The sequence below is a fragment of the Cherax quadricarinatus genome, chromosome 22 (assembly GCF_038502225.1).
Source record: "Cherax quadricarinatus isolate ZL_2023a chromosome 22, ASM3850222v1, whole genome shotgun sequence".
Classification (NCBI taxonomy): domain Eukaryota; kingdom Metazoa; phylum Arthropoda; class Malacostraca; order Decapoda; family Parastacidae; genus Cherax; species Cherax quadricarinatus.
The window spans coordinates 26751874-26823962 of record NC_091313.1 but is presented as its reverse complement, the minus strand read 5'-3'; the positions used below and the strand labels follow the sequence as shown (position 1 = coordinate 26823962).

The 72089-nt window shown below is 38.7% G+C and overlaps 2 protein-coding genes and 1 non-coding gene across 9 annotated transcripts in view; 1 reads left to right on the top strand and 2 right to left on the bottom strand.

Annotated features, from left to right (window-relative positions):
- Usp14 (ubiquitin specific protease 14) overlaps positions 1–2755 on the bottom strand; it is a 39642-nt gene extending 36887 nt beyond the window's left edge. The window contains exons 1-2 of the mRNA XM_053778043.2: positions 2611–2755; positions 768–946 (exon numbers count right to left, since the gene is read on the bottom strand). Coding sequence (XP_053634018.1) covers positions 768–946; positions 2611–2626 — 195 coding nt within the window. The 5' untranslated portion in view covers positions 2627–2755. The remainder of the gene's footprint in view (positions 1–767; positions 947–2610) is intronic.
- A 6139-nt stretch (positions 2756–8894) lies between these two features.
- LOC128689871 (5S ribosomal RNA) lies at positions 8895–9013 on the bottom strand. The gene has a single exon (XR_008407229.1). It is a non-coding gene; the product is annotated as a 5S ribosomal RNA (ribosomal RNA).
- Positions 9014–12778: 3765 nt separating this feature from the next.
- Positions 12779–68145, top strand: LOC128689683 (cytochrome b-245 chaperone 1). Of its 7 annotated transcripts, none has more exons than XM_053778051.2 (8): positions 12781–12900; positions 13227–13432; positions 19912–19953; positions 34378–34454; positions 35115–35263; positions 48688–48771; positions 51430–51565; positions 61517–68145. In XM_053778051.2, the coding sequence occupies exons 2-8, from the start codon at positions 13354–13356 to the stop codon at positions 61643–61645; spliced, it is 696 nt and encodes a 231-aa protein (XP_053634026.1). In that variant the 5' UTR covers positions 12781–12900; positions 13227–13353; the 3' UTR covers positions 61646–68145. The 7 variants fall into 7 exon arrangements, with proteins under 7 accessions (XP_053634027.1, XP_053634026.1, XP_053634025.1 ...); XM_053778050.2 differs by having other exon boundaries at positions 48685–48771; XM_053778055.2 differs by lacking the exon at positions 12781–12900 and adding an exon at positions 19450–19486 and having other exon boundaries at positions 13023–13432; positions 48685–48771.
- Positions 68146–72089: the final 3944 nt, after the last annotated feature.

Sequence of the window (72089 nt, the reverse complement as noted above, 5' to 3'; positions counted from 1 at the left end):
GATAATGAGAACCTTCAAAACTAGGGATGCCAAGCCCATGATGACACTTCAGATTGCTTGTTCTATCTAGGCTGGAATATTGCTGCACACTAACAGCACCTTTCAAGGCAGGTGAAATTGCTGACCTAGAAGATGTACAGAGAACCTTCATGGCGCGCATAACGGAGATAAAACACCTCAATTATTGGGAGACCTTGAAGTTCCTCAACCTGTACTCCCTGGAACGCAGGCAGGAGAGATACATGATTATATACACCTGGAAAATCACTCGCAACGAAAGCAAAAGACTCAGCAGACAATGCAACATCCCCCCAATGAAAAGCAGGGGTGTCACTAGCACGTTAAGAGACAATACAATAAGTATCAGGGGCCCCGAGACTGTTCAACTGCCTCCCAGCATACATAAGGGGGATTACCAATAGACCCCTGGCTGTCTTCAAGCAGGCACTGGACAAGCACCTAAAGTCGGTACCTGACCAGCCAGGCTGTGGCTCGTATGTTGGATTGTGTGCAGCCAGCAGTAACAGCCTGGTTGATCAGGCTCTGATCCACCATGAGGCCTGGTCACAGACCGGGCCGCAGGGGTGTTGACCCCCGGAACTCTCTCCAGACAAACTCCAGGTAAACATTACATACAGAGACTTAGCCATCTCTGAATGCCTCCTTAACACTTATGTAACCTTAGAAGTGCATTATTGTATGGAAGTCTACAATTTATCAACAGACAGAATTCAACTACAGTATTTTAAATACTGTGCACTACTTACATTCTTAATCTTGAGTCCATCCCAAGAGTCTTCCCTGATCGTAGCACCCTTGAGCATAATCTTTTGGCGCTGTGGCTGAACCCCTGTCAAGGCAAACAACTGAGCCCTGAACACCATAGGAGGTTCACCAGTATCCAGTTCAATATCGGGATACAATTCCTTCCCCCATTTTACTTTCACTGTAAGGAAACAGAATAAGGATGTTCAAATTACACAGATTTTACAGGTATAAAGCATACATTTGAGTCCTACAAAGACACATTAAAAATACATCTTTCCTTTCACAAAAGGCATAGTAATTTATATATTCACAATACTAAAACCTTTCTTGCTGTGAAGTTTGCCACCACCTATCTATTATTTGTAAGTTTTCAACATGCATACAGGTAATCAGAGTAAGTATCTTCACACTGCCAGAGTTTCATCACTTCCTAAATATGTCTTATCAAGATTTATGGCTAATTAGGTCTTTCCAGAATAAATGGACCAAATGACTAACACCTACATCTCTTTGATTGTATTAACAATTAATAAATGGATTTCTTTTTCAGAAACAAGGCCCCCTCAAACATTGGCTTCATCCACCCCCACATGTCTGTGTTCACACTTACACTCACTCACTCACCCACCCATTTGACTATAAGCACAGAAATACGTATCCTAATCTTAAAATAATGATTCCTAACTAGTCATAAGTTTGCCTGTGATACTCCAATACAGAAACTATGTATTGTGCCAAAACAAAAGCATTCACATTGCTAAACTCACAAACTAGTATTTGTCACTTAGTATTTAGTCACTTATTATTTAGTCAACTTACTCCACAATTTGTTATAATTTAGGGTTAAGAATTAATCTAAGTTTGCCCGAAGTGCCTAGCCGTGCCTGGCCCCATCTGTAATTAGTACTTTACTACATGTAAACCACACAATAACCAAAATCTGTAAACCCCGCATTGTAATCCTTATAGAGAATAAACTTTGAATTGAATTGAATTGAATTGAATTGAATTCAGGTGTGTTCAGGACAATAGTTTCCAGTCATGGGTCTTATGTTACATGACCCGCCACCGGAGCTTTTCATCATCTGACCGAGGCCTTGCCCTGGCTTACCCCTCCACCCCTTTAAAAATTAAGGTTATTGATATTCTGGGTTCAGTTGAAAGAAATGCTTCACCTTATCATTTTTGATGGGTCATACCTCGGCTACCAAGATGAATGGATAAAAGCATCAAAAACAATACTTTTAGTAAACCATGGGTTGTTTCGTCTTTTCTGCTAACATTTTAACAGAAAACAGTGCGAGGATAATGATGAGTTAAGGGACTCCATCAAATTAATCCTTTATTTTCATTACAATGACACAAGTTCAGCAAATGGGCAGGCGAGTCTAAGACATTTTAATATAATCGTTTCGGTCCTGGGACCTTGATCACTGCTGATCATTAGTGATCAAGGTCCCAAGTCAGAGAAAATCCATTAAAATGTTTGATGTGCTTGCTCACGTGTCCTTTTCCTGAACTTAGTGAATTAGTTTGACAGTCTGATTAGAAAAGAACCAGACAGACATGTTCAAATGACGTTACGCTCAGTCCTTCATAATTTACTCGGCTTTCTTAAATTTTAACAAGTGTGAAGCGTGCATCCCCACTTAGCCATCATGTTTATTATTAATATAATAACTGGGAAGCACTAAACCTGTAGAGGTCAAACAGCGCCTGGTGAATGAGCAATCAGATCCAATCCAAGGAACGGGAGGACAGGACCAATTTCTCAGATCAAGAGCCCCCTCGCCGGCATCAAGGTACCTGCCCTGAAGGGGTCACTATCAAGAGGCGGCTCACCTTGATATGCTGGCATGACGGTAGTGGGAGAATTGTTAGAGATGAGAGAGATAAGAGCAACGTGCACACACTCCCAGCTCGGCCACAACACTGCCTGAACCTCGACTTCGTTCCTTCCTCTACACAATACTACTATTCACCCAGGTTGTTTTTGTCCATTTTTTTTTTTTGGTCACATCATGGGCTTCAGAGTCAATATACAAAGGTGATTCAAGTATTTAAGAAATGTTATTAAGTAAAGAATGTACCTCAGTAAAGTATTTGTTACACTGACATCACTGCCTTATCCTAAGTAAATTTAGAAGTCAATTTGTCTGATTGTTTGGGGTTATCCTAGGTAATTTACACTATGTATAATAACTGTACTCATGTGTACTTGTGCCTAAATAAACTTACTAGTTATATTTTTAGACAATTCTAAAACTCAGAACTTGCGTACTGAACCTGAATAAAAACCTTCTAGTTACCTAAGTAAATTACATAGAGTAAGTTACTAAGTAGCTTAGCAAAGCACATGTTAAAATTCATTGCGCTTTTAAGTTATTCTCCTAAAAAAATACTAATTGGTTATAAATGACCATTATTATTATAGGGGTGGACCGGTAAGCCAGAGGAAGGCTTCGGTCAGATGACCAAAGCTCCAAAGGCGGGTCATCTGACTAAGACCCGCGTCAGGAAACACTTGTCCTGTTTCCTGACAAACATTACCTAACCTAACCTAAGTTATTCTCCTAGAATATGGATTCGTCTTCCCAAAGCAGGACTTCAATATTTGTAGCTAGTTTTGATCCTATAGTAGAGAAGAAATTATTTAGCATGGCTGCTTTTTCAGGCTGGATGTGATTTTCATCTGGTTTACTAAAGTTTATATCTCTGGTCCTGGGTTTGGAATACCTTGTGGAAATTACAGTGGAAAGAGAAGCAGCACAGGAGGAATGTTAGAAGCCAAACTTCAAAAGAGGGACTACACAGACATGAAGTTGCTGTGTAAGTTACAGTGAGACAGAGAACTAGATGGAAAGACAGTGAATGAGATGATGGAATATGTGGCTGGGAAGTGCAGGAAGGCAGAGGAAAAATTAGTAAACAGGAACAAGAAAAACAATGAGAACAGAGTGAGCCCATGGTTACCCAGAGGTGTAAAGAGGCTAAAGCTAAATGTTCTAGAGCACTGAGAAAAATATGGAAAGCAAAGTACTCAGGAAAACAAAAAGCTGGGCTGAAAAGTCAGAAAAGGCAAGAAGAGAGGCTCAACGGCGATTTGAGAATGTTATAGCACCGAAAGCCAAATCTGACCCAAAGTTGTTATATAGCCACATCAGGAGGAAGACAGCAGTAAAAGACCAGGTAATCAGGCTCAAGAAGGAAAGAGGTTAGCTTACAAGGAATGACCAGGAAGTCTGTGAGGAACTCAGCAAGAGATTTAGGGAGGTCCCTGGACCAATTATGTACCTCTGTAATTTTTTGACTACCGCCCACAGGATGGGTATGGGGTGCATAATAAACATATAATTCTGACTCAGAGGAGACTTGAAGGCTACCAGCAAAGCTAAGTGGTAAGATAAGATAAGATTTCGTTCGGATTTTTAACCCCGGAGGATTAGCCACCCAGGATAACCCAAGAAAGTCAGTGCGTCATCGAGGACTGTCTAACTTATTTCCATTGGGGTCCTTAATCTTGTCCCCCAGGATGCGACCCACACCAGTCGACTAACATCCAGGTACCTATTTGCTGCTAGGTGAACAGGACAACAGGTGTAAGGAAACGTGTCGAAATGTTTCCACCCGCCGGGAATCGAACCCGGGCCCTCCGTATGTGAAGCAGGAGCTTTAGCCACCAGGCCACCGGGCCACCAGCGCATCAGCGCATCAGCGAGCGTTGGACACAGTACATACAACTGGGGAGTAGGTGAAGAAGCTACTATGTGAGCTAGATACCTCGAAGGCAGTGAGACCAGACAATATCTCTCTGTGGGTCCTAAGAGAGGGAACAGGGGTATTTTGTGTGCCTCTAGCAAAACTCTTCAACAAGTCTAACGAAACAGAGCAATTGCCGGTGTGGAAGACAGCAAATGTAGTCCCAATTTTTAAGAAAGGAGACAGACAGACAGTGTTAAACTACAGTGTCACTGACATGATGTAAAGTTATGGAGAAGATTATCAGAAGAATGGCGGAACACCTAGACAGAAGTGGGTTCATGGACGACAACCAGCACAGCTTTAGAGAGGGTAAATTCTGTGTCGTAAACCAACAGGAGTTCTACGATAAGGTAAAAAAAAAAAATGTAAGACAGGAGAGGATTGAGTAGATTCACATTTTTTGAACTGTACCTGGAGTTTACCTGGAGAGAGTTCCGGGGGTCAACGCCCCCGCGGCCCGGTCTGTGACCAGGCCTCCTGGTGGATCAGAGCCTGATCAACCAGGCTGTTGCTGCTGGCTGCAGGCAAACCAACATACGAGCCACAGCCCGGCTGATCAGGAACTGACTTTAGGTGCTTGTCCAGTGTCAGCTTGAAGACTGCCAGTTGGTAATCCCCCTTATGTATGCTGGGAGGCAGTTGAACAGTCTCGGGCTCCTGACACTTATTGTATGGTCTCTTAACGTGCTAGTGACACCCCTGCTTTTCATTGGGGGGATGTTGCATCGTCTGCCAAGTCTTTTGCTTTCGTAGTGAGTGATTTTCGTGTGCAAGTTCGGTACTAGTCCCTCTAGGATTTTCCAGGTGTATATAATCATGTATCTCTCCCGCCTGCGTTCCAGGGAATACAGTTTTAGGAACCTCAAGCACTCCCAGTAATTGAGGTGTTTTATCTCCGTTATGCGCGCGTGAAGGTTCTCTGTACATTTTCTAGGTCAGCAATTTCACCTGCCTTGAAAGGTGCTGTTAGTGTGCAGCAATATTCCAGCCTAGATAGAACAAGTGACCTGAAGAGTGTCATTACCTGGAGTTTACCTGGAGAGAGTTCCGGGGGTCAACGCCCCCGCGGCCCGGTCTGTGACCAGGCCTCCTGGTGGATCAGAGCCTGATCAACCAGGCTGTTGCTGCTGGCTGCACGCAAACCAACGTACGAGCCACAGCCCGGCTGATCAGGAACTGACTTCAGGTGTTTGTCCAGTGCCAGTCCATGGGCTTGGCCTCCCTAGTTTTAAGTAAGTAAGTAAGTAAGTAAGTTTATTCAGGTATACACAAATACAGTTACATAGAATTATCATACATAGCAGCATATGTGTAGAGAACCTAGGATAACCCAAAAAAGTCAGACAGAGTGACTTATTTCCATTGGGGTCCTTTTACCTTATTATTATAGTATAAAGGTTATAATATTTTCTTATTATTCTACAATGAAGATAACATCTTATTATCATACTAAAAAGACTATCTGCTACACCAAGGTCATTAAGACTATCTACAATACGAGGGTCATTACAAGGAATAAGGTAAAATTTACACGTATGTTAGCTAAAAAATAGAAAATCATTCCCCTCCCTTTCTGTAGCTACATTCATCAGACACCTTTTGGCACTCTTCTTGAACTGGTTCACGCTATGACTGGCTTTGACATGTGCGGGTAGTCTGTTCCATTCCTTTATTGCTGTACAATAAAAGGTGTTTGAAGCCTGGCCACTGACTGTGGGTACTACAAAGTTGTGCTCTCTCCTCCTAGTACTATGATTGCTTTGGTTCCCAACCTTGACAAAATTGACAGCAAGATATTCTGGACATTGTTTGTGAGCAATTTTATAAACATGATTTAGCTTCAGTTGTTTTACTCTGTCTTCAACATTCAGCATATCCAACTGCTGTAATTCATCCTGGCCTACATGTTCTCTTGGTCCCAGCCCCAGGATGAATCTTACGATTTTGTTCTGGGTGATTTGCAGTCTATCTTTCAGTTTTTTTGTCAAGGCAGAGTACCAAGAAGAGCAAGCGTAATCCATATGGCATTGTATAAGGGCTAGACATAGGGTCCTGCGAGCCTCAGTAGGTAGACACTGTGCTTGTCTATACAGGAACTTCAGTTTGGCATTCGCTTTCTTTACTACACTGTTCCCTATCAATTCTCCTGACATGCATGGGTCAAAGGGGATTCCCAAATATTTTACTGATGAAACCAAAGGTTTCATTATCCATCCTGTCATTTTTCTAGCAGATGCGATTGATACAATGTTATGGTCCTTGAAGGTGAGATCCTCCGACATGATCACTCCCAGGTCTTTGACGTTGGTGTTTCGCTCTATTTTGTGGCCTGAATTTGTTTTGTACTCTGATGAAGATTTAATTTCCTCGTGTTTACCATATCTGAGTAATTGAAATTTCTCATCGTTGAACTTCATATTGTTTTCTGCAGCCCACTGTATGAAGGCTTCTGACACAATGCCTCATAAGAGACTGGTACAAAACCTAGAGTTTTAGTTTAATATGTTTATTATGTACCCCACACCCATCCTGTGGGCGGTAGTCAAAGGATTACAGAGGTACATAATGGGTCCAGGGACTGGGCCCCAAAGTTTTGATAGATGAACAAGTTACAAATGTAATGAAATCCAGGTAGATCTGGTCACAATCATGACCATGTTACAAATGTAATGAACTCCAGGTAGATCTGGTCACAATCATGACCAAGTTACAAATGTAATGAACTCCAGGTAGATCTGGTCACAATTATAACCAAGTTACAAAGGCAATGAATCATCCACACGGAACCCCCGGAACTCACTCTCTCCAGACACGTCATACATGGTTACAGTCATGAACAAATTACAAAGTAAGGAGCGATTCACACGTCCACACCCGGTCACAACTGTAATGAGTTATTAATTGGGGGTCACACACACACGTGCAACTACTATTAGGTGAGTAGACACACACACACACACACACACACACACACACACACACACACACACACACACACACACACACACACACACACACACACACACACACACACATACACACACACACACACACACACACAAACAAACCTCTGCCAAATGCAAAGTCATGAAGATTGGGGAAGGGCAAAGAAGACCTCAGACAGAGTATAGGCTAGGTGGACAAAGACTGCAGCATATGGGCGCCTGGCAAACCTGAAAACAGCATTCCGACACCTTAGTAAGGAATCATTCAAGACACTGTACACCGTGTATGTCAGGCCCATACTGGAGTATGCAGCACCTGTTTGGAACCCGCACTTGATAAAGCACGTCAAGAAACTAGAGAAAGTACAAAGGTTTGCAACAAGGTTAGTTCCAGAGCTAAGGGGAATGTCCTATGAAGAAAGATTAAGGGAAATCGGCCTGACGACACTGGAGGACAGGAGGGTCAGGGGAGACATGATAACGACATATAAAATACTGCGTGGAATAGACAAGGTGGACAAGGACAGGATGTTCCAGGGAGGGGACACAGAAACAAGAGGCCACAATTGGAAGTTGAAGACACAAATGAGTCAGAGAGATAGTAGGAAGTATTTCTTCAGTCATAGAGTTGTAAGGCAGTGGAATAGCCTAGAAAATGACGTAGTGGAGGCAGGAACCATACACAGTTTTAAGACGAGGTTTGATAAAGCTCATGGAGCGGGGAGAGAGAGGGTCTAGTAGCAACCGGTGAAGAGGCGGGGCCAGGAGCTAGGACTCGACCCCTGCAATCACAAATAGGTGAGTACAAATAGGTGAGTACACACACACACACACACACACACACACACACATACACGAGCACACTCACACACAAGACTGGACACGTGGTCCAGCAACTGGCTTCTCGAATTCACCTCTGCCAAATGCAAAGTCATGAAGATTGGGGAAGGGCAAAGAAGACCTCAGACAGAGTATAGGCTAGGTGGACAAAGACTGCAAACCTCGCTCAAGGAGAAAGATCTTGGGGTGACCATAACCAGATAGCTGCTGCAGCATATGGGCGCCTGGCAAACCTGAGAATAGCGTTCCGATACCTTAGTAAGGATAAGATAAGAGATTAAGATAAGATTTCGTTCGGATTTTTAACCCCGGAGGGTTAGCCACCCAGGATAACCCAAGAAAGTCAGTGCGTCATCGAGGACTGTCTAACTTATTTCCATTGGGGTCCTTAATCTTGTCCCCCAGGATGCGACCCACACCAGTCGACTAACACCCAGGTACCTATTTGCTGCTAGGTGAACAGGACAACAGGTGTAAGGAAACGTGTCGGAATGTTTCCACCCGCCGGGAATCGAACCCGGGCCCTCCGTGTGTGAAGCGGGAGCTTTAGCCACCAGGCCACCGGGCCACAAGGTTTAATGCCAACAGCATTTGGTGTTCCCAGGCGGTCACCCATCCAAGTACTAACCAAACCCAACGTTGCTTAACTTCGCTGATCGGACGAGAAGCGGTGTGTTCAACGTGGTATGGCCGTTCAAGACACTGTACACTGTGTACGTCAGGCCCATACTGGAATATGCAGCACCAATTTGGGACCCACACCTGGTCAACCGTGTCAAGAAACTGGAGAAAGTGAAGAGGTTTGCAACGAGACTGTTTCCGGACCTAAGGGGTATATCTTACGAGATGGGTTAAAGGGAACTCAGTCTAGAGGACAGAAGGACTAAGGGTGATATGATGACAGCATACAAAATACTGAGAGGAACTGACAATGGGAATAGGAACAGATTGTTGAAGAGATGGAAAACAGGGGCATGAGGGCACAGTTGGAAGTTAAGAACTCAGATGAGTCATGAGGACGTTAGGAAGAATTTCTTCAGCTGAGAGTAGGAAGTAGAACGACCTGGAGAGTGAAATGGTTGGGACAGGATCCATACTCTGAGGTTGAAGAATCTTCCTGGTGAAGTCGAACTTCCGGTTCAGCGCTGATTTTTAATAATTATCTCGACCGGAGACTTCCGATATGTCTGGCATGTACGACAAGGGCGACATGAAGGGCGGCATGATGGATGACGGTGCACCCATCCACCGCATCCGCATCACACTTACCTCCAGTAATGTCAAGTCACTAGAGAAAGCACGTTAAGAGACCATACAATAAGTGTCAGGGGCCCGAGACTGTTCAACTGCCTCCCAGCACACATAAGGGGGATTACCAACAGACCCCTGGCAGTCTTCAAGCTGACACTGGACAAGCACCTAAAGTCAGTTCCTGATCAGCCGGGCTGTGGCTCGTACGTTGGTTTGCGTGCAGCCAGCAGCAACAGCCTGGTTGATCAGGCTCTGATCCACCAGGAGGCCTGGTCACAGACCGGGCCGCGGGGGCGTTGACCCCCGGAACTCTCTCCAGGTAAACTCCAGGTAATACATAGCTTTGAAAAATAGGAGCAATAAGGCTCTCCAAAACAGGAGAGTGAACCTAGTAGCAACCAGCGAAGGGGCGGGGCCAGCAGCTGAGACTCGACTCCTGCAACCACATATAGATAAATACACATACACACACACAGGAGTGCCGCAAGAATCGGTACTTGGGGCAGTACTGTTTCCGTTGTTTTGTAGGTAATGTTCCAGATGAGACTGAATCGGATGTATCCCCTTACTAGCTGATGATGTAAAGTTAATGAGGGGAATAAAAACAAATGAAGAAAGGGAAAGGCTCCGAATGGATCTGGAGAGACTGCAAGATTTCAGATAAGTGGTTGCTTGAATTCAACACCAGAAAATGTAAGATTTATTATAATGATTGAGAAAAGGCAAGAAGACCGGACATGGAGTATAGATTTGGGGGACTTCAGTGAGTTTGGCTATAAATGTCCAATATTAGGCTACATTTGTCAAGGACATAGTTTTAAAGGATCTGCCTAGTACTGGGAAGTATATGCCAAGTTTGGAGAAGGACCTGCCAACTCTTGGAAGAACCTGCCAAGTCTTGGAAGGACCAGCCAATCTTGGAAAGACCTGCCAAGTCTTGGGAGGACCTGCCAATAAGAAACCTAACCTAACCTAACGAAACCCAACCTAAAATAACTCGGCTTCACCTTATTCCGCAAGCGGTAGATACGGGATTGGCATATGTTTACATTCGATTTATCTTTGCCTATATTCATTGTGATTGGTCGTAAGTGTCAATACTAACCATTGATTGGCATTGACGTGCTGCACTTCTCAAAAGTAAATGTTCTATTTTTTGCTAATATCCCTCAAAATAACAAGTGTCCATAATAGAGGCTCTCTGCATTGCAACCCACTATTGTTTACCTGGAGTTTACCTGGAGAGAGTTTCGGGGGTCAACGCCCCCGCGGCCCGGTCTGTGACCAGGCCTCCTGGTGGATCAGCGCCTGATCAACCAGGCTGTTGCTGCTGGCTGCACGCAAACCAACGTACGAGCCACAGCCCGGCTGATCAGGAACTGACTTTAGATGCTTGTCCAGTGCCAGCTTGAAGACTGCCAGGGGTCTGTTGGTAATCCCCCTTATGTGTGCTGGGAGGCAGTTGAACAGTCTCGGGCCCCTGACACTTATTGTATGGTCTCTTAACGTGCTAGTGACACCCCTGCTTTTCATTGGGGGGATGGTGCATCGTCTGCCAAGTCTTTTGCTTTCGTAGTGAGTGATTTTCGTGTGCAAGTTCGGTACTAGTCCCTCTAGGATTTTCCACGTGTATATAATCATGTATCTCTCCCTCCTGCGTTCCAGGGAATACAGGTTTAGAAACCTCAAGCGCTCCCAGTAATTGAGGTGTTTTATCTCCGTTATGCGCGCCGTGAAAGTTCTCTGTACATTTTCTAGGTCGGCAATTTCACCTGCCTTGAAAGGTGCTGTTAGAGTGCAGCAATATTCCAGCCTAGATAGAACAAGTGACCTGAAGAGTGTCATCATGGGCTTGGCCTCCCTAGTTTTGAAGGTTCTCATTATCCATCCTGTCATTTTTCTAGCAGATGCGATTGATACAATGTTATGGTCCTTGAAGTTGAGATCCTCCGACATAATCACTCCCAGGTCTTTGACGTTGGTGTTTCGCTCTATTTTGTGGCCAGAATTTGTTTTGTACTCTGATGAAGATTTAATTTCCTCATGTTTACCATATCTGAGTAATTGAAATTTCTCATCGTTGAACTTCATATTGTTTTCTGCAGCCCACTGAAAGATTTGGTTGATGTCCGCCTGGAGCCTTGCAGTGTCTGCAATGGAAGACACTGTCATGCAGATTCGGGTGTCATCTGCAAAGGAAGACACGGTGCTGTGGCTGACATCCTTGTCTATGTCGGATATGAGGATGAGGAACAAGATGGGAGCTAGTACTGTGCCTTGTGGAACAGAGCTTTTCACCGTAGCTGCCTCGGACTTTACTCTGTTGACGACTACTCTCTGTGTTCTGTTAGTGAGGAAATTATAGATCCATCGACCGACTTTTCCTGTTATTCCTTTAGCGCGCATTTTGTGCGCTATTACGCCATGGTCACACTTGTCGAAGGCTTTTGCAAAGTCTGTATATATTACATCTGCATTCTTTTTGTCTTCTAGTGCATTTAGGACCTTGTCGTAATGATCCAGTAGTTGAGACAGACAGGAGCGACCTGTTCTAAACCCATGTTGCCCTGGGTTGTGTAACTGATGGGTTTCTAGATGGGTGGTGATCTTGCTTCTTAGGACCCTTTCAAAGATTTTTATGATATGGGATGTTAGTGCTATTGGTCTGTAGTTCTTTGCTGTTGCTTTACTGCCGGGTTATATATATCATACTTGTATTGTGAAACGAAAAATAAAGCGTGATTTCTCAAAACCACTGGATCTCAATATTCAATTCAATTCAATTCAAATTTATTCTCTATAAGGGTTACAATATGGGGTTTACAGGTTTTGGGTATTGTGTGGTTTACATGTTATGAAATACTGGTAAGTGCTCCTAATTGTGGTTGCAGGGGTCGATTATTATTACAATCACGACTAAGCGCTAAACCCACAAGTAGATGCAGGGGTCAAGTCTCGGCTTCTGGCCCCGGCTCTCCGTTGGCCGCTATATTTTATATGTATGCCCTCAAGGACATAACAATTTTGCTTTTCTATGTATGCAAAGCCTAAGTAAAAAGTAACTTGTCATCGAGGCAGCAAGCAGAAACAGTAGACGTAAAGATTATTAATTTTATTCCTGGAGAAGCGCTGAGTCCGTATGGGTTATACAGAGCCTGGAAAATGACAGGTAATCAGGTTCGATACGAAAAATTCCTAAAATCAAGACGCTATCTTATCTTTTCTCAGGACCAAGGGACCCCGACCCCTTCTGACGGGCAGAAGTTGACTGCTGTGTCACGTCACACAGGAAATAATCGTGTTTTGTTGAGCTGTTGTTCATAGTTTATCCCCAGTGAGTCTATAATAATTACATGCTTAATGTAGATGCTGTAGTATCTTAAAATTGCGTCTAAAAGGTTAAATATAATGAAGTAGAGTTTTGCTTTATTTAGAAGTAACTCACTTTGACTTTTCGGGTTAACCAAGATAATTTACACATGTCATTATGTAAGACACTTGTAATCATGTAGGTTGTGTAAAATTGTACCTATATAACTTAAATCACCCTTCAAAGTGGATTGTCTTGACGCAGATGAAGGGCTCGCAATCCAAGGAACTGGAGCTACCGTTCTTTTTTCATTTGATAAAATTCGATTATCTCCCATTCCCTTGCCACAGTACGTGTACGGTCCCTAGGGGTTTAGTGCTCCCCTCTATGGCCATAAGAACACCATGAAAGGAGAGGTGCAGTGAGAGTGTCAACAGAGGTGCGGCCCCACAGGAAGCAACATCATGTAGGAAGAAGATGAATGTGTCCAGCAGTAACCGAGAAGTTCTTCACCTCTCTGTGGCTCCTGGAGTTAAGTCATGGAGCATCTTCGTGGGTAAGTAATTACATCTCAAGACGTACACCAGGTTTTCTTGTAGTGGAGAGGTGAGAACTGGAGTTAAGTCGGTTGGAAGAGTGCAGCTTCACTGCCTCCGATACCTGGCTTCACCTGACTAATTTATTTAAATAAGGTATACAGTGTACAGAGGCAATTAAAATTATCTCCCATCTGTGATCTGTTATTGATTCTGGGGATTATCTTATCCATGGAGGATAAAGTAAAGGTATATTTATATTGAATGTCTGAAGAAATAAAATTTACTTATTTATTTATTTATTTGAACATGATACATGGAAGTACAAAGGAATACAGTTATTAAAGTGCAACATGCCAAAGCCCCTTGTATGCAGATCATTATGGGCAGGCTTAAAATTAACTTAAGATTAACTAAGCAGTGATATATTCAGTGGTAAAAACATTGTAAACAGATAACAATTTAGCACAAATGAGTATTACAAAGACAGGTCATATGGTCATTTACTTTGTAAATGACCATATGAATGGAGTATTCTGTTAGGTAATGTAATTAAAAAAAAAACAAAGTTTGATTGGGTCACAGGTTAGACATTTATGAGATACAATAATGAGAAACATTTATGAGATACAATTTATGTGATACAATTATTCAGTATTTATTTAGTTGTGGGTGAGTAAGTGATTTTTAAGAGACTTGAATTTATAAACAGACAGTGTTTCTTTTATATTCACAGGTAGTGAATTCCAGATTTTAGGGCCTTTTATGTGTATTGAGTTTTTGCATAGTGTGAGATGGACTCGAGGAACATCAAAGAGTGATCTGTGCCTTGTGTCATGGTCATGTGTTCTGTTGAGGTTAGTAAGGAGACGTTTGAGGAGAGGGTTTATATCAGAGCTAAGTGTTCTATGTATGTAGTAGGTGCAGTAATAAGTATGGATGTTTTGTATTGTGAGTAGGTTTAGAGTTTTGAATATTGGTGATGTGTGCTGTCTGTAGTGGGAATTTGTTATTCTGACTGCAGCCTTTTGTTGGGTAATTAATGGTCTGAGATGGTTTATTGTTGTTGAGCCCCATGCACAAATTCCATAGGTGAGATAGGGGTAAATAAGTGAGTGATATAGGGCCAGGAGGGCTGACTGTGGAACATAGTACCGTATCTTCGATAGTATGCCTACGGTCTTGGAAATTTTTTTGGAAATTTGTTGTATGTGTTTGAAATTTGAGCCTAGTTGATCAGGCCCTGATCCATCGGGAGGCCTGGTCATGGACCGGGCCGCGGGGGCGTTGATCCCCGGAATAACCTCCAGGTAACCTCCAGGTAAGGTGGATTCCCAAGAATTTTCCCTCTGTGAGTTTTGTGATATGTACATAAGAAGCTTATTTCAGTGTTAATAGCTAAAAGTTTTAATAGTCAAGGATAATATAAAACCCATACTTTATAATGATTTATTCAAAGGTATCCCAAAATGTTTCTCTAAGGGATTTAAATCCATTAGGGTCCTCACCCTTCAAGGGGAAGATATACCTTGATGCTAGTACAGGAAGGGATTTTGGTTCAAGAAAATGAAGCTATCCTTTGTTTTCTTAGATCAAATCTAATTACACCATTTCCCAGGAAATGCCAGTGATCTTACTAATGCTATCAAGTCACCAGTCAGTAAGTTTATTAAGGTACAGGTTCACATAAATACAGTTACATAAATTATCATATAAGGAAAAGTTTCCAATATTTTCTTGTTAGCTACGTATAAATTTACTGAAACTATTGGCAAGTATAACTCAAACAACCCAACCAAACCTAAAATAAATCTAACAAGTTACCGAACCTTCTGGTTGGATTGTAATGCAACCCAACTTGATGTCAATAATTTGAAAACTATGATTGTTAGTTACCTCCCCTGGCACTGTATGATCCCCAACAGGTTCAACACCTCCCTATAAATATAATAAATGTGGTCCTGATGTTTTTTGTTTCATCTAGAAATAAATGTACATTTATCACATCATATAGCATATATACATATTTATCTTCATTCTTGTATTTTAGAATTAAATTGAGACACAATAAATATATATGGCAAGTTATGATGACCTAACCAAAAAAAGCTAAATGTAATATGATGACTTAACCTAAACCTAAAAAATATCTGCATTTACAGTATAAAAATACAGTAGCTAATGTATCCTGTGGCTCAGTTGGCAACACACTCACCTCATAATGAGTGTCCATGGTTCAATTCCCAGCATGAGTGGAAACGTTGGGCATGTTTCCTTACACCTGCTGTACCTTTGCACCTATCAATAAGTAGGTACCTGGGTTTTAGTCATCTCTTGTGGCATCCTAGGGACAAGATTAATAGACCCCAGCAGAAATAACATAGTCCCCACTGACTTTATTAAGTTATCCTGGGTGGATAACCCTCTTGGTTAAAAATCCAAACAAATTTTATCTGCATATACAAACATACATTATCAGGTTTACAGTCTGCTAATAGTGTAATGATACACTAACCCTTGTGCAAATCCCAAGAAAAGTTAGTAGAAAAGATGTGGAGCAGCTACTGTGATGTATTTCATATTTATTTATTTATTTATTTATTTATTTATTTATTTATTTAGTAATTTGAGCATACATACAAAGGTACAAAAAAATACATGCCAAAGCCACTTGTATGCATAGCATTACAGGCTGGCTTAAAATTAACTTACGATTAACTAAGCAATGATGTAATCAGTGATAAAACATTATTGTAAACAGATAACAATAAAGCACAAATGAGTATTACAAAGACAGGTCATATGGTTGCATGCATTGCTGTACATTCAGTCGAATGGAGTATTCTGTTAGGTAGTGTATTTAAAAAATAACAAAGTTAGATTGGGTCTTAGGTTTAACATTTATGTGATATAATTGTGGGAAACATTTAAGATATACAATTTATAAGGATAAGATAAGATAAGATTTCGTTCGGATTTTTAACCCCGGAGGGTTAGCCACCCAGGATAACCCAAGAAAGTCAGTGCGTCATCGAGGACTGTCTAACTTATTTCCATTGGGGTCCTTAATCTTGTCCCCCAGGATGCGACCCACACCAGTCGACTAACACCCAGGTACCTATTTGTTGCTAGGTGAACAGGACAACAGGTGTAAGGAAACGTGTCAAAATGTTTCCACCCGCCGGGAATCGAACCCGGGCCCTCCGTGTGTGAAGCGGGAGCTATAGCCACTGGGCCAGTATTTATTTGGTTTTGGGTGAGTAAGTGATCTTCAAATTCAAATTCAAATTCAAATTCAAAGTTTATTCTCTATAAAGATTACAATGTTGAATTTACAGAATTTGGTTGTTGTGTGGTTTACATGTAGTTAAATAATGATTACAGAGTGTACCACTAGAACACCTAGCATGGCTAGGCATTTCGGGCAGACTTAGTTTAATTCTTTATTTTAAAATATTACAGATTATGAGGTAAGTTGGTATTATGGCTAAGTGACTAAATACTAGTTTGTGAGTTTAGCAATGTGAATGCTTTTGTTTTGGCACAGTACATAGTTTCAGTATTGGAGTATCATAGGATTCATTATTTTAAGATTGAGATTAATATTTCTGTTTATGGTCATATGGGTGAGTGAGTGTAAGTGTGAACCACCAGGTGGTATTCGTGTAGTTAGTTGATGGGGTTTATCAGGGAGATAAGATGTTTTCTAATGGTAGTTTTGAAGGTGATGAATGTGTCTGCAGTTCTAGAGTTCTCAGGTAGGGTGTTCCAGATTTTAGGGCCTTTGACATACATTGAATTTTTGTAAAGGTTTAGTCGGACATGGGGAATGTCGTAGAGATGTTTGTGTCTGGTGTTATGCCTGTGGGTTCTGTCACAACTATCAAGAAAGCATTTTAGGTCAAGGTTGATATTGGAGTTTAAGGTCCTGTAGATGTAGATTGCACAGTAGTAAGTGTGGATGTACTGAACAGGGAGTAAGTTTAGATCTATGAAGAGTGGGGGGGTGTGTTGCCAGGGATGGGATTTAGTGATTATTCTTACTGCAGCTTTTTGTTGGGTTAATATTGGCTTTAGGTGTATTGCTGCAGTTGATCCCCAAGCACAAATAGCATAGGTGAGGTATGGATAAATAAGTGAGTGGGATAGTGTGAGAAGGGCATTTTGCGGCACGTAGTATCGTATCTTGGAGAGGATCCCAACTGTTTTGGATACTTTTTTGGTTGTGTGTTGGATATGGATGCTGAAATTCAGGTTGTTGTCAAGGTATAGGCCTAGGAATTTGCCCTCATTATGTCTGGTAATTAGAGAAGAGACTTGAATTTATAAACAGGTAGTGTTTTTTTTATATTTACAGGTAATGAATTCCAGATTTTAGGGCTTTTTATGTGCATTGAGTTTTTGCATAGCGTGAGATGGACACGAGGAACATCAAAGAGTGATCTGTGCCTTGTGTTATGGTCATGTGTTCTGTTGAGGTTGGCAATGAGATGTTTGAGGGGAGGGTTAACATCAGAGTTAAGTGTTCTATGTATGTAATAGGTGCAGTAATAAGTATGGATGTTTTGTATGGTGAGTAGGTTTAGTGTTTTGAATATTGGTGGAGTGTGCTGCCTGTAGTGGGAATTTGTTATTATTCTGACTGCAGCCTTTTGTTGGGTAATTAGTGGTCTGAGATGGTTAATTGTTGTTGAGCCCCATGCACAAATTCCATAAGTGAGATAGGGGTAAATAAGAGAGTGATATAGGGCCAGGAGGGCTGACTGTGGAACATAGTACCGTATCTTCGATAGTATGCCTACAGTCTTGGAAATTTTCTTAGAAATTTGTTGTATATGTGTATGAAATTTGAGTCTATTATCAAGGTGGATTCCTAAGAATTTTCCCTCTGTTAGCTTTGTGATAGGTGATCCGTTTATCATTATGTTAAGAGGGACATCTGTAGCTCTGTTACCAAACTGAATGAAGTAGGTTTTGTCAATGTTTAGTGTAAGTTTGTTAGTCCTCATCCAGGTAGATATTTTCTGTAATTCGTTATTTACAGTATTGGCTAGCGTGACTGAGCTCGGGTGAGAGAAGACGTATATAGTGTCATCTGCAAATAGTGTGGGTTTGAGTAATTGCGAAGCATTTGGTAGGTCATTTATGTATAGAAGAAAGAGAAGAGGGCCAAGGACACTTCCCTGTGGGACACCAACTGTAATTGGTTGTGCGGAAGAGTTTGCCCCATTTGCGTACACATATTGGCTTCTGTTGCTGAGGTATGACTTGAGGTAGTTGAGGGAGTGCCCTCTTATACCATAGTGTGACAATTTTATGTGGAGCAAGTCATGGTCAACTGTATCAAAAGCTTTACGTAAGTCAATGAAGATCCCCAGTGGGACTTCTTTTTTCTCTATTGCAGTGTATATATGTTCTAGCATGTGTATAATAGCATCATTAGTATTTTTATTAGGCCTGAATCCAAATTGGCAGGGGTTGAGTATGTTTTGGGAGATGAGGTAGAAGTAGATTCGTTTATGAATTAATTTTTCGAAGATTTTTGAGAGAGGGTGTAAGTTGGATATTGGCCTATAGTTATTCAACTCTGTTTGGTCTCCTCCTTTATGGATCAAGGTGACACTTGCTATTTTGAGAACTGTAGGGAAGGTGGAGGATTCAATGGATTTGTTAAAGAGTGTTGCAATGATTGGTGATAGCACTTATGACACTTTTTTTGTATATAAAGGGTGGTAAGGTATTTAAATCTCTATAATATGAATTAATTTTTTTGTGAAAATGTGGAACAAACTTTTGTGTGTAACAAAAGTGACACAGTTGTATATGGTGCCCTCAGACAGTACAGCAACATGTGTGGTGCTCCTGGACAGAAAGATAAGATAAACTTTTTTCAAAAAATCCAGAAATGATTTTACAGAAAGTATAATAATAATAATAATAATAATAATAATAATAATAATAATAATAATAATAACAACCTTATTCCTATTGATCATACTTAGAAGTTAAGGTCCAGTAATTAGATTTGCATTTTCAGGTGATTAGCTGTTGATCCCCAACAACAAACACCATAGGTGAGGTAAGGATAGATTAGAGAGTAGTACAGAGTGAGTAGGGATGTTTGGGGTACATAATAGCATATTTTTGAGAGAACACCCACTTTCTTGGAATATTTTTAGAAATATTCTGGATGGGTAAATATAATCTCAATGTACAGCATATAAAAGGCCCCAAAATTGAGAACTCTAACTGAAGATTCCAGAGCCTCTGTCTCTGCCAGTAGCTTTAAAGCTACTGTTTAAAAGCACCTCTTTACCGTAATGTGATTCATGACAGCAAAATACTAGAGATGTAGAGCTGGGCAAAAAGCACTTTACTGGCTAATATAAAAATTCTACAGTATACTGTATGAAATATACAACACAGCATCAATAAATAATAATTATGTGTTGATACAGAGGAAATATGCACTAAATACTGTATGTAAATTTATTCACAGGTGTCATATCTATCGGTGTGGGAGCATCTTTTTACAGCCCAGGTAAGAATGTTATTCAAAACTTGGTTATTAATTGATACCCTGGCATTAAATTTAATAAACAGGTTTTAAATTTAATAACCGGGTATTAATTGATATCCAAGTATTAAATTTAATACCTGGGTATTAAGCAGATACCCAGGTACATATTAAATTGATACCTGGATACTAAATTTACCTTCCCCAGATATTGAGCTAAATTCAAATTCAAATTAAAAGTTTATTCTCTATAAAGATTACAATGTTGAATTTACAGAATTTGGTTGTTGTGTGGTTTACATGTAGTTAAATAATGATTACAGAGTGCACCACTAGAACGCCTAGCATGGCTAGGCATTTCGGGCAGACTTAGTTTAATTGTTTATTTTAAAATATTACAAATTATGAGGTAAGTTGGTATTATGGCTAAGTGACTAAATACTAGTTTATGAGTTTAGCAATGTGAATGCTTTTGTTTTGGCACAGTACATAGCTTCAGTATTGGAGTATCATAGGATTCATTATTTTAAGATTGAGATTAATATTTCTGTTTATGGTCAAATGGGTGAGTGAGTGTAAGTGTGAACCACCAGGTGGTATTCGTGTAGTTAGTTGATGGGGTTTATCAGGGAGATAAGATGTTTTCTAATCGTAGTTTTGAAGGTGATGAATGTGTCTGCAGTTCTAGAGTTCTCAGGTAGGATGTTCCAGATTTTAGGGCCTTTGACATACATTGAATTTTTGTAAAGGTTTAGTCGGACATGGGGAATGTCGTAGAGATGTTTGTGTCTGGTGTTATGCCTGTGGGTTCTGTCACAACTATCAAGAAAGCATTTTAGGTCAAGGTTGATATTGGAGTTTAAGGTCCTGTAGATGTAGATTGCACAGTAGTAAGTGTGGATGTACTGAACAGGGAGTAAGTTTAGATCTATGAAGAGGGGGGGGGGGGGTGTTGCCAGGGATGGGATTTAGTGATTATTCTTACTGCAGCTTTTTGTTGGGTTATTATTGGCTTTAGGTGTGTTGCTGCAGTTGATCCCCAAGCACAAATAGCATAGGTGAGGTATGGATAAATAAGTGAGTGGTATAGTGTGAGAAGGGCATTTTGCGGCACGTAGTATCATATCTTGGAGAGGATCCCAACTGTTTTGGATACTTTTTTGGTTATGTGTTGGATATGGGTGCTGAAATTCAGGTTGTTGTCAAGGTATAGGCCTAGGAATTTGCCCTCATTATGTCTGGTAATTAGAGTGTTGTCGATCTTAATGTTAATTTGTGCTCTGCTACCAAACATAATATATAGTAGGTTTTGTCAGTGTTAAGCGTAAGTTTATTGGCTGTCATCCAAGTCGATATTTTGATCAGCTCCTCGTTAACAATGGTGTTGAGGGTGGCAAGATTAGGGTGAGAGATGACATAAGTCGTGTCGTCAGCAAAGAGAATGGGTTTCAGGTGTTGGGATACGTTTGGAAGATCATTGATGTATATGAGGAAGAGCAGGGGACCAAGGACACTTCCCTGCGGAACTCCAGTATCAAGTGGCCGTGTTGTTGATGCTGTGTCTTTAATGGTAACATACTGATACCTATTAGTAAGGTAAGATTTGAAATAAGCAAGCGCATGGCCTCTTATACCATAATGGTCAAGTTTGTGGAGTAGGATGTCGTGGTCTACTGTGTCAAAAGCTTTTCTTAGGTCAATAAAAATTCCTAGTGGATATTCCTTATTTTCCAATGCTGTGTAAAGCAGATCTAGCATTTTTATGATTGCATAATTAGTGCTTTTATTTTTCCTAAATCCAAATTGGCAGGGGTTGAGTATGTTTTGTGCTGTTATAAATGAATATAGTCTCCTGTACACGAGTTTCTCAAAGATTTTGGATAGCAATGGTAAGTTTGATATTGGTCTATAGTTGTTTAAGTCTGTAGGGTCACCACCTTTATGTATTGGTGTAACCCTTGCCATCTTGAGTAGTTTCGGGAAGGTGCTAGTTTCTAGTGACTTGTTAAAAAGTAATGAAATAGCATGCGAAAGGATATGGGCCGCTCGCTTGTACAGTAATGGTAGGACATTAGACAGATTCCCTGAGTTGTTTTTAAGTGACTTTATAATCTCGGTGACTTCCGAGGGCTCAGTTGGTGCAAGATAGAAGGAATTTGGGAAATTCCCATCTAGGTAGTCCCCGGCATGGGCATTAGTATGTGGGATTTTATTGGCGAGATTAGATCCTATGGTTGAGAAGAAGTCGTTTATCTTGTTAGCTGTGTCAGTGGGATGTAGTGGTGTTTCATTAGGTTTAGTTAGGACAATATTCTTGTTTTTTTTCAGTTTGTGGGTCCCTAGAATCTGAGAGAGTGTTTTCCAGGTCTCTTTTATATCTCCTCTAGTGTCTGTGAATCTACTGGAGTAGTATAGTTGTTTGGCTTTCTTTATTACTTTGGTGAGAACTGATGAATAGTGTTTAAGAATATCTTTGTGTATTAAGCCCTGTCTATATTGCTTTTCATATTGGTGTTTCTTGTCAATGGATTTCAGAATGGTGCTGGTTAGCCATGGGCAACCAAGCCGTTTGTTTGTGATCTGTTTCGTTTTTATAGGACAATGTTTGTTGTATAGTCTAAGTAATTTGTTAAGAAAAATGTCTGTCCAGTCATCAATACCATTGGCCTTGGAGAATTCTGTAGGCCAGTCAACAATCTCTAGGTCAGTTGTGAACTTCCTTATTGAGGCCTCGTCATGGAGTCTAAATGAGACTTTGTTGTATTCAAGTGGTGGTTTATTAATGTTTGTCAGGAAGAAGGTAGGGTAGTGGTCTGTAGTGCTATCTGTGATTATCCCTGATTTAAGGGGGGCTAGTATATTGGTCCATATGTGGTCTATTATGGTTGCACTTGTCTCAGTGAGCCTGGTTGGTTTAGTTATTGTTGGTATGAGAAGTGTGTTGTTCATATTGTTGATGAAATCAGTTACAGGCTGATCATCTAGTAAGCCAAGGTTGATGTTGAAGTCTCCAGCTAAGAGAAGGTGGTGCTTATTCATTTGTCTGTTTGTTATTAGTGACTTTAATTTCTCACTGAAATTTGGGATGTTTGTGTGAGGTATCCGGTAAATGGCACCGATTGTTATAGGTGTCTTAAGGTTTTTTACAGTAAAATTAGCAAAAATGTATTCCCCATATTCATCACTAAAGCAAGTGGTGCTAATACAAGATAACTGGTTAGAGTAATAGATTGAAATACCACCCCCAACTTGGTTTGGTCTGCAGTTGTGAATTGCTGTGTATCCTGGTAGAGGGTAGATATCTATTGTGTCCTGCTTAAGCCAGGTCTCAGTAAGAATAATGCAGGAGAAGGGTGTCTTTAGTGATTCAAGGAGTGCCAGGAGGTCATCATAGTGTTTGCTTAAGGACCTGATGTTGTAGTTAAGTACTGATAGGCTTTTAGCATTGTTTAGGATAGTGCTGGCTTGTGATGCTGTGTAATAAAGGCAGTTACTTTCCAATAGGTTTTGATTGGGTGTCAGATTATGGAGGTTTAGATCAGGGTCAACGTGATCAATCATCTTCTAGGTTTAAATTATGGTTATTTATATCCTGAGTTATGTGTTGAGTTCTAGTACTGATATCTGTAGTGGTGGGAAGCTTGGATAAGTATATAGCTAGAGTATTTTGGTCATATAGAGTATAGTCACTACTACACATAATGAAGTTGATGTTGTCTATGTGTTGTGCTGGAATGAACTAAAGTACAACTAGGTATAAACTAGTAATATAAAAATACAAATTTAAAATAGAATAAGACTCTCACTTGTAATTGCACTAAGGTCTAATATAATGGCTTTTGTGGAGTCTATGTTTTGAGCTAGAATGAGCTATAGTACAACTAGATTTAATCTAATAATATAAAAATACAAATTAAAAATAGCACCAGTCTCTCACTAGTAATTGCAATATGGTCTAATATAATGAATTTGGTATTGACTATAATACAACTGAGTTTAATCTAATAATATAAAAAAGGCACAAGACTCTCAATTGTAATTGCACTAAGGTGTTATATAAGTTGTTTACAAGAATTAGAGTATAACTAGATTTAAATTGACAAGATAAAATATATAAGTTAAGGTAGCAAAAGAATAAAAAAAGTAGAAAAAAAAAAAAAAGATATATGAGGTAGTTGGTACTAGTTAGCAAAAGATAGTTAAGGGCCTTGAACAATAATATAATTGAAATATACACTAATTGCACACACAATATAGTCACTAAGATTTGAAAACAATCTTAGAGTAGGAATTATAATATAAACTTATAATATAAAAATACAAATTGAAATGGTACTTGCAATTGCACTAGGTGGCCTGGTGGTTAACGCTCTCGCTTCACACGGTGAGGGCCTGGGTTCGATTCCCAGGCAGAGTAGAAACATTGGACGTGTTTCTTTCCACCTGTTGTCTATGTTCCCCATCAGTAAAATGGGTACCTGTGTGTTAGTCGACTGGTGTGTGGTCACATCCTGGGACTCTGACCTAAGGAGGCCTGGTCACAGACCGGGCCGCGGGGGCGTTGACCCCCGGAACTCTCTCCAGATAAACTCCAGATAAACTCCAGAGTCTGGTATAGGTTGTTGACAAGATCAAGAGTATAACTAGATTTAAATTGACAAAATAAAATTCACAATTAAAGTACCAAAAGAATAATAGTAAAAAATAACAATGGTAATGTCTTGGTTATAATATGATAGTAAGATGGTAGACAGGTACACAGGTACAAAGGATAATATAAAGGTTGGAATTGAATATACAAACTTGAAAATTTGGCAACAAAATGTTACGGGAAGTATAAAATAATGTTTAATGTACAAAAGTAAAATTGACTGGTAGTAAATATGGTGTTTAATAAAATTTTAGTAAGTAATAATAATGATTACAAAAAAAGTGAAAAAGTAATGTTTATTTCATTCAATATTGCACTGGTAGTTATACTAGACTAGAGGTTATATGGCAGTACAAGGTAATTAAGAGTACTCTAAGATAGTAAATGTGGTATTAAAACAGGTAAAGGTAATTAGACAAGTAATGGTTATTAAATGTCAAAAATGTTAAGAGTAAATTGAAATTATAGTAAAAATGATAATTATTAATTTTAGTAAGTAATATCAATTGATAGTATTTAAAAAAATATGAGGTAGTAATATGGACAGAGAAAGTATCAATTCAGCTAATGTTTAAGCAAACAATAGTAAATAAGAAAATTACATAAGGTGACTTATGCTTACTAGTAAAATCACAAAATGAGGTAGTTGATTATTTAATTACTAAGAGATTGTACAATGAAATTTGAACAATAATGGAGCAAAACATACACTACACTACGTAGGCTTTTAGGTTGGACATTGTTTAGTTATTCTCTGTAAGATTAGTATCCCTGAGAAATCGTGATAGATCATTCTCGTTCATGATTGTGTACAGTTGACCTACATTTGTTTTCCTAACTAGAATTTTCCCATCCCGTGTGAAGCATTGGTGTATTGTGTCATTATTCTCCCGCTTAAGTTTTCTGACTCTATACAGGAGGTTCTGACGTTTTTTGGTAAGACACTCGTTAATGTATACCTCTTTCTTTACTTTAATAGATGCAATAATTAAGTCTTTTTTCCTGTCATGTGAGTGGAATCTAAGCATAACACTTTTTCTACCATGGGATCCTAGTAACCTGGCTTCTTTTATTTCTGACTCTGGTACAATAACACTTGTTTGGTCCTTTATGATCTGCAGATCATACTGTTTGTTTGGTTCATATCACTGGGAAAAAGGGGGCTGGGCTTGTGATATACTGGGTCACCTTTCTCAAATCATTGTGGTAGTGGGGCCGAGATGAGTTGCAGGGATGCCTTTATCAGATCATTGAAGTAGAGGGGACTGAGCTCATGATGCTGGGATAATATTCTTAGATCATTGGGGTAGAAGGGGCAGACCTCATGAGATGCTGGGATATCTTTCTCAGGTCAGGCAGCTACCCCAAGGGGGATCTTTAGGTAGTTGCCTTAGGTTTTTCTTTCAACTTTTATGATTTTCTTTTGCTCATAACTCAAGATGCCTCATTTAATCAACTTCAGATTTTCATTGCATGTGTGTGGTAATGAGGGCCAGATTCTTGAAATATTTGGCATGTCCAGGTGTACTTTGGCCAAAGTTGTTGAACCCATTCCCAGCAGCCTGGAATGGCTCCAGTAACTAACTGCCTAAACTTTTAGTGGCATAGCTTCAAGCATTCAAAAAAGGTGCCTCATAATTCAGCGATAGTGGAAACTGAAATTAGAGTGTGTAGATGCAGATTTTCCCATTTTATTTGTAAAATAATGTGAATTTTTCATTCTCATTAAATCTCGACTAATAAATTTCAATTTACCTCTTCTAAACGGCTTCAGTATTTAATGGCTGATGCATTTTACTACCAGGATAATACCTATTAGGCTTTGTGTTCAGGCAAATTTGTCAGTAGTATACCAGGTAGTAAACTAGCTTAAAAACTTTAAATCATTGGAATCCATGCCATAACTGGAGAATGACTCGTCTGAATGGCTTCAAATTTTCACCACTGGTGTGGTTTTCTCATGCTGCTACTGGGTGGCATAAGTCCAATTTTCTAGTAAATAACAAAAAAGGCACAATACCGTGACTGGAACGATACACAAATAACCCGCACATAAAAGAGAGAAGCTTACGACGACGTTTCGGTCCGACTTGGACCATTGACAAAGTCACACTAACCAGAGGTGGAGCAGGACGGCTATATATAGGCAGGAAGAGGTGGTGGTGGTAGTAGTAGTAGTAGTACAAGAGTTGTATATAATACCGACAAGATGAAATTAAGACACATGCACAACACCCGGGCATCCCCATCATAGACGTTTCGCCATCCAGCCAGCCACTGGATGGCGAAACGTCCACAACAAAGACAACCAGACGCCGCACATGTGTCTTAATTTCATCAGTAGTTGTAGTAGTAGTGGGCATCTAGTTCTCTTGCAGTGCTCCCCTTCCTTTGTATTTGACTGGCTCATCCTTTTTATTTCCCACTTCTACCACTACAACTACTACTACCTCTTCTTCTTCTACTACTACTACAACTACTGATGAAATTAAGACACATGTGCGGCGTCTGATTGTCTTTGTTGTGGACGTTTCGCCATCCAGTGGCTGGCTGGATGGCGAAACGTCTATGATGGGGATGCCCGGGTGTTGTGCATGTGTCTTAATTTCATCTTGTCGGTATTATATACAACTCTTGTACTACTACTACTACTACCACCACCACCTCTTCCTGCCTATATATAGCCGTCCTGCTCCACCTCTGGTTAGTGTGACTTTGTCAATGGTCCAAGTCGGACTGAAACGTCGTCGTAAGCTTCTCTTTTATGTGCGGGTTATTTGTGTATTGTGTACAATTTTCCAGTTTTATTGAATAAGTAGTGATATTCATTTTTATTCAATAACTAAAGAATCCTTTTCTAATATTCATTTTTATTCAATAACTAAAGAATCCTTTTCTAATTGGCTTCAAAATGTTATTTATAGATCATTCTGTAAGAATAAAGTTTATTCTGAGTCAATGCAAATTTGAAATTCTACCGAATAATTTTTTTTTTTTAATTTGGAATTGATGGATTCAGATCAGTTAGGGGAGATTGCCTTTTCTGATCAGCTTTATACTATTATCATGATATATACGGGAAAAAAACCTCAAGTGATACAAATGGGAGAAATAATTTTTTATTTTACCCACTCTAAACACTGACATTTAGGTTCAGTATGTATGTGTGAATGCACTGTATTAACAATACAAACACTCGACAGTGCTGTTGGATGATTCCCTTACAGTTAACCTAAATGTCAGTACAGTCTCTCCTCACTTAACGACGGAGTTCCGTTCCTAAGACCACGTCAGTTAACAATCATTGCTAAGTGAGGAGCATGCTATAATGGTAGTGGGTTTGTGTCAGTCATCTTGGATATTGTTTTAATGTCACCTTTGCACCATTTATAACATTTCTGGTGTATTTTTAAATGTTTATACAGTATTATTATTATTATTATTATCACACTGGCCGATTCCCACCAAGGCAGGGTGGCCCGAAAAAGAAAAACTTTCACCATCATTCACTCCATCACTGTCTTGCCAGAAGGGTGCTTTACACTACAGTTTTTAAACTGCAACATTAACACCCCTCCTTCAGAGTGCGGGCACTGTACTTCCCATCTCCAGGACTCAAGTCCGGCCTGCCGGTTTCCCTGAACCCCTTCATAAATGTTACTTTGCTCACACTCCAACAGTACGTCAAGTATTAAAAACCATTTGTCTCCATTCACGAGGTTCCACTGTACATAGATAATGATACATAGCAGCATGTGCAGAGAACCTAGGATAACCCAAAAAAGTCAAAGTGACATTTCCAGCATAGGTGGTGGGAAAGATAGTGTGGGTGCTGGGGAAGGCATATATACAGTGGACCCCCGCTTAACGATCACCTCCCAATGCGACCAATTATGTAAGTGTATTTATGTAAGTGCGTTTGTACATGTATGTTTGGGGGTCTGAAATGGACTAATCTACTTCACAATATTCCTTATGGGAACAAATTCGGTCAGTACTGGCACCTGAACATACTTCTGGAATGAAAAAATATTGTTAACCGGGGGTTCACTGTATGTGTGTGTGTTGTGTGTGTGTGTGTGTGTGTGTGTGTGTGTGTGTGTGTGTGTGTGTGTGTGTGTGTGTGTGTGTGTGTGTGTGTGTGTGTGTGTGTGTGTGTGTGTGTGTGTGTGTGTGTATATGTATATATATATATATATATATATATATATATAATATATATTTTTTTTTTTTTTCTTCAACAAGTCGGCCGTCTCCCACCGAGGCAGGGTGACCCAAAAAAGAAAGAAAATCCCCAAAAAGAAAATACTTTCATCATCATTCAACACTTTCACCACACTCGCACATTATCACTGTTTTTGCAGAGGTGCTCAGAATACAACAGTCTAGAAGCATACACATATAAAGATACACAACATATCCCTCCAAACTGCCAATATCCCAAACCCCTCCTTTAAAGTGCAGGCATTGTACTTCCCATTTCCAGGACTCAAGTCCGACTATATGAAAATAACCGGTTTCCCTGAATCCCTTCACTAAATATTACCCTGCTCACACTCCAACAGATCGTCAGGTCCCAAGTACCATTCGTCTCCATTCACTCCTATCTAACACGCTCACGCACGCTTGCTGGAAGTCCAAGCCCCTTACCCACAAAACCTCCTTTACCCCCTCTCTCCAACCCTTTCGAGGACGACCCCTACCCCTCCTTCCTTCCCCTATAGATTTATATGCTTTCCATGTCATTCTACTTTGATCCATTCTCTCTAAATGACCAAACCACCTCAACAACCCCTCTTCTGCGCTCTGACTAATACTTTTATTAACTCCACACCTTCTCCTAATTTCCACACTCCGAATTTTCTGCATAATATTTACACCACACATTGCCCTTAAATAGGACATCTCCACTGCCTCCAACCGTCTCCTCGCTGCTGCATTTACCACCCAAGCTTCACACCCATATAAGAGTGTTGGTACTACTATACTTTCGTACATTCCCTTCTTTGCCTCCATAGATAACGTTTTTTGACTCCACATATACCTCAACGCACCACTCACCTTTTTTCCCTCATCAATTCTATGATTAACCTCATCCTTCATAAATCCATCCGCCGACACGTCAACTCCCAAGTATCTGAAAACATTCACTTCTTCCATACTCCTCCTCCCCAATTTGATATCCAATTTTTCTTTATCTAAATCATTTGACACCCTCATCACCTTACTCTTTTCTATGTTCACTTTCAACTTTCTACCTTTACACACATTCCCAAACTCATCCACTAACCTTTGCAATTTTTCTTTAGAATCTCCCATAAGCACTGTATCATCAGCAAAAAGTAACTGTGTCAATTCCCATTTTGAATTTGATTCCCCATAATTTAATCCCACCCCTCTCCCAAACACCCTAGCATTTACTTCCTTTACAACCCCATCTATAAATATATTAAACAACCATGGTGACATTACACATCCCTGTCTAAGACCTACTTTTACGGGGAAGTAGTCTCCCTCTCTTCTACACACCCTAACCTGAGCCTCACTATCCTCATAAAAACTCTTTACAGCATTTAATAACTTACCACCTATTCCATATACTTGCAACATCTGCCACATTGCTCCTCTATATATATATATATATATATATATATATATATATATATATATATATATATATATGTAGTAGGTTGGTAGACAGCAACCGCCCAGGGAGGTACTACCGTCCTGCCAAAGTGAGTGTAAAATGAAAGCCTGTAATTGTTTTACATGATGGTAGGATTGCTGGTGTCCTTTTTTGTCTCATAAACATGCAAGATTTCAGGTACGTCTTGCTACTTCTACTTACACTTAGGTCACACAAAACATACATGTACAAGCATATATATACACACCCCTTTGAGTTTTCTTCTATTTTCTTTCTATTTCTTGTTCTTTTTTATTTCCTCTTACCTTCATGGGGAAGTGGAACAGAATTCTTCCTCTGTAAGCCATGCGTGTTGTAAGAGGCGACTAAAATGCCGGGAGCAAGGGGCTAGTAACCCCTTCTCCTGTATATATTACTAAATGTAAAAGGAGAAACTTTCGTTTTTCCTTTTGGGCCACCCCACCTCGGTGGGATACAGCCGGTGTGTTGAAAGAAAGAAAGAATATATATATATATTATATATATGTATGTATATATATATATATATATATATATACATGTATATATATATATATATATATATATATATATATATATATATATATATATATATATATATATATATATATATATATAATGTGTATATATATATATATATATATATATATATATATATATATATATATATATATTTTTTTTTTTTTTTTTTTTTTCAACAAGTCGGTCGTCTCCCACCGAGGCAGGGTGACCCAAAAAAAGAAAGAAAATCCCCAAAAAGAAAATACTTTCATCATCATTCAACACTTTCACCACACTCACACATTATCACTGCTTTTGCAGAGGTGCTCAGAATATAACAGTTTAGAAGCATATACGTATAGAGATACACAACATATCCCTCCAAACTGCCAATATCCCAAACCCCTCCTTTAAAGTGCAGGCATTGTACTTCCCATTTCCAGGACTCAAGTCCGACTATATGAAAATAACCGGTTTCCCTGAATCCCTTCACTAAATATTACCCTGCTCACACTCCAACAGATCGTCAGGTCCCAAGTATCATTCGTCTCCATTCACTCCTATCTAACACGCTCATGCACGCTTGCTGGAAGTCCAAGCCCCTCATATATATATATATATATATATATATATATATATATATATATACATGTATATATATATATATATATATATATACATACATATATATAATATATATATATATATTCTTTCTTTCTTTCAACACACCGGCTGTATCCCACCGAGGTGGGGTGGCCCAAAAGGAAAAACGAAAGTTTCTCCTTTTACATTTAGTAATATATACAGGAGAAGGGGTTACTAGCCCCTTGCTCCCGGCATTTTAGTCGCCTCTTACAACACGCATGGCTTACAGAGGGAGACGGCCGACTTGTTGAAAAAAAAAAAAAAAAATATATATATATATATATATATATATGCAAAACAACCACTCTGAAAGAATAGAGAAATTCCAAGCGCTTTCGTGACTACTCACATTATCAAGGAACTCATAGTTCCTTGATAATGTGAGTAGTCACGACAGCGCTTGGAATTTCTCTATTCTTCCAGAGTGGTTGTTTTGCATTTTCTGAAATCACCTGTTTACTGCGATCTTATTGCATATATATATATATATATATATATATATATATATATATATATATATATATATATATATATATATATATTTATATATATATATATATATATATATATATATATTTATTTATATATATATGTATATATATATATATATATATATATATATATATATATATATATATATATATATATATATATATATATATATATATATATATATATATATATATATATATATATATATATATATATATATATATATATATATATATATATATATATATATATATATATATATATATATACATACACACACACACACACACACACACACACTCACACTCACACTCGCACACACACACACACACACACACACACACAGCCAGGAGCTCGGACTCGACCCCCGCAACCTCAACTAGGTGAGTACACACACAGTGGACCCCCGGTTAACGATATTTTTTCATTTCAGAAGTATGTTCAGGTGCCAGTACTGACCGAATTTGTTCCCATAAGGAATATTGTGAAGTAGATTAGTCCATTTCAGACCCTCAAACATACACGTACAAACGCACTTACATAAATACACTTACATTAATACACTTACATAATTGGTCGCATTGGGAGGTGATCGTTAAGCGGGGGTCCACTGTATATATGCCTTCCCCAGCACCCACACTATCTTTCCCACCACCTATGCTGGAAATGTCACTTTGACTTTTTTGGGTTATCCTAGGTTCTCTGCACATGCTGCTATGTATCATTATCTATGTACAGTGGAACCTCGAGTTTCGGCCATTTTGAGTTTGGGTCACATTTTTCACCTAAATTTTGTCTTGAGCTCTATACAGTACCTTGAGTTTCGGCTGCTGTACCAGACCTATCTGTCTGCCTGCGCCTGCCTGTACCCACACAAAGCATTCCACACATGCATTGTAAGTCAGTCTGAATTTATTTTTCCTCAAGTGAACATTACCATGCTTGTTCATCCAAACATTTCACAATAATTCATTGTTTTTTGTGCTTGTTGATTGAGTGCGACTGCTACATAATTAACCATGGAATTGAAGAAAGAAATTAAGGAGATTTGTGCAATGTGGAGTAGGGTGCAAGCTTTTGCTAAGAAATATCACCCTGAGCAAGCTGAAACCAGCCATCTCTGCAACATGTTCAGTGACAAAACCATGTCCCATTTCAGACAAATGCCAAGGAGATGCCAGCAACAGAGCTCTCTGGACAGTTTTTTTTGTGTGACAGGGGTCCAGTGACTCGAGCTGGTCCTAGTGACAGTAAAAGATAAAGAAGGGAAGTAACCCCAGATAGGGCTTTGATACCTGAAGTCCTTATGGTGGGGGGATTCCCCTTCCAAACAATAATAAGTCCTCCCTGTCTTCCATACGCCAACAAGAATCTTCATTAAATGTTTGTTTATCTATTTCGTTAGTAATTTAAGTACTACATGTATATGTATTTATAATTGTTTTGTGTTTGTAAAACTATAGTTATTCTTTAAAAATTTTTTTTTTTTTTTTTTTTTTTTTTTTTAATATTTTTGGGTGTCTGGAACGGATTAATTGGATTTACATTATTTCTTATGGGAAATATTGCTTTGACTTTCGAACAATTTAAGTTTCAGCCGAGCTTCTGGAACAGATTATGGCTGAAACTCAAGGATCCACTGTAACTGTATTTGTGTATACCTAAATAAACTTACACACCAACTACCCACACCATCTTCCTTACCATCCAAGCGGCCTTCCCCACCACCCAAGCTGCCTTCCCTAACACCCAAGCTGCCTTCCCTTTTCACTATCTGTATCTGGTATCCTGGGCATTGCTTTTGGTCACAAACTCCTCAAAACCATGAAATTCATCTTCACTGACACTTTCATCTGTGTTAAAACTATCACTTGGGAAGAGAAGAGTCCCAGATTCGCTAGGGAGCGAGACATTCCTTACTGCAAGGCATGGTAAACGAGGACTACTGAAATGGCGTTCCCACAGTGCAGTGCAGGTGCCCTGATTTTTTTTATACTGTGCACACTGACCACGCAGACCCATTCTCTCACATGTAGGTCAACCAGCTTTCTCCTGCTATATTTGAAGCCTCTAGAATTTTGTCATAGTACTACGGCAAAAACACTGGCTCATAAGCCATAGTACTACGGCACCAACAATGAACGAGTTAAAAACAACAAAAAAAGTAAAATACACATACAGTACACTGGTCGGAGAGCTGATCATAAATCCGAGCGGTCATTAAACAGGTAGGTTGTTAAGTGAGGAGTACCTGTACTTATGCATATGCACATGTAGATACACATGCATACATACAAAAAGTGTACATACATGCTGAGGTAGAGGCTGGGCTTAAGGAATGTGGGGATACCTTTCTTGGATCGCACAATGATTAACACGCATCTAGTTCTTCATTACTCTGGCCATTGTAAATTTCTTATAATTTTTATTATTTATGTATTTATCTATTTATTTATTTATTTATTTTTTTTTTATTTTTTTTTTTTTTTTGCAGATGAACATATTCTCATGAAGATTGCTTACTTAACTGGTTGTCTGATTCTTGGACTCACATTCTTAGATGACTGGGAGGTAAGTATTCCTTCGAGAGAGGTACCTTGATATCAGTGAAGGGCTTTTGAACCAAGGAATTGGATCTACCCTTCTCTTTCTTGGATTGAATCTGATTGCTGTTCATTCTCCCTTTGGATTTAGCACTACCCAGGGAAAATAAGAATAATAATAATGGGTGATACATGGGCCCTGTGATTTAAGAAATTCTTATAAACTTGCATTTGACTATACTGTACTGTATATTTGTCATGTACTGTATATTTGTCATGTATTAAAACATAAATTATCAGAGTTTAGAAATCAGCATGAGTTTCAGGATCAAATTGAAACATTTAGCAAACTTTTCATCCATCTGCTTTAAGTAATTAAATAGAAACTTATCCATTATTTTGTATGAATTGCTAATAATTGATCTACTATTAAGTTAATTATCTGGATTTCATATTGTATAAATGATTCATCTGTGAATACACAAGGTCTTTTACATTTTATCACAGATTACAGTACTAACACCTAATTGATGTTAAAATTTGCCTGAAATGCTGTATTTTAAGGGCTTTACAATAATCTGGCACTTTGTTATATAGTATTTAAGTTTTCATAACTGTGAACAGTCAGTCTTTTTTCATATCTATGTATATATGTTTACACGTTTGTATTGATATTTTCTCTTTCCAGGACTGTGTATTTGATAAGACAAAAGGTCAAGTAACTATGGTACGCCGCAACTGGTTTGAACAGTTAACAAAGCGTTGCGCTGACCACAACACACTGATCCTTGAAAATAATAATATAATGGCAGTGAGAGTTGTACATGGCAGTGGACGGTAAGTTATATTGAGGGAATTTCACTTTTAAATGCATAAAGAGTTTTGTATACAAATTTCATGCTTTCATATGGTTAAAGACTAACTTGTGTAAAGAAACAGGGTTTTGTTGCAATACACAATCAACACATCTTGCTGTCCCTGTAGTTCCTTTATATCTAAGTTTGTCTTCTTGATGTGCTGTATGGGACTATGGGTTCTTCTAATATGTAATATCTACACTCGGTGGTCATTTTATTCAGTACACCATTCTAGAACTGGTAGGGGGGTCCCTTTTGCCCCCAGAACAGCCTGAATTCTTCATGGCTTGGATTCAGTAAGGTGTTGGAAACATTTCTGAAGAGATCCTGGTCCATGTTGTCATGCTAGCATCATGCAGATGCTGTGATTTGTTGGCTGTACATTCATACTGTGAATCTCTTGTTCAGCCATATTCCAGAAGTTTTCATCAGGTTCTGACCCTAAAATCTTCATGTTGCAACAAATTGCAATTTGTCAGACCCATCAACGTTTTTTCAATCTTCATTGGGTCAGCTTTGGTGAGCCTGTGCCTAATGTAGCCTCAGTTTCTGCTCTTAGCATACTGGAGTGGAACCCAGTGTGGTTTTCAGTTGCTGTAGCCAGTCCATTTCGAGGTTTGATGTGTTGTGCACTCAGAGATGTTCTTCTGCATAGCACTGTTGTAACGCATAGTTATTTAAGTTACTGTCATCTTCCTGTCAGTTTGAACAAGTATGGCCATTCTTTTCTGATCTCCCACATTGTCAAGGCATTTTTGCCCACAGAAACTCCACTTGCTTAATGATTTGTGTTTTCACACTATTCTCTGTAAATCCTAGATACTATTCTGCCTGAAAATCCGAGATCACTTTCCAAAATACTCAGTCTACCCCATCTGGCACCAACAATTATTCTACAGCCACAGTCACGTAGATTACATTTGTTCCCTATTCTGATGTTTAGCCTGAACAAGTAAACCTCTTGACCATATCTGCATGCTTTTACGCATTGAGGTGCTGCCACATGATTGTGTGATTAGATATTTGCATTAACAAGCAAATGTACAGGTATACCTAATAAAGTTAACTGTGTGTGTGTGTGTGTGTGTGTTTTTTTTTGAAGGCGCTAGAATTTAGGCATACTAGTACGTCAATAACCCTGGTGCGTAAGTCGTACTAGTACGTCGGAAACCCTGTAAGGGTTAACACATCGGCCGATTCCCACCAAGGCAGGGTGGCCCGAAAAAGAAAAACTTTCATCATCATTCACTCCATCATTGTCTTGCCAGAGGGGTGCTTTACACTAGAGTTGTAAAACTGCAACATTAACACCCCTCCTTCAGTGTGTAGACACTGTGCTTCCCATCTCCAGGACTAAAGTCCGGCCTGCCGGTTTCCCTGAATCCCTTCATAAATGTTACTTTACTTACACTCCAACAGCACATCAAGTATTAAAAACCATTTGTCTCCATTCACTCCTATCAAATACGCTCATGCACGCTTGCTGGAAGTCCAAGCCCCTCGCACACAAAACCTCCTTTACCCCCTCCCTATCATATGCCTTTTCTAAATTCATAAATGCAATGAAAACTTCCTTACCTTTATCTAAATACTGTTCACATGTACACTTCAATGTAAACGCTTGATCGACACATCCCCTACCCACTCTAAAACCTCCATGTGCATCTGCAATCCTGCTCTCTGTCTTACCTCTAATTCTTTCAATAATAATCCTACTGTACACTTTTCCTGGTATACTCAGTGAACTTATTCCCCTGTAATTTTTACAATCTCTCTTGTCCCCCTTCCCTTTGTATAAAGGAACTAGACATGCTCTCTGCCAATCCCTAGGTACCTTCCCCTCTTTCATACATTTATTAAACAAAAATACCAACCATTCCAACACTATATCCCCCCTGTTTTTAACATTTCTGTCATGATCCAATCAGTTTCAGCTGCCTTACCCCTTTTCACTCTACGTAATGCCTCAGGCACTTCCCCCACACTCACATCCTGCTCTTCTTCACTCCTAAAAGATGTTATACCTTCCTGGCCAGTGCATGAAATTTCCACCTCCCTTACTTCATTGACATTTAAAAGTTCCTCAAAATATTCCAGCCATCTACCCAATACCTCCAGTTCCCTTTCAACTAACTCCCCTACTCTATTTTTAACTGACAAATCCGGTCGTTCCCTAGGCTTTCTCAACTTATTTATCTCACTCCAAAATTTTCACTTATTTTCAGCAAAATTTCTTGACAGTGCCTCCTTTTGCACTTTCTCACCACTCTTCACTTTTCTTTTACTCTCCATATATTCTGTTCTTCTTATAACACTTGTGCTTTGTAAGAAGCCTCTCATAAGCTATCTTTTTCTCTTTTATCACACCCTTCGTCATTCCACCAATCACTCCTCTTTCCTCCTGCACCCACCCTCCTATAGCCACAAACTTCTGCCCCACATTCTAATACTGCATTTTTAAAACTATCACAGTCCTCTTCAAGCCCTTTCCTCCCCACTATTCATACTTGCAATAGTTCACCTTTCTGCCAATAGTTGCTTATGTCTCGCCCTAACTTCCTCCTCCCTTAGTTGATATACTCTCTCTTACTTGCTGTTGCCATTTTTCCTCTTGTCCCATCTACCTCTAACTGTAGCTATAACTAAATAATGATCCGGTATATCCATTGCCTCTCTATAAACATGTACATCCTGAAGCCTACCCATCAACTGTTTATCCACCAATACATAATCTAACAAACTGTTTTCATTACCTGCTATATCATACCTTGTATACTTATTAATCCTCTTTTTCATAAAGTATGTACATATTACTTATTACAAAACCTCTTTCTACACATAGCTCAATTAAAGGGTTCCCATTTTCATTTACCCCTGGCACCCCAAATTTACCTACAACATTTTTGCCTACTTTAGCATTGAGATTCCTAACCACAAGTACTCTCTCACTTGGTTCAAAACTCCCCATGCACTTACTCAACATTTTCCAAAATTAATCTCCCTCCTCTCATAACATCCACAATCATCTCTTTCTTATCATTTGCACAACATCCACATACGTTCAAACATCCCACTTTGACGGTTTTCTTCTTTTTCTTTTTAGTAAACTATACGGGAAAAGGGGCTACTAGCCCATTGTTCCCGGCATTTTAGTTGACTTTTACAACACACATGGCTTATTTAGGAAAGATTCTTATTCCACTTCCCCATGGATATGAAAGGAAAAGCAATAAGAACAAGAACTATTAAGATAAAATCAAAGAAAACTCAGACGTGTGTGTACTGTATACATAAATGTGTAGTACATGTACGTGTAGTGTGACCTAAATGTAAGTAGAAGTAGCAAGACATACCTGAAATCGTGCATGTTTATGAGAGAAAAAAGACACCAGCAATCCTACCATCATATAAAAGAAATGCAGACTACCTTTTTACACTCGCTTGGTAGGACAGTAGTACCTCCTCGAATGGTTGCTGTCTACCAACCTACTACCTTAAGAAAAATGTGCATTATGCAGTAGACCTATTGATCCATATTAAACAGTTCTAAATCTGACATTCATTCCTGCTCATGTATGTGTCCAGTTCTGCCTTAATGCTACCCAAGGTATTTGCTTAATCATCCTACTTGGCACTTTGTTTCACTCACCCATAATTCATTTGACTATTCAATGGTGCTTGGCTATATACTAGTTTCTACATCTGAATTTATCCACTTTGAATGCATTTTGAATTATGAATAGATGTCTTCAGCACCTTATTTTTATTGCATTTGATTTTTATCTGGCTTAAATCTATTTGCCTTAATCATATTTTATTTTGCTCTATGCCTTAAAAGAGGGTGTAGATTCAATACTCTCAACTCATTTTCACAGGAAAGACTCCCAATACAAGGGCCAACCTTGTCATCTTTCACTATGTACTTCAACTTTACAATGTTCCTTCTATAATTTAGAGACCAGACCTTTCACTGTTATGTTTAAATGATGCCTCACTAATGATTTCAAGCCATGACATATATCTGCAACCCCACTACTTAACCATCTGGATACATATCCATGCAATCCATGACCTCCACTTTGCAAATCCAGGCACAGCTACACTGATCTCAGATGACTGACAACCAGGGCTCCTAAGTCCCCTTTACATTCATTATTCCCAGATTTTATACCACCCAGTCTACAAATACCAAGATAACTTTCCCTTTCCATTATCCCCCACACTATACTGAATCATGTGCACCACCCATCTGACCACAACAGCAGCCCATCCAAATCATGAAGAACATGCTCTTGGGCTAACTAGGGCTTATAAATAAAGATCAGATTAGTTAGAGCGAAATAGAGCGAAACACCAACGTCAAAGACCTGGGAGTGATCATGTCGGAGGATCTCACCTTCAAGGACCATAACATTGTATCAATCGCATCTGCTAGAAAAATGACAGGATGGATAATGAGAACCTTCAAAACTAGGGATGCCAAGCCCATGATGACACTCTTCAGGTTGCTTGTTCTATCTAGGCTGGAATATTGCTGCACATTAACAGCACCTTTCAAGGCAGGTGAAATTACTGACCTAGAAAATGTACAGAGAACCTTCACAGCGCGCATAATGGAGATAAAACACCTCAATTACTGGGAGCGCTTGAAATTCCTGAACCTGTACTCCCTGGAACACAGGCGGGAGAGATACATGATTATATATACCTGGAAAATCCTAGAGGGACTAGTACCGAACTTGCACACGAAAATCACTCACAACGAAAGCAAAAGACTCAGCAGATGATGCAACATCCCCCCAATGAAAAACAGGAGTGTCACTAGCATGTTAAGAGACATTACAATAAGTGTCAGGGGCCCGAGACTGTTCAACTGCCTCCCAGCATACATAAGGGGGATTACCAATAGACCCCTGGCTGTCTTCAAGCAGGCACTGGACAAGCACCTAAAGTTGGTACCTGACCAGCCGGGCTGTGCTCGTACGTTGGATTGCGTGCAGCCAGCAGTAACAGCCTGGTTGATCAGGCTCTGATCCACCAGGAGGCCTGGTCACAGACCGGGCCGTGGGGGCGTTGACCCCTGGAACTCTCTCCAGGTAAGCTCCATTTAGGCTGCTGCAGCACCTGTACTTGAAGCTGTAGCCACCGGAAACTTATGACTGATGACATATTTTTGGTAAGCTTCCGTGGAAGAAATACCTTATGAGAGTTATTGATTATTTGTTTATATATAATGTTATGGATAACTTGAGAATTCCTCTATGCGTTGATTTTGAAATTTACAGCACATGCATAGTCATAATTGAAACTTTCTGCTAAAATTGAGCTCTGTAGCTTACTCATGTTTAAGGATCTGTCTCTCTTCAAACTTTTTATGTATGAATATTCATAGAAGTCACAAAGAGGTTCATTACAGTTCAAAGGGTCAAGAAGGAAAGTTGCAGTAACAGTTCAACAGACAGTTCAAGAAGTAAAACCAAAAGGAAAAAAATACAAAACAAAGAGAATGATAGCAAACTGAACTGAGCAGTAGTTCTTGGAGTAAATAAAGTACTGGAATATTGTATTAAAATCTAAACGGAAGCAGAGCGGTAATATGAAAATAACGTTGCAAAAGCAAAGATTCTGCCCAAGTAATTCCACAGCTCTCACATAATTACAAGAAAATTGTCTGATGAACTCTAAAAAGTTCTTGAAGGTACTACTTTATTTATTAGTGGACTACAACACCTGCCAGAAATGTAACAAGTTCAACCCCAAGGGTTACTGAAGCACATAACAGTGACTAAGATGAGTTAATTATATACCTAACTTCAAAGAGAGGTTTATTTATGTTGTGAGGGGCTCTAAATTCAATAAATTGAAACTGATTACCTCCTATTTCTCAGGCACTGAATGACCCTATGGGTTTAGTACTTCTCCTAAGTATAATAATAATAATAATGAAACATAATAATTAAAGGGGTGTGAGGCATGGGTTTTAAATATTGCAGCAAGGAGGGCTCAAGGATCAGTAGAGATATCATGTCTGTGAGCAGTGTATGATGTGAACTTTTGCCCCCAAAAAATTGGTGCATAGAAATTTGAAAACTTGACATGCTGTTGGAGTGTGAGCAAAGTAACATTTATGAAGGGGTTCAGGGAAACCGGCAGGCCGGACTTGAGTCCTGGAGATGGGAAGTACAGTGCCTGCACTCTGAAGGAGGGGTGTTAATGTTGCAGTTTAAAAACTGTAGTGTAAAGCACCCTTCTGGCAAGACAGTGATGGAGTGAATGATGGTGAAAGTTTTTCTTTTTCGGGCCACCCTGCCTTGGTGGGAATCGGCCAGTGTGATAATAATAATAATAAAAAAATTTGAAAACTGTGGGACAAGATAAGTTTTCTCAAGAAAGCAAAGGAAGCACTGTTGAGGGGGTTTAGGCATTTAACCCTTTCAGGGTCCGTCCTATAGATCTACGAGTTTATGTTGAGTGTCCAATCCGTAGATCTACACCAAAATTCTAGCGCCGTCAAATTTAGCGCGAAAGCGCTCATAGGCCTACATGTGAGAGAACGGGTCTGCGTGGTGGGTGTGCGCCATAAACAAAAAATCTAGGCGCCTGCATAGCATTGTGGGAACGCCCGCTCAGTTACCCTTGTTCACCATGCGTCGTCGCAAGTCAGCTCTCACTCGCCGGAAAATTGGGACTCTCCTCTTCCTATCTGATAGTTCTGACACTGATGGAAGTGGAAATGAAGACAAATTCTATGGCTTTGATCAGTTAGTGACCGAAAGGAATGACCAGGATATCGATAATAGTGCAGAAAACCCTGACGATCCTCAACCTTCTACCTCTGGTGTGGGCACTCGTGACTCACAGTCGGTTGTGCCTCAATGCAAGAGAAAACTAATATTTTTGCGTGGCCAGGCCTCTGACTTCAGTAATGATGATGATAGTGACGTGGATTGTGATTTTATTGTGCTCGACGATCATTCGAGTAGTGATAGTGAGGAATCATATTCACCAGTGAAGCGTCGGTATGTTCGCCACCGCATGCACTCGAGTAGTGTACCCTATGCTGTGCCCAGGGGACGGAGTACATCCCGGAGTACATCCCGTGGCCCTACACCAGTTTTAGGTAGTGATAGTGAGGATGATGTGGCTACACTTGGCATGGATAGACCACAGGCATCAGTGGATGGTGGTAGTGGTGATGGTAGTGGCACCACCATGTGTGACTCACCAGGCCACGCTGGGACCCACGCTGCTGACTCGTCAGTTCAAGGACAAAGCGGAGCGTCAGCCACCAGCCCACCACAACCACAACCACCCGCACAACCAGCCTATGATGTCCAGTATCCACCAGCAAACCGTATGTGGGATTGGCAGCAAAATCCCAATTTTGTTCCCAAGCCTCACCACTTTGATGACTCTCAAAGTGGAATTCTACCTACTTGTCCCCTTGGAACCACGGCCAATGAACTGGAACTCTTTGAATTATTCTTTGACCAGCCATTGATGGAAACCATTGGCAGGGAAAGTAATAAGTATTTTGAGTACACCATGGCAAATACGATCATATCACCACAGTCAAGACTACACAGGTGGAAAGAGATGACTGTTGCAGAAATGTATTTGCTTTTTGCAACAATAATGCTTATGCTTCATGTCTATAAGCATAATATAAAAGCATACTGGTCCACAGTTCGGCTAATTTCTACCCCGGTCTTCAGTGAAATCATCCCAGTGAACAGGTTTATCTTACTCTTACGTATGTTGCACTTCTCTGACAAAACCAGGCCTGACAGAAGTGACAGGTTATATAAGATTAGAAATGTTTTCATGTATCTCAAACAAAAGTTCAGCATATACTTTTATCCATTCAAGAATGTTGTAATTGACGAGTCTTTGATTTTGTTCAAAGGTAGACTGTCATTCAAGCAGTATATACCGAGCAAGAGGAAACGCTTTGGTATAAAACTGTTTGTACTCTGTGACTGTGACAGTGGCCTGGTGTTGGATATTGTTGTATACACGGGAAGTAAAACATTGAAAGATACCAAGATGTTATTGGGTATCTCAGATGACGTAGTGAGAAACATGATGGCACCTTATCTTGGTAAGGGGCATACATTATATACCGATAACTGGTACACAAGCCCATTACTCAGTGATTTCATGCGAGTGAACAAGACAGATGTGTGTGGCACAGTGCGTTCTAATCGTAAACATATGCCCAGGCTCAACGCAGGTGCTCGTGGTGATGACATGCAGGTGTTTACTGCCAATGACATCATGGCATTACGGTGGCATGACAAACGAGATGTCACATTGTTGACAACCATTCACCGTAATGAAATGCAAGACAGTGGCAAAGTTGATCGAGTGACTAATGAACGTATTCGAAAACCAGTGACAGTGATTGATTATACACAAAACATGCGCTTGGTTGACAAATGTGACATGCAGATTGGTTTTGTTGACTGTGTTCGTAAGAGTTACAAGCGGTACATGAAACTTTTCTTCCATCTCATGGACATTGCAATGCTCAATGCATATAATATGTACCAAATAAAGACTGGCAACAGACCACCGTATGGTGAATTTTGTTTGTCTGTTGTCAGACAACTCATAATGAAGTACCACGTAAGAACACCTGCTATACAACAAGGTCCTCGAATTATTCAGGATATACCCAAGCATTTGAGGAGGGAAGGTGATCATTTCATAATACAGCTTCCTTCAACTCAGAAGAAATTTGCTCAGAAGAGATGCATCGTCTGTGCACAAACAAAACGACGGCAACAAAGACGCAAAGACACTCGGTTTATGTGTGAGGAATGTAAGGTGCCTCTGTGCATGGTGCCTTGTTTCAAGGAGTTCCACAAGCTCCAGCAGTTCTAAAACCATGTCCAGTGATTGTAAATGTGTAAATATATGATAGAACATTAGTATTATACAAGATTTGTGCATGTTTATTGTAATAAACAACAGTGGTAAACAATAATATGATAATAACTTTAGTGCGGTTATTGTGTTCAATACAGTGAGTTTATACATATATATTATATACAGTATTGGTCTCTCAGGCCCCAAATGTTAGTAGGAAAAGAAAAAAATTGGAAAGGAAAAGAAAAAACTATAAAAACCGCTAAATAATGTAATGCACGTATGTGGAATTCGTCGATGTTGCCGCCACCACATCATTTTGGACAAACTTCTTGGCACTGTATCTCGGTAAGTACTGATCAGAAATTCTTTTTTTTTGTCTTATTACCTTCACAAAAATATGCTCTTTAATTCTGTAAGAAAAAATCATTTTTTTTTTTTTTCAAAATTTCTTGGACACTGGAGCACCACTTCAGATTTTGGCCTTGGACCCTGAAGGGGTTAAAGAAGATAGAGCAAAATAAGATGACCAAGATTAGTGTATAAATCTCGGGCAGAAGGAAGATGGAAAAGGAGCCATCCCAGAAAGGATATGAAACAAGTTTGAAATGGGAGGGACTTAAGCATCCAGCAGGTTTGTGTGTCTGCAATCAGGATGAGCAAAGACAAGTAGTTTTAAGGATTTGACATGCTGTTGGAGGGTGAACAGAGTAACATTTATGAAGAGATTTGGGGAAACTGGCTGGCTTGACTTGATTCCTGGAGGAGAAAGTACAATGCCTGTACATACTCTGAAGGAGTGGGAGCTGGGATGCTGAATGAATAATGAATGTTTCTTGTTTTTTTGGTAACATTACCTTGATGATATTTGGTTGATGTGGTAAAAAATTGTAATAAATACTGTAATAATGATAATGATAATAATAATAATACTCCTACTAAATGAGTTGGATATGTGGAAAGCAATCAAAATAAAAATAAAAATAAAAATCTTTACTGGATACAGTAATAGAAGGCAGAGCCTGGAGCAAGCTACTGTAAGAATAAGGTAACAATAAAATATAAGTAGCAGGAGAGATACCAGAATGTTTAAAACTTCAAATGTAGGGCAGTATCATTATTCAAGAAAGGGGACAGGCAAGCACAGAACATGTCATTGATGCCAACATAAAAAGAATATGATCAAGTGCATATGTATATACCTATGTGAGGCTCGTTATTGTATATGGCATCAGCATGAAATTCACATCCCTCCAAACATTTAAGTTCAAGAAGTTCTAATAATTTGATCATTATGAGCACAAGCTTGAACTGTATTCCACAACAGCGGATGCTTAAAAGAACAGAAAGGACATGACTACATTGTTCAGGATGAACTGAGTACAGTATTCTTAGTTTTTACCTGGAAGTACAATACTGTATTTAAAATTGGACATATAAACTAGAAGGCTTGGAGCTGGATGAGGAAAAGTGGATGGAAGTTAATAACCAAAGTGAGCAAAATACCTGTATGAAAGAACATCATCAGTTTAGGGTGGTGTATTACTGGAATGCACTAGGGAAAGATATACAACAGTAACTCTGACTCCATGTACAAATACAAATGAAAATACAGCATCGCCCATGGAGCTTGGGACACTTCACCAAACAAGTACTTTACATATATTCACAGGCAATTACATCAATATTTGTGGTAGGAGCTGAATCTCTGAACACAAGTGGGTGAAAAAGAACACGAAAGCAAATATTGCAAGAGATAACTGGAATGGGATCCAAGGAAAGGTACTGTAGGTTACATGTACTGTAACAAACAATGTTTTTCTATAATAAACTAAGGATTAAAGACGAAAACCAGAGTGTGGCTCTGCTAAGAGGTAATCAGAAGTTGGTGAGTACACGTAGAACAAGAGGCGATAACTTTTATTTATGAAAGTGTTGCAGATAGGTCTTAATAAGTATTTCTTCATAAATAAAGTGGTAGTGTGTGCTGCAGTTACCAGTGACTTAAAATGCTATATGATAATTATTGGAGACTGGACACCATAAGTATATCTCTACTTCTCTCAGTACAAGTAGATAAAGTGCAATACTCAAACTCATCTTCGCCTTCTCCTGCTGTGATATATGTTAACGATCTACCTGGAGACATTGATTTCTGCCTGTTGATGTTTGCAGATGATGTAAAGCTCATGAGAAGAAAAAATGGAAGGAGAGTATAAAAAGCTGCGGGGACACAGACAGGCTGCAAGACTGGTTCAGTAGAAGCTTATTCAAGTTCAACTTTGAAAAGGGTAAGATGATGAAGATGGGAGGAGAAAGAAAACTAGTAATTCATCGTTTGGAATCAGAATGGGAGGGGTCTAGAAGTAGACATAATATGGAGTTAATCACCAGAATCTCATGTCAACAGGATAACAACAGCATGTGCAAAGGTTGGCAAAAATGATAGTGTCTGGAACCTCAACAGATTCTCCTTCAGAAGAATGCATGTAACATTTTTCAACACACTGTCCATTTCCAACTAAGGCACAGTGACTCAAAAACACAATCATGATCACTTGCTCCCTCACTGTCTTCCTTGAGGGGCATAGCTTTCAGAGCTCATTGGTCACCTACCAAGCAATAACATCTTCAACTGACTAAAGTACAGGCACCATGCTCCCAACTTTCCAAACTCAAGTTTAGCTAACAGGTTTCCTTGAATTCCCTCTTCGATATTACCACACCCACTCTTCATCGCATGAGCCACTTATCAGGACTCTTGATAAAACAGGTAACACATGCCTGCTGGATGTTCAAGCCATCATCTTTCTAAACCTCTTTACACCCTCCTTCCAACCCTTCTTCAAACATCCCCTACAATTCCCATCCACTCCAGATTCATACACCTTAATCAACCAAGCTAGTATATATGCTGCATAACCAAGCCATCTCAACAACTCCTCTTCTGCTTTTTATAATTATACCTTTCATACATTTACTTGTGCATTTTATTCTTATTCATAGGAATTACATATGCTGTCTTGTTAGGTACCCTCTTTTTTTTTTTCATTGTTATAAAATTGTATGCTGTACTGAACAAATACACCAACCATTTCAGTTTTCCCAAACCTGATTTCAGCATTTCAGTCTAAGTCACATTAATCCCTCCATCTTTTCTCATCATTTCTTCTTCAACCATTGCTTATACCTCTCTCTCTACCCACTCTTTTCTGAACATCATTCACCTTTAATTCTTATACTTATTGAGATTATTCTCTGTGTCCTCCACATTTCTCTGGCTAGTTGCTCCCTTGATGTTGGTGAGGGGCTTTTGAGCCATGTAACTGGACTTATCCTTCCCTTCCATGGATTGAACATGAATACTGCCAATTCCCAAGGACTATATGACCCCTCTGGGTTAATGCTTCCTCCTGATTAAAATGAATAAAATAAATATTAGCTGCTTCTTTAAAATCATGTACAGTGCTTTTTATTATGTATCCCTTACTTGGCCTTGGTGGAATACCTAATAGTGGTTCATAGTGTTTTTTCTTCCATTTTTATTTTCATGCAATAGCTTAAGAATGCTTAAAGAGTAAAAAGGCAAAGTACCATGACTGGAACAATACACAGATAGCCTGCACGTAGGAAACTGAAATGTTGCCATACGTTTCAGTTTCTACATGCTGGTTATTTGATACAATATTGTTTTCAGGTAATGATTGTCCTTATTTGCCAATTTCAGATATAATTTTTTGGTAGGTATCTTAATCAAGCATTGAGGAGCTATACTAATGTAATCAGAACCATCTAAGTCTTAAATACTGTACTATACATTATGCTTGGAATACAACCTCTTTGAAGTACATTAAAACTAAATCCATGTGCTGTAACTCAAATATCCAACCTAACAGCTTTAATATATTTAACACCATCAGTTGGGGTATTGACAGGGACACGGTGACTAATAAATTCACTATTCCTTGAAAAACGATCATGAGCATTCTAATTTCATGCATAAAACTATAGTCTGTGCACAAAACTATAGTCTGTATAAAAATGACTTCCAGAACTGTGAGGAAGATAAAAAAAAAAGAGATCAGTGGAAAATAATGCAAAAATGGAAATGGAATTAAGAGTCCTGCTCAATTACTGAAAATGTCCTGGTGAATTATAGAAAACTTAAACATAAATTAATGAGGCAGAGCAAAAACTAACATTTATGCCAGATAGAAATACTGGTACAAAAGAAACAAAAAAAAAAGTAAAAAAAATAAAAGTAAAGGAAAAATACAAAATATTTTATACACATGAAAATTTCAGATTAAGGTGGAAGGATAAGATGAGAAAGTTTGTGGGTGAAAGCAGTGTCAACGAGAGCTGTGTATTGGGTGCGTTAAGTACGTACTGTATAGAAAGGTTTGCGGGACACTATAATGAGCCTCCCAGTAAATGGTTTTTTGGTTAGAGATAGTGTTCAACCATTATAATTCATTGAGATAAAGTATTGAGAAAATCTGTAAAATATTTAAAAAGTCATTTTTTCAGCAGACTCAAAGATGGCTATCAGGTTGCATTGGTACTAAGAGCTGGAGGCACGGTTCTTATCTCCGAGACCAGCGTGGGACAAAAGAGGTGAGTAATCAACTGTATACTATTTGGATTCAATAACTACATTGTCTTGGTGAAGGGCTCTTTGTCCAAGGAAATGAAGCTAACATCTCCTTTCTGAGACTGAATCTGATTACCTCCCATTCCCCAGGTACTGTGTACTCCTATGAATGTAATAATAATGTACAGTATACCACAATAAGAAAATGTGAGAGACTGAGATGTCCCTAGCTACATAGATGTTTGTTTGCATTCACATACTGTATTTCATCAACACTGTTCTGTCATCATCATCATCATTGTTCATTGGGCATGACCAGAGTGATGATGATGTGTAGATTGTATATTATTGTACAGCACTTTCATATTTAGTATTTATTGTGCTTCATTTGCTCATATCAGTCAACAAGAATTATCATACTTTTTTCTTTAATTATATGTTAATTAACCCTTTGACTGTCGCGGCCGTATATATACGTCTTACGAGGTACCGTGTTTTACGTATTACCTGGAGTTTACCTGGAGAGAGTTCCGGGGGTCAACGCCCCCGCGGCCCAGTCTGTGACCAGGCCTCCTGGTGGATCAGAGCCTGATCAACCAGGCTGTTGCTGCTGGCTGCACGCAAACCAACGTACGAGCCACAGCCCGGCTGGTCAGGAACCGACTTTAGGTGCTTGTCCAGTGCCAGCTTGAAGACTGCCAGGGATCTGTTGGTAATCCCCCTTATGTAGCGGCTTCAAATCAAGCAGGAGAAAGCTGGTAGGCCCACATGTGAGAGAATGGGTCTGTGTGGTCAGTGTGCACCATATAAAAAAAATCCTGGAGCACGCAGTGCATAATGAGAAAAAAAAACTCCAACCGTTTTTTTTTTTAATTAAAATGCCGACTTTGTGGTCTATTTTTGTATAGTATTTATGGCTGTATTCTCGTTTTCTTGGTCTCATTTGATAGAATGGAAAACATATTATAGAAATATGTAGAGGTGATTTTGATTGATTTTACTATAAAAAGAACCTGGAAATGGACCTCAAAGTAGGGGAAATGTTTGATTTTTGCCGATGTTCAAAAGTAAACAAATGATGTCATTGTCGAATAAATGTCCAACTAGCCATTCTAATATGCAGTCAGGAATGGGTTGATGTTATTTATACAATTATTACAGTATTGCAGTAGTCTGCATAATAGTAAGTCTTCTATTTTTTGTTTGAATAAAAATTCAAAATAGAAAGCAAGAGTAATATCAGAGGGGCCTGGAGACATGACTGATGAACAAAGAAAATGTTATTTTAGAGCCAGGAATGTCTGCATTGTTCATTCTGGACTTTATTTTGAAATTGTCATATTTTTTAATTTTTGTGAAATTGGCCAAATTGCAAATTTCTGACCACATTATTGGGTAGTTGAAATCGGTAAATGTGCAGTTTCTTGTACTCAATCGATAGAAAAAATGGACTTCTAAAGAAATAGCTATGAGTTTGGTCGACTGGAACAATGGAATTAGCCGAAAATAGGGCTCAAAGTGAGCGAAATCGCCGATTTGCAAATATTGCCGAGGTCGCTAACTTCACGAGAGCATAATTCCATCAGTTTTCCATCAAATTTCGTTTTTTTTGGTGTCAGTACAATCGGGAAAAGATTCTCTATCATTTCATAAGAATTTTTTTTTTTTTTTTTTTTTTTTAAATTTTGTAACACCAAGAGACACTTCAGGATTGGGGGTTGCGACAGTCAAAGGGTTAAGAGGCATGTACATTGATCAGTTATGAATGAGAGTTTGGGCTGGGAAGAATCCACTGGTTTGGGCTGGGAAGCAGGAGTCTACTGGAACCTCCCTCAGGGATAACATATTTATTTTATCATCTTGATGAATCTGGGCTTAGTATACTGAGTATTTTTACACATGGACTCTACACAAAAGCTTTAAAAAACAGTTCAGGCTCCTTTCTGTTGAACTGCTTGGGAATGTAGACACATTCTCCAGTTATTTCTAGAAAAATACAACTCTGCATGTGTTTGGTCTAAATATTAAGCCACAGCAGATGTGACTGTCATTGTCACTCTACATAATAATATTTAATATTTTGGATAGCACCCAAGACTTGCAGTGCCCTGCAAATGTTTGAATGAATTGGGAACACATATTGTAGATGAATTAAATAGGCATGAAAACAGAATTCCTTTTGCTGAAAGATTTGTCGGGCACTTGAACACAGTAAGTTAAAATGCAAGCCACCAACACTTACCACCACACCATGAGGTCTATGATAATATAAACCTCACAGTGTAGTTGACAGCACCTTTGGCTTGCATTTTAGCTTGATGTTTAAGAGTCTCTTACATCTTTCAAAAGTTTGATAACTGTTTAGTATGGTTACACAATTTCAAATTCAGGTTCTGTATGTTTTTAGTACCTGATAACCTTATGTTCAGTATTGACATAAGAATTTTTTTCATAACATCACAATTGGTGCATTATGCAGATTAATTAAATCATGCATATAATTTTCTTGTTTGATCTTTTTTAGAACTCAACATATGCAGCTAAGGTTTAAATTTAGATAATATTACATTAAATATAGATGACCTAAATTAGAGTAGAACAATTGGTAAAATATTGTATAAAGATAATTGTCTGTATTATTGTCTGGATATATTTTTTAATATTTTTTCTTTTTTTCATAGTGACCAGGAACACTTAGCCAGAAATATTCGTAGTTTCCTTTCACTTGATCGAGTGGAAGCTGTTAGAAATCTTTGGACAGATTGGACGGAAAGTGATGAAGAAGATTTTTTATTTGTTTATCAACCTCCAGTTGAGGTATGTCATTAGAAATGGCTTTTATATTTACCTGAGTTTTTGTTTTGGATGTATATTTTCCTGATAGCAGTCCCACAGTCAGTAAGATGGAAAGAACAGTTATCTAGAAACCAAAGCTGCTTTCTTGGACTTAAACCCTAGAGAGCACTTGCCCTATCTTTGTGAAGCAAAGATAACTGTCTGCAGTAGATTTCTGGAGTACATCTTTGCATGCATTGTTGTATTGATATACATATGTTGAATGGCAAAAGATAGTTCAGAACCCTAACATGTATATAATTGTAGCAGATCAAGTAGAACCACCAGCATTTGTTAATATTACACAGAGCAGTAGCCAGGAGTGGGAGGCTACACAGGGCTTTCCCCAGGAAAACTAATAAACATCATATTATATCAGTAAACCGTGATTAGTTATGCTGAATATTTTTATTCCTGTATTTCCATACACTTTTTTATTTCAACAAGTCGACCGTCTCCCACCGAGGCAGGGTGACCCAAAAATGAAAGAAAATCTCCAAAAAGAAAATACTTTTATCATCATTCAACACTTTCACCACACTCACACATTATCAATGTTTTTGCAGAGGTGCTCAGAATACAACAGTTTAGATGCATATACATATAAAGATAAACAACATATCCCTCCAAACTGCCAATATCCCAAACCCCTCCTTTAAAGTGCAGGCATTGTACTTCCCATTTCCAGGACTCAAGTCCGACTATATGAAAATAACCGGTTTCCCTGAATCCCTTCACTAAATATTACCCTGCTCACACTCCAACAGATCGTCAGGTCCCAAGTACCATTCGTCTCCATTCACTCCTATCTAACATGCTCACGCACGCTTGCTGGAAGTCCAAGCCCCTTGCCCACAAAACCACCTTTACCCCCTCTCTCCAACCCTTTCGAGGACGACCCCTACCCCGCCTTCCTTCCCCTATAGATTTATATGCTTTCCATGTCATTCTACTTTGATCCATTCTCTCTAAATGACCAAACCACCTCAACAACCCCTCTTCTGCCTTCTGACTAATACTTTTATTAACTCCACACCTTTTCCTAATTTCCACACTCTGAATTTTCTGCATAATATTTACACCACACATTGCCCTTAGACAGGACATCTCCACTGCCTCCAGCCGTCTCCTCTCTGCTGCATTTACCACCCAAGCTTCACACCCATATAAGAATGTTGGTACTACTATACTTTCATACATTCCCTTCTTTGCCTCCATAGATAACGTTTTTTGACTCCACATATACCTCAACGCACCACTCACCCTTTTTCCCTCATCAATTCTATGATTAACCTCATCCTTCATAAATCCATCCGCCGACACGTCAACTCCCAAGTATCTGAAAACATTCACTACTTCCATACACATTTTCTTTAATTTTTCTCCAAAATTGTCTTCTGCTATATTATTTTCACTTTTTAACCCTTAACCCTTTGAGGGTTTCGGATGTACTAGTACGGCTTACGACCCAGGGTTTTTGACGTACTAGTACGCCTAAATTCTAGCGCCCTCAAATCTAGTGAGAGAAAGCTGGTAGGCCTTCATATGAAAGAATGGGTCTATGTGGTCAGTGTGCACAGTCTAAAAAAAATCCTGCAGCACACAGTGCATAATGAGAAAAAAAAAAACTTTGACCATTTTTTTGGAATAAAACAGCGACTTTGCACTGTATTTTCGTATGGTATTTATTGTTGTATTCTAGTTTTCTTGGTCTCATTTTATAGAATGGAAGACATATTACAGAAATTGAGATGATTTTGACTGGTTTTACAATGAAAGGTACCTTGAAATTGAGCTCAAAGTAGCAGAAATGTTCGATTTTTACCAAATTTCAAAAGTAAATAAATCATGCCAAGCGTGCAATACACGTCAACTGGTGAGTCTAATATTCTTTCACAAGTGCACCAATAATATTTATACCATTTTTTACACTAATGCAGTAGTCTGCATAACAGTAAATCTTATATTTTTTGTGAGAATAAAAATTCAAAGTGGAAAGCAAAAGAATATAAGAGGGGCCTTGAGATGTGACTAATGGCCAGAGGAAATGCCATTTTAGTGCCAGGAATGTCTTTCTTGTTTATTCTGGACCCTATTCGGAAATTGGCATCTTTTGAAATTTGTGTGAAATTGGCAAAATTGCTAAATTCTGACCACTGTACTGGATAGTTGAATTTCATAAATGGGTGGTTTCTTGCACCCATTCGATAGAAAAAATGGAGTTCTAGCGAAATATTCATGTTTTTTGTCGACTAGTACAGTGGAATTGGCTGAAAATGGGGCTCAAAGTGGGCAAAATCGCCAATGCGTAAACATCGCCGAGACCGCTAACTTTGCGAGAGCATAATTCCGTAAGTTTTCCATCAAATTTCAAACTTTTGGTGTCCTTATGATCAGGAAAAGATTCTCTTATCTTTTCATAAGAGAAAATAATTTTTTTTTTTTAAATTTGGCTGACCCTGAGAACGAGTTTCGGAGAGGGCCTGCCGACCCTCAAAGGGTTAAACAGTTCAAACGTATATTGTATATGTTCTCTTGCGTAGCGCCCCAAATTTTTTGAGAGAAAAAAAAAAACTTTCTTTTTTTAATAGGAAAAAAGAGCATATGGTACCCAGGTGTCCCCAATTTTTTTCATATGGCATAGAGTAAGTGCGCACACCCATTCTCTCATGTCTAGGCGGCTCAGGCTTATCATGCCAATGTTGAATGAATGACAAAGGAAACGTATATATACGTTTGGGGCGCTACGCGAGAGAATGTATATATACATATATGTTTGAACTGTTTAAGGGTTAACTACGGTAAACATTTTATTTATTTTTTTTTTTCAACAAATCAGCCGTGTCCCACCTATAGGCAGGGTGACCCAAAGAGAAAGAAAATCCCCAAAACGAAAATACTTTCATCATCATTCAACACTTTCACCTCACTCATACATAATCACTGTTTTTGCAGAGGCACCCAGATACAACAGCTTATGAGCATATATAAAGATACAATAAAAAAGTGACCTGAAATAATATAATAATGTCCATGTAGAATATAATAACAGGGACCCAATTAATTAATGTGCGAGTGTGGTGAAAGTGTTGAATGATGATGAAAGTATTTTCTTTTTGGGGATTTTCTTTCTTTTTTGGGTCACCCTGCCTCGGTGGGAGACGGCCGACTTGTTATATATATATATATATATATATATATATATATATATATATATATATATATATATATATATATATATATATATATATAATATATATATATATATATACAGTGGACCCCGCTTAACGATCACCTCCAAATGCGACCAATTATGTAAGTGTATTTATGCAAGTGCGTTTGTACGTGTATGTTTGGGGGTCTGAAATGGACTAACGTACTTCACAATATTCCTTATGGGAAAAAATTCGGTCAGTACTGGCACCTGAACATGCTTCTGGAATGAAAAAATATCGTTAACCGGGGGTCCACTGTATATATATATACTACCGTCCTGCCAAGTGAGTGTAAAACGAAGCCTGTGATTGTTTTACATGATGGTAGGATTGCTGATGTCTTTTGTCTGTCTCATAAATATGCAAGATTACAGGCATGTCTTGCTACTTCTACTTACACTTAGGTCACACTACACATACATGTACACATTTATTTATACACACTCATCTGAGTTTTCTTTGATTTTATCTTAATAGTTCTTGGTCTTATTAATTTTCCTTTTATATCCATGGGGAAGTGGAATAAGAATCTTTCCTCCGTAAGCCATGCGTGTTGTAAAAGTTAACTAAAATGCCGGGAACAATGGGCTAGTAACCCCTTTTCCTGTAAAGATTACTAAAAAGAATAAGAAGAAGAAAATTGTCAAAGTGGGAAGTCTGAATGTGCGTGGATGTTGTGCAGATGATAAGAAAGAGATGATTGTGGATGTTATGAATGAGAAGAAGCTGGATGTCCTGGCTTTAAGTGAAACAAAGCTGAAGGGGGTGGGAGAGTTTCAGTGGAGAGGAATAAATGGGATTAGGTCAGGGGTTTTCAAATAGAGTTAGAGCTAAAGAAGGAGTAGCAATAATGTTGAAGGATAAGCTATGGCAGGAAAAGAGGGACTATAAATGTATTAATTCAAGGATTATGTGGAGTAAAATAAAGATTGGATGTGAAAAGTGGGTTATAATAAGCGTGTATGCACCTGGAGAAGAGAGAAGTGTAGAGGAGAGAGAGAGATTTTGGGAAAAGTTGAGTGAATGCGTGGGGAGTTTTGAATCAAGTGTGAGAGTAATGGTGGTTGGGGATTTCAATGCTAAAGTGGGTAAAAATGTTATGGAAGGAGTAGTAGGTAAATTTGGGGTGCCAGGGGTAAATGTAAATGGGGAGCCTTTAATTGAGCTATGTGTAGAAAGAAATTTGGTAATAAGTAATACATATTTTATGAAAAAGAGGATAAATAAATATACAAGGTATGATGTAGCACGTAATGAAAGTAGTTTATTAGATTATGTATTGGTGGATAAAAGGTTGATGGGTAGGCTCCAGGATGTACATGTTTATAGAGGGGCAACTGATATATCGGATCATTATTTAGTTGTAGCTACAGTTAGAGTAAGAGGTAGATGGGAAAAGAGGAAGGTGGCAACAACAAGTAAGAGGGAGGTGAAAGTGTATAAACTAAGGGAGGAGGAAGTTCGGGTGAGATATAAGCGACTATTGGCAGAAAGGTGGGCTAGTGCAAAGATGAGTAGTGGGGGGTTGAAGAGGGTTGGAATAGTTTTAAAAATGCAGTATTAGAATGTGGGGCAGAAGTTTGTGGTTATAGGAGGGTGGGGGCAGGAGGAAAGAGGAGTGATTGGTGGAATGATGAAGTAAAGGGTGTGATAAAAGAGAAAAAGGTAGCTTATGAGAGGTTTTTACAAAGCAGAAGTGTTATAAGAAGAGCAGAGTATATGGAGAGTAAAAGAAAGGTAAAGAGAGTGGTGAGAGAGTGCAAAAGGAGAGCAGATGATAGAGTGGGAGAGGCACTGTCAAGAAATTTTAATGAAAATAAGAAAAAATTTTGGAGTGAGTTAAACAAGTTAAGAAAGCCTAGGGGAAATATGGATTTGTCAGTTAAAAACAGAGTAGGGGAGTTAGTAGATGGGGAGATGGAGGTATTGGGTAGATGGCGAGAATATTTTGAGGAACTTTTAAATGTTAAGGAAGAAACAGAGGCAGTAATTTCATGCACTGGTCAGGGAGGTATACCATCTTTTAGGAGTGAAGAAGAGCAGAATGTAAGTGTGGGGGAGGTACGTGAGGCATTACGTAAAATGAAAGGGGGTAAAGCAGCTGGAACTGATGGGATCATGACAGAAATGTTAAAAGCAGGGGGGGATATAGTGTTGGAGTGGTTGGTACTTTTGTTTAATAAATGTATGAAAGAGGGGAAGGTACCTAGGGATTGGCGGAGAGCATGTATAGTCCCTTTATATAAAGGGAAAGGGGACAAAAGAGACTGTAAAAATTATAGAGGAATAAGCTTACTGAGTATACCAGGAAAAGTGTACGGTAGGGTTATAATTGAAAGAATTAGAGGTAAGACAGAATGTAGGATTGCGGATGAGCAAGGAGGTTTCAGAGTGGGTAGGGGATGTGTAGATCAAGTGTTTACATTGAAGCATATATGTGAACAGTATTTAGATAAAGGTAGGGAAGTTTTTATTGCATTTATGGATTTAGAAAAGGCATATGATAGAGTGGATAGAGGAGCAATGTGGCAGATGTTGCAAGTATATGGAATAGGTGGTAAGTTATTAAATGCTGTAAAGAGTTTTTATGAGGATAGTGAGGCTCAGGTTAGGGTGTGTAGAAGAGAGGGAGACTACTTCCCGGTAAAAGTAGGTCTTAGACAGGGATGTGTAATGTCACCATGGTTGTTTAATATATTTATAGATGGGGTTGTAAAGGAAGTAAATGCTAGGGTGTTCGGGAGAGGGGTGGGATTAAATTTTGGGGAATCAAATTCAAAATGGGAATTGACACAGTTACTTTTTGCTGATGATACTGTGCTTATGGGAGATTCTAAAGAAAAATTGCAAAGGTTAGTGGATGAGTTTGGGAATGTGTGTAAAGGTAGAAAGTTGAAAGTGAACATAGAAAAGAGTAAGGTGATGAGGGTGTCAAATGATTTAGATAAAGAAAAATTGGATATCAAATTGGGGAGGAGGAGTATGGAAGAACTGAATGTTTTCAGATACTTGGGAGTTGACGTGTCGGCGGATGGATTTATGAAGGATGAGGTTAATCATAGAATTGATGAGGGAAAAAAGGTGAGTGGTGCGTTGAGGTATATGTGGAGTCAAAAAACGTTATCTATGGAGGCAAAGAAGGGAATGTATGAAAGTATAGTAGTACCAACACTCTTATATGGGTGTGAAGCTTGGGTGGTAAATGCAGCAGCGAGGAGACGGTTGGAGGCAGTGGAGATGTCCTGTTTAAGGGCAATGTGTGGTGTAAATATTATGCAGAAAATTCGGAGTGTGGAAATTAGGAGAAGGTGTGGAGTTAATAAAAGTATTAGTCAGAGGGCAGAAGAGGGGTTGTTGAGGTGGTTTGGTCATTTAGAGAGAATGGATCAAAGTAGAATGACATGGAAAGCATATAAATCTATAGGGGAAGGAAGGCGGGGTAGGGGTCGTCCTCGAAAGGGTTGGAGAGAGGGGGTAAAGGAGGTTTTGTGGGCAAGGGGCTTGGACTTCCAGCAAGCGTGCGTGAGCGTGTTAGATAGGAGTGAATGGAGACGAATGGTACTTGGGACCTGACGATCTGTTGGAGTGTGAGCAGGGTAATATTTAGTGAAGGGATTCAGGGAAACCGGTTATTTTCATATAGTCGGACTTGAGTCCTGGAAATGGGAAGTACAATGCCTGCACTTTAAAGGAGGGGTTTGGGATATTGGCAGTGTGGAGGGATATGTTGTGTATCTTTATATGTGTATGCTTCTAGACTGTTGTATTCTGAGCACCTCTGCAAAATAGTGATAATATGCGAGTGTGGTGAAAGTGTTGAATGATGATGAAAGTATTTTCTTTTTGGGGATTTTCTTTCTTTTTTGGGTCACCCTGCCTCGGTGGGAGATGGCCGACTTGTTGAAAAAAAAAAAAAAATATATATATATATATATATATATATATATATATATATATATATATATATATATATATATATATAAATATATGTATATATATATATATTTATATATACAGTGGACCCCCGCATGACGATCACCTCCCAATGCGACCAATTATGTAAGTGTATTTATGTAAGTGTGTTTGTACGTGTATGTTTGGGGGTCTGAAATGGACTAATCTACTTCACAATATTCCTTATGGGAACAAATTCAGTCAGTACTGGCACCTGAACATACTTCTGGAATGAAAAAATATCGTTAACCGGGGGTCCACTGTATATATATATATATATATATATGTCGTGCCAAATAGGCAGTACTTGCGATCTTGGCTTAAATCAACGCTCATCTTGCCATATAGGACAAGCGAAAATTTATGTATGCAATAATTTCGCCAAAATCATTCTGAACCTAACAACAAAAAATATATTTCACTGTGTTTGTTTAGTATTAAATTACTGTAAACAAATCTAAAATATATTTAGTTGGGTTAGGCTAAAATAAATTGTTCTTGTTATAATAAGGTTAGGTAAGCTTTCTAAGATTCTTTTGGAGCAAATTGGGCAAATTAGGTCAATTTTGTCCCCAGGATGCGACCCACACCAGTTGACTAACACCCAGGTACGTATTTTACTGATAGGTGAACATGGACAGCAGGTGTCTTAACCCTTTGAGGGTTTTCGTCGTACTAGTACGTCTTACGCGTTGGGGTTTTTGACGTACTAGTACTCATAAATTCTAGCGGCCTCAAATCTAGTGGGAGAAAGCTGGTAGGCCTTCATATGAAAGAATGGGTCTATGTGGTCAGTGTGCACAGTCTAAAAAAAATCCTGCAGCACACAGTGCATAATGAGAAAAAAAAAACTTTTACCATTTTTTTTGAATAAATCAGCGACTTTGCAGTGTATTTTTGTATGGTATTTATTGTTGTATTCTAGTTTTCTTGGTCTCATTTATAGAATGGAATACATATTACAGAAATTGAGATGATTTTGACTGGTTTTACAAAGAAAGGTGCCTTGAAATTGAGCTCAAAGTAGCAGAAATGTTCGATTTTTACCAAACTTCAAAAGTAAACAAATCGTGCCAAGCGTGCAATACACGTCAACTGGTGAGTCTAATATTCTTTCACAAGTGCACCAATAATATTTATACCATTTTTTACACTAATGCAGTAGTCTGCATAACAGTAAATCTTATATTTTTTGTGAAAATAAAAATTCAAAGTGGAAAGCAAAAGAATATAAGAGGGGCCTTGAGACATGACTAATGACTAGAGGAAATGTCATTTTAGTGACAGGAATGTCTTTCTTGTTTATTCTGGACCCTATTCGGAAATTGGCATCTTTTGAAATTTGTGTGAAATTGGCAAAATTGCTGAATTCTGACCACTGTACTGGATAGTAGAATTTCATAAATGAGTGGTTTCTTGCACCCATTCGATAGAAAAAATGGAGTTCTATCGAAATATTCATGTTTTTTGTCGACTAGTACAGTGAAATTGGCCGAAAATGGGGCTCAAAGTGGGCAAAATCGCCGATGCGTAAACATCGCCGAGACCGCTAACTTTGCGAGAGCATAATTCCGTAAGTTTTCTATCAAATTTCAAACTTTTGGTGTCTTTATGATCGGGAAAAGATTCTCTATCTTTTCATAAGAGAAAATAATTTTTTTTTTTTTTTAAATTTGGCCGACCCTGAGAACGAGTTTCGGAGAGGGCCTGTCGACCCTCAAAGGGTTAAGGAAACATGTACCTAGTGTTACCACCCGTACCGGGAATCAACCCTCGAACCTCAGTGTGTGAGCCGAGTGCGCTAACGATAGAGCTACGACACATCTTTACTCCTTACCCTCCATTCGATAATAGAGTAGGGGTCATCTTAGGATTGGTTGGCTGGGGGAAATGAAAGTACAGTGGACCCCCGGTTAACGATATTTTTTCATTCCAGAAGTAAGTTCAGGTGCCAGTACTGACTGAATTTGTTCCCATAAGGAATATTGTGAAGTAGATTAGTCCATTTCAGACCCCCAATCATACACGTACAAACGCACTTACATAAATACACTTACATAATTGGTCGCATTGGGAGGTGATCGTTATGCGGTGGTCCACTGTATTGGCTTGGACATCCAACAGGCTTGTGTGAGTGTTAGATCAGACTGAGTGATGACAAGTGACTTTTATGACATAAGATGCTGTTGGAGTGTGATTAAGGTAATATTTATGAAGGAATTCAGGGAAACTGGTTAGCTGTGCATGAGTTCTGGAGGTGGGAAGTACAGTGCGTGTACACAGAAAAATGGGTGGGGATGTTGTAGTTCAGAGAACCATCTGAACTGTGATGTGAACATGCTTCTGGCAAGGCAGTGATTGAATGAATCATAGTAAAAGTATTTTTCCTGTCTCTCAGTAGGAAACAGTCTGTGTAAAAAAAAAAAATAAGTGTTTTGTCCAGCTACCACTCTTTGCAATTTTTTTTTTTTTGCACTGGTGTCTCCCACTGAGATGGGTAACTCAAAAGAGAAAAAGCACTTTCACCATCACTTATTCCATCACTATCTTGCCAGAGACAGGATAGTGATGATAATTTACCCCTGGTATCCCCAAACTTACCTGTTATGCCCTCTGCAACAGTTTTTACCACTTCAGCATTCTTTATTTTGTCTTATTTAAAAAACTGATCATTCATACTTTTCTCTATTTTTGCTGTCTAAGGTAGTCCTATACAGCTGACATTCTTTAATTATGGATTTTAAGACACACTCTCACTGCACAGGTTGAAAGCTTAAAAGGGAGTGGGAATCTAAATTTTGAGGAAGTGAGGTTTGAAAATGACAACCTGCCTGAGCACCAGCAACACGACACTGACAGCTCCAGTGAAGAGGAGCTCTTTGACGATCTCTAATGTCTGAGTCAAGTGAATAGCAATTCTTTTACTGCCATAGTCTGTCAGAAACTATTGTAAGAACTCATCTTTTTACATTTCACTCAAAATCTGAGAAACTTAGTCATAATTTATTCCCAAATTGAATGTTGAATACTTTATCATTTAAAAAACAATAATAATATTTATAACAATAATAATAATGACTTGAAGATACATATACAGTATTTTGAAATCCAAAGCTATTGTTTGTAATCTTCCTCTCTGAAAGGCTGTGGTAGGAGAATATCACTGGTTTTGTTTGTTCATATTTGTCTAGCCACAGGAGATAACTTGTTGGAGTGTCAGTGGTGCCAGATCTCGACGATGGTACTGAGAATGGACAGGTTATTTTTTTATTTTAAATGTTTTTAATTCTCTCTTACTGTCTCACTCTTATCTTCACCCTGGGCAAGCATCATCCTTACTCCATGGAAGTGAGAAATGGGGTAATAATAATAGTTATTAGTCCAATCTTGTTAATTTTGCCATGTTTCTTGAGTGTTACTCATGTGATATTCAAATTTTGTACAAATTTTAATTAAAGCAAATGAATCATATCAGTTTATGAAATTTATTTATTGTTTTGTAAGTATTATTGTATTTGGCAGTTGTACACTGATACAAGTGTAACAATACTTTTTTTCAATTTATTGTATACATTTGTAAAGCATTCAACATATAATTTTGTGATTCTTTCAGCCATTCTTAAGATGAAGAAATACTCAAACTTGTATTGGGAGACTCTGTTAAAAATATTTTAATAGTGCTCAAGGCTATAAATCAACCCTTCTCATTAATTATGAAAAAAATGGTAACAGTAAAAACAATTTAACATAAAGTAATTATGAATTTTCACAAATGCTTCATTATTCATTAAACTGTACATCTATCTGTTGTTTTAAAATGTTAATGTAACTTAGCCAATGTTGGTATGCATACTATCCTCGTGTACATCTTGAATCTACAGGGAAAAAGATTTCTATTTTGTAATAAAAGTTTGATCTGATATATATAACTATAGTTGTCAGCCATGTAGAAGATTATGTTACTTCTTGTGGTAAGTAAATACCTGAAATTTACAATCCATTTTGTATAATTAAACAGTGAGAATAGCTAGTAAATATTTTGTAAAAGGAAGTAGCCATGCCCTTTGGAAAATCCTTCATAAATCATTATCATTACCATACTAATGCTTTTAATACTGTACAGTATCACAGAACTTTTTTTTTTTTATCTTTTTAATTCCATATTTTGCTTTTAACATTATATTTAGGTATCCTTAGTAGGGATGCTTTACAGTTTGCAGTTTTTTTTTTTTTTTGTGTGTGTGTGTATCTGTTGATATATCTTAATGTCTTTATGTATTGATTTCTTACAAAACATGTGCATGCTCATGAATTGCAGCTTATTTCAAACGGGAGAAAAAGATGAAACAGTAAAGATTTATTTAACAGAAGGTGCTAGAGAGTCATGAAAAAGGAAGCAAAAAGCTTTGAACCAATATAGGAAGTATGCTAACCCAGAGACTTGCCAGAGATTAAAAAAAAAATAAGCTAGATATGAATATGCAAATGTAAGAATGGAGGAAGAAAGGCACTTTGAAAAAAATTCAAGAGATACCACAGGAGCAAGATGGAGCCAAATCTTTTATTCGAGTTTGTAAAAAATAAACAAAATACCAAGTATCAAGAACAGTAACAAAAAAGCCATTTTAGAAAGAGATATGCAAGAACATAAATATGAAGTTTCAAGGTATGTTTTCAAAAGGAAGTTATTGGAGGATCAAATCTCAAAGCTACACGCTTCCATAAGGACCAAAAATATGGAAGAAATTGCAAGATAAATCCAGTGAAAAGCAGAGACACCATAAGTACAATAAGAAAACACTGAACATAGTGGTCCAAGACTCTTCATTTTTATTGTTGCATTCATGGAGAGTGCTAAACCCATAGGAGGTTGTACAGCACTTGGAGGAATTGGAGGCATTCAGGATTGACCCAAGGAAAAAGGGCATAGGTCCAATTCCTTAGACCAACAGCCCCTCACCGACATTAAGGAACTTCCCAGACTCTCAGCCTGCTACCAGCAGATATCGGAAATATTACCAGATAAAATGTAGAAATCTTCAAAAGAAAAATGGATCACTGCCTCTGCCAAATGTCAGATCAACAAGTCTGTGCTGGTTGTTTGCCAGCAGTCCATTAACAGCAACAACCTGGGTGAACAAACATTAAGCTCAGGTTGCAAGGATAGAGAAACCCTTACAACCGGTCACAAATGTAGTATGTATATCACATGAATAAGAAAAAAGAGCTAGACATAATAACACCATGGACTTTAACAAAATGTATATAAGAATTAAGCCCTCTATTCTGGAAATTTTTTAATATTTCATTATGAGAAATTCAATTGGAAGCAAAATGAAAAATGATACACATTGTGCCATTGTTCCTATACAGAAGAGCACTGCTTATGCAGCACCTTTTTTTGATTATCCATATTTTTGTTGGCTTTCAGTTGAACCATTGTTCATTATGTTCAGTGCATTTACCTTTGCTCCACCATTTTCACACAACAATCACATAAAGAAAGGATGACAAGCTATATTTAGAGCTGTATGAATGGGGCCTTCCTGTATTAAGAAGGTGGCAAAGGAAAACCCCTTTGAACTATAGGCCTGTCTCGCTAACAAGCATTGTTATAAAATTACTAAAAGAAGACAAAAAAGTGGAAAAAACACAGAGAGCAAAAACCCACTTAATCTAACCACTAAACATGTCTGTTCATCAGCAAGCATGCTAACTGCATTTTAGACAACTCCAGCACCATAACATGCTTACTCTGGCCACTCATCTCTGAGAGCCCCAGTTTTGCTGTGGACACACTTTGCTTTCCTAACTTACACAGGTTTGCTTTGCCAGTTGTTACTATCATCCTTTCAGCCAATGAACCTTCCTCAACATCTCCACTTTTCTCACCATGTAGTGCTGCATGATGCTTTAGTGCTTCCCAAGAGCATCACAATAATAATAATAATCTTCACAGATTGGTTGAATACTGGAATAAGATAGAAGAGGCAGTAAATGTTATAACTATGGGAAAATTGTAATAAGAGTATGCACTGAAAACTGGACACCACCAGCATAGCTCATCTGTAGCTTTATTATAAAAAAGGAAATCACTCAAATGGCTCTGCTTCTGTAACTATAGATAGTAACACACGCATAGTTCTGTTCTTGTAACTACAAATTAGTACTCACACATTTTCTTACTCTAAGACTGTATTGGAGTAAGAAAGTGCAGGCCTAGAAAGTTAAACTTTGATTCATTTTTGGAGATTTTGTTTCTGCTCACTTTTGTATACAGTACAGTCATTTAACACAAGTTTATTTTGTACGATTTGGTTATAGCACGAATTGAAGAATTACGGCACAATTTTATACAACACTTCGTAAAATTAATTTAACATGGTTCAGTTTGTGGGAGGGGAAAAAATTTTCCTTTTCCTCAAGTGGCCGCCTTGTTGTGGGTCAGCGGGGGAGACCAATCACCATTCCCTGCCATCCCCCGACACTCCTGACACCACCATCCCAGCATTCATACTTCATACATGTCCAGTTCCACTTCTCTACTACAAGCTAGCTGTGTTTGTGAATTGTGTTTTGATCTTTTAATTACCATATCTTGTATCTGCCAAGCAGTCATGACACCCAGTAGGCATACCAGTGTTGCTGAAAGTGGCAAGAAAAGGTATAAGCATACAGTGGACCCTCGGTTATCAGCTGTAATCCGTTCCAGAAGCTCTGCCTAAAACCAAAATGGCCAAAAACCGAAATAATTATCCCATAAGAATTAATGTAAATACAATTAATCCGTTCCAGACAAAAATATTCACAATTTTTTTTTTTTTAACAATTAGTATTACATACCTGTAATGAAAACTTATGCTACACTTCTTGCATGCCTGCTACACTCCCTGCATGCCTGCTACACTCCCTGCATGTCTGTTGCATTCCCTGCATGTCTGCTGCATTCCCTGCATGCCTGCTACACTTCCTGCATGCATGTTACACTCCCTGCATGCCTGTTACACTCCCTGCATGCCTGCTGCACATCCTGGATGCCTGCTACACTCCCTGCATGTTATCTACACTTCCTGCATGCCTGTTACATTCCCTGCACACCTGCTACACTCCTTGCATGCCTGCTACACTCCCTGCATGCCTGCTACACTCCCTGCATGCCTGCTACATTCCCTGCATGCCTGCTACACTCCCTGCATGCCTGCTACACTCCCTGCATGCCTGTTACACTCCTTGCATGCCTGCTACACTCCCTGCATGCCTGCTACACTCCCTGCATACCTGCTACACTTCCTGCATGACTGCTACACTCCCTGCATGCCTGCTATACTTCACACTTAAATTCTGTTGTGTTTCTCACTTTCTTTACCACAGGAACTTTCTTTGGAGCCGTGGTTACTTATTTCGCAGTTGCACTGAAAAAAAAACACACACAAAAAAAAATGTAACACAAGCGAAATGTGTGGATGTATGAGCAGAAGCTTCCTTACACACCGAGAGACACAGCCAAACTGATGTGCAAGCGGCCCCAGTGGCAGACAGATGTGTCCGAAATGCCCAATCACCGAAATAACGGCTGATCACCAGGAGCCGAAAAACCGGCCGATCACTGAGTTGGCTGATAACAGGAATGGCTGATAACCGAGGGTCTGCTGTATAAATCTTAGAATTAACAAAGAAAATAGAAATTTTAGACAAGATAACCTGTGGCCGTAATGAAGTTCGCTTTGTGCACATAAAATAAGGTAAATGTGAGTGTGTGTGACTGAGTGACTTACTGAATGACTTGACTGGCTGAATGACTTGACTGACTTACTGACTTGACTGAATAACTTACTGACTTGACTGACTTACTGACTTGACTGAATGACTTGACTGACTGACTTGACTGACTGACTTACTGACTTGACTGATTGACTTACTGACTTGACTGACTTACTGAATGACTTAGACTTTTTCACTGAAGAGGACCCTGAAACTGTCTAGAGCAGCTGATGCCTTACCGTCAACTGTATAATGTACTGTAGGGTAAAACAGAACAGAAATCCATTGCAGAATTTATGCACACTCCAGTACAACCATCGACTTCAGTACCAGAACCTCTACCATCCACCGCAGCCCAGTAAAGCCACAGCATAACTCTCCTCTCGTCCACAAACACCAGCACCCACAATTTAAGGTAAATACTATTATTTCTGTTGCAGTTGTAATCTTAAGCAGTAAGAACAACATAATACATCATGACAATGAACTACAATTACATATTCACTTTTATTTTTGTAAGATGTGGAGGCCTAAAAAAAAGTTGTTTGGCTTTTTTGGGGCTCCCAGGAACGTAACCCTATTTTTTCCCATAAGTTCAGTTTAACACAGTTTTACCTCACACAGCATTTTCAGGAACGTAACTTCCGTGTTAAATGAGTCACTGTATTTCTAAAACGATAAATTTTAGGTAATCACATTCATTCTGGCATGTGAATACTGTACTGTACTTTAGTGTTATACCATACTGTATGCATTTTTCATCATTGTAAATTTCATAGTAGCTTCACTTATAAGTAATTACTTTTTATATTTTTATAGCAGTTTGGTTTTGTTAATAGCTCCAGTGTAGTTTAAACAGTCATACTAATAGGTAATAAATTAGTATGCATTTTCTTTTTGGCAATGTCATCTACTGCTTAACCCTAAAACTGTTCAAACGTAGATCTATGTTCATGTGTGTAGTGCTCCAACCTTGATTTTCCCCATTTGAAAGCATGTAAAAAAAAACGTAGATCGATGTTCGGAGCCCCCCGCATGTGGACGTAGATCTGTGTTTGGACAGTTTAAGGGTTAAATAATTAGCCCTCTGGCACATTTATGTAACCAGTTACAGTATATAGCCTCTCCTCACTTAGCAATGTACTCGTTTACCGATGACTCGGAATTACGACTGACTCTTTGACCAGTATTCATACCTAAATAATGTATGTTAGAGCTGATTTCCTCTATTCTGTTTATTACAATATACAGTACAGTACTGTATAAACATTTAAAAATGTACCAGAAATACTATAAATGGTACAAAGGTGACATTAAAACATATCAAAGATGGTTGACACAAATCCACTACCATTATGGTATGCTCTTCACTTACCGACGAATTCGTTTACTGACAAGGTCTTAGGAATGGAACTCCGTTGTTAAGTGAGGAGAGGCTGTATTTCGAGAACTGTACTATGTATAATTGAGCCACCAGAGTGTGGCACTTTTTTTTTTTTGTGTGTGTGTGTGATTATACAGTAATGAAGAACTGTATATACTGTACAGTACGTAGTTGAATTTCTTCAATATTTAGAGCCAGAGGGTCATACTTATAATAGTGTTTTCCAGAACAATAAATATTTCATGTAAGCCTTGCTTCTCTTTTACCTCTAAAATCATTCAGTATTACACATGTCAAGTTGAAAATGGGTTTGGGACTAAGAAGTGTGCTTTGGAACATACAATTATGCTGTAGTGTGAGCTGTATAAGAAATGCTGAGTACAACTGGAGAGATGCATTACAGAATACCTGAGAATTCTAATACAGTAATGCCTTGCATAGTACAGTTTTGAATAGTATGGGTTTTGATATAATATGGTTTATAAATTTAACCCTTTGACTGTCGCGGCCGTATATATACGTTTTACGAGGTGCCGTGTTTGACGTATATATACTCATAATTTCTAGCGGCTTCAAATCAAGCAGGAGAAAGCTGGTAGGCCCACATGTGAGAGAATGGGTCTGTGTGGTCAGTGTGCACCATATAAAAAAAATCCTGGAGCACGCAGTGCATAATGAGAAAAAAAAAACTCCGACCGTTTTTTTTTAATTAAAATGCCGACTTTGTGGTCTATTTTCGTATAGTATTTATGGTTGTATTCTCGTTTTTTTGGTCTCATTTGATAGAATGGAAAACATATTACAGAAATAGAGGTGATTTTGATTGATTTTACTATAGAAAGAACCTAGAAATGGAGCTCAAAGTAGGGGAAATGTTTGATTTTTGCCAATGTTCAAAAGTAAACAAATGATGCCATTGTCCAATAAATGTCCAACTAGCCATTCTAATATGCAGTCATGAATGGGTTGATGTTATTTATACAGTTATTACAGCATTGCAGTAGTCTGCATAATAGTAAGTCTAATATTTTTTGTTTGAATAAAAATTCAAAATAGAAAGCAAGAGTAATATCAGAAGGGCCTGGAGACGTGACTGATGAACAAAGAAAACGTTATTTTAGAGCCAGGAATGTCTGCATTGTTCATTCTGGACCTTATTTTGAAATTGTCATATTTTTTAGTTTTCGTGAAATTGGCCAAATTGCAAATTTCTGACCACATTATTAGGTAGTTGAAATCAGTAAATGGGCAGTTTCTTGTATTCAATCGATAGAAAAAATGAAGTTCTAAAGAAATAGCTATGAGTTTGGGCGACTGGAACAATGGAATTAGCCGAAAGTAGGGCTCAAAGTGGGCGAAATCGCCGATTTGTAAACAGCGCCGAGGTCGCTAACTTCGCGAGAGCATAATTCCGTCAGTTTTCCATCAAATTTCGTTTTTTTGGTGTCATTACAATCGGGAAAAGATTCTCTATCATTTCATAAGAAAAAATAATTTTTTTTTTTTAAATTTTGCGACACCAGGAGACACCTCAGGATTGGGGGTTGCGACAGTCAAAGGGTTAATATAAATTTTATTTAGATGCATTATGCACTGATATTGGACTGCTGCTATGTGCTGGACTAGTGTGATGTGAACATCATTATTGCTCTAGACTTCAAGCAGTGTAGTTGTGTAGTCTTATATAGTACATATGTATACACAGATATGAGTGGAAAGAAGAAATGCAGTGACATTGAGCATTCTAGTAATCGTCAGTGGTTAACATTAGATAAAAAACTAGAAACTGTAAAACAACATGAAGATGGTGCATCGTATGCTAAAATAATATGTGACAAAATGAATGAAGCATCAGTACATGTGCATATAAGGAATAAAGATAAAAAGAAAGACATGGAATGGCTACAGCATCTTATATGTCAATAGCTCTTGTTTAAAATCATAGTTCTGAAATGGATAATATGGAATGTCTTTTAATGTTATGGATTTAAAACTGCAGCCAGAAAATAATTCCATTAAGTTAGATGACAATTCATGCTAAAGCAATAAGTCTCTATTCAGTGTTAAATAAGAAAATGACAATGAAGGGAAAAGTTTTTTGGCAAGTTGTGGCTGGTTTTACAACTTTAAAAAGTGTATGGGACTCCATGATGTTTGAATTACTGGTCAAATTGTTAGTGCAGACAATGATGCAACTGCAAGATTTCCCAATGATCTAAAAAAACTGATTGAAGAAAATGCCTACAAAGACGAGCAAATTTTTAATGCTGATGAAGTGGGTTTGTTTTAGAAGATGCTACCAAGCATTTATTTGGCAAAAAAAGAATCATCTTAACCAGGATATAGTCTCCAAAGACCATTTAATGCTTTTATTAGGTGAGACTGCATCTGATGACTTTAAATTAAAACCTATGCTGGTGTACAATATGGAAAATCCAAGGGCTCTTAAATCCTATTCAGTAATGCTCTTCCTGTTATATGGTAGTAAAATAAGAAAGCCTGGGTAATGAGACAATTGCTTGAAGATTGGTTTGCAATTTTTTTTTTTGCCCTGTAGGTGACTATTATTGCAAAGATAATGACATGGATTTTTTAAATTTTGTTATTGAACAGTGCTCCAGGTTATCCTACTTCTTTGGATTATGCAAATGTGCATCAGTGCATTGACTCATTCCAATAACCTTGGTGATGCAACATTTGTGGAAATGGATCAACAATATTTATATGAAGAAACGGGAAAATCAAGAAAATGCTGCATCCACGAAAGAATTCACATTGGATGAGCTATTTTTTTTTTATTAACACATTGGCCTTCTCCCACCAAGGCAGGGTGACCCAAAAAGGAAAAAAAATCACCATCATTCACTCCATCACAGTCTTGCCAGAGGTGTGCTTACACTACAGTTATAAAACTGCAACATTAACACCCCTCCTTCAGAGTGCAGACACTACTTCCCATCACCAGGAATCGAGTCCAGCCTGCCAGTTTTCCTGACTCTATAAATGCTCACACTCCAACGGCACATCAAGTCCTAAAAACCATTTGTCTCCATTTGCTTCTATCTAACACGTTCATGCATGCTTGCTGAAAATCAAGGCCCCCTCGCACACAAAACCTCTACCCCCTCCCTCCAACCTTTACTAGGCCAGTCCCTATGCCACCTTCCCTCCACTACAGATTTATACACTTGAAGTCATTCTATTTTGTTCCATCCTCTCTACATGTCCAAACCACCTTAACAACCCCTCCTCAGCCCTTTGGATTATAGTTTTGGTAATCCTGCACCTTCTCCTAATTTCCAGACTACAAATTCTCTGCATTATATTCGCACCACACATTGCCCTCAGACATGATGTCTCCACTGCCTCCAGCCTTCTCCTTGTTGCAACATTCACCACCCATGTTTCACACTTATATAAGAGCGTTGGTATAACTATATGTACTCTCATACATTCTTCTCTCTGCTTCCTCTCTCCACAGACTCCTAAGTGCACCACTCACCTCTTTTCCCTCATCAATTCCATGATTCACCTCATCTTTCATAGACCCATCTGCTGACACATCCACTCCTAAATATCTGAATACATTCACCCTCCATACTCTCTCCTTCCAATCTGATATCCAATCTTTTGTCACCTAATTTTTTGGTTATCCTCATCACCTTCTCTTTCCTATCTGAACTATCAATGTTAACCCTTTCAGGGTTGGTGCCGTATTAGTACGGCTTGCACTCCAGGGTTAGTGGCATACTAGTACGCATAAATTTTAGTGCCTTCAAATCTAGAGAGAGAAAGCTGGTAGGCCTACATATGAAAGAATGGGTCTATGTGGTCAGTGTGAGCAGTATAAAAAAAATCCTGCAGCACACACTGCATAATAAGAAAAAAAACTCCGACCGTGTTTTTGGTTTAAAACAGCGACTTTGCAGTGCATTTTCGTATGCTATTTATGGTTGTATTTTAGTTTTCCTGGTCTCATTTTATAGAATGAAAGACATATTATGGAAATTGAGATGATTTTGATTGGTTTCACAATGAAAAGTGCCTTGAAATTGAGCTCAGAGTAGCAGAAATGTTTGATTTTTGCCAAAGTTCGAAAGTAAACAAATCATGCCATGTGTCCCATACACGTCAACTGGTGAGTCTAATATTCTTTCACAAGTGCGCTGATATTATTTATACCATTTCTACA

Excerpts from the sequence above, each read along its gene's own strand:
- LOC128689683 (XM_053778050.2), top strand. The coding sequence starts at position 13,354 with ATGAATGTGTCCAGCAGTAACCGAGAAGTTCTTCACCTCTCTGTGGCT. Across the intron at positions 34,455-35,114 it reads CATTCTTAGATGACTGGGAG|GACTGTGTATTTGATAAGAC; the intron begins GTAAGTATTCCT and ends TTCTCTTTCCAG. Across the intron at positions 48,772-51,429 it reads ACCAGCGTGGGACAAAAGAG|TGACCAGGAACACTTAGCCA; the intron begins GTGAGTAATCAA and ends TTTTTTTCATAG.